The 72,089-nt window shown below is 41.0% G+C and overlaps 3 protein-coding genes across 7 annotated transcripts in view; all 3 read left to right on the plus strand.

The window, feature by feature from the left end:
- Positions 1 to 7,036: 7,036 nt before the first annotated feature.
- LOC106602736 (synaptopodin-2) lies at positions 7,037 to 19,540 on the plus strand. 2 transcript variants are annotated; one of them, XM_014195563.3, is made up of 3 exons: positions 7,037 to 7,793; positions 12,003 to 14,203; positions 17,540 to 19,540. In XM_014195563.3, exons 1-3 carry the CDS (start codon positions 7,052 to 7,054, stop codon positions 18,077 to 18,079), a joined length of 3,483 nt encoding a protein of 1,160 aa, XP_014051038.2. In that variant the 5' UTR covers positions 7,037 to 7,051; the 3' UTR covers positions 18,080 to 19,540. The 2 variants fall into 2 exon arrangements, with proteins under 2 accessions (XP_014051038.2, XP_045572737.1); XM_045716781.2 differs by having other exon boundaries at positions 12,003 to 13,438.
- Positions 19,541 to 24,712: 5,172 nt separating this feature from the next.
- Positions 24,713 to 34,098, plus strand: myoz2b (myozenin 2b). 3 transcript variants are annotated; one of them, XM_014195560.3, is made up of 6 exons: positions 24,718 to 24,849; positions 26,137 to 26,259; positions 27,618 to 27,784; positions 31,292 to 31,394; positions 32,861 to 33,044; positions 33,445 to 34,098. In XM_014195560.3, exons 2-6 carry the CDS (start codon positions 26,178 to 26,180, stop codon positions 33,674 to 33,676), a joined length of 768 nt encoding a protein of 255 aa, XP_014051035.1. In that variant the 5' UTR covers positions 24,718 to 24,849; positions 26,137 to 26,177; the 3' UTR covers positions 33,677 to 34,098. The 3 variants fall into 3 exon arrangements, with proteins under 3 accessions (XP_014051037.1, XP_014051035.1, XP_014051036.1); XM_014195561.3 differs by having other exon boundaries at positions 24,774 to 24,891; XM_014195562.3 differs by lacking the exon at positions 26,137 to 26,259 and having other exon boundaries at positions 24,713 to 24,849.
- A 5,035-nt stretch (positions 34,099 to 39,133) lies between these two features.
- Positions 39,134 to 72,089, plus strand: part of usp53b (ubiquitin specific peptidase 53b) — a 60,262-nt gene continuing 27,306 nt past the window's right edge. For both annotated transcript variants that reach the window (XM_014195558.3, XM_014195559.3), the window contains exons 1-14: positions 39,134 to 39,670; positions 46,947 to 47,137; positions 47,399 to 47,574; positions 47,866 to 47,958; positions 48,382 to 48,516; positions 50,724 to 50,837; positions 51,497 to 51,579; positions 58,194 to 58,299; positions 62,754 to 62,900; positions 64,669 to 64,818; positions 66,977 to 67,145; positions 69,662 to 69,772; positions 70,154 to 70,276; positions 71,556 to 72,089. The exon at positions 71,556 to 72,089 is cut by the window's right edge and continues 277 nt beyond it. In XM_014195558.3, the coding sequence (XP_014051033.3) occupies positions 47,071 to 47,137; positions 47,399 to 47,574; positions 47,866 to 47,958; positions 48,382 to 48,516; positions 50,724 to 50,837; positions 51,497 to 51,579; positions 58,194 to 58,299; positions 62,754 to 62,900; positions 64,669 to 64,818; positions 66,977 to 67,145; positions 69,662 to 69,772; positions 70,154 to 70,276; positions 71,556 to 72,089 (2,008 nt within the window). In that variant the 5' untranslated portion in view covers positions 39,134 to 39,670; positions 46,947 to 47,070. The remainder of the gene's footprint in view (positions 39,671 to 46,946; positions 47,138 to 47,398; positions 47,575 to 47,865; positions 47,959 to 48,381; positions 48,517 to 50,723; positions 50,838 to 51,496; positions 51,580 to 58,193; positions 58,300 to 62,753; positions 62,901 to 64,668; positions 64,819 to 66,976; positions 67,146 to 69,661; positions 69,773 to 70,153; positions 70,277 to 71,555) is intronic.

Raw genomic sequence — 72,089 nt, forward strand, 5'->3', positions numbered from 1 at the left:
GAAAGTGAAACTTGCCCAGTAAAATACTACTTGAGTATAGATCTAAAAGTATGAATAGCAAGGGGCACACTCCAACACTCAGACATCATTTACAAACGATAAAATTTGAAAATAAAAGTAACAAAAAATTAAACAGCAGCAGCAAAATAACAAGCGAGGCTCTATACAGGGGTTACCGGTACAGAGTCAATGTGCGGGGGCAGTGGTTAGTCGAGGATTGAGGTGATATGTACATGTAGGTAGAGTTAAAGTGACAATGCATAGATTATAAACAGAGATTAGCAGCAGCGTAAAAGAGGGGTCTGATTAGCTATTCAGGAGTTGTATGGCTTGGGGGTAGAAGCTGATGAGAAGCCTTTTGGACCTCAACTTGGTGCTCCGGTACCGCTTGCCATGCAGCAGAAGAGAGAACAGTCTATGGCTAGGGTGGCTGGAGTCTTTGACAATTTTTATGGCCTTCCTCTGACCGCCTGATACAGAGATCCTGGATGGCAGGAAGCTTGGCCCCAGTGATGTACTGGGCCGTACACACTACCCTCTGTAGTGCCTTGCGGTCAGAGGCCGAGCAGTTGCCATACCAGGCAGTGATGCAACCAGTCAGAATGCTCTCGATGGTGCAGCTGTAGAACCTTTAGAGTATCTGAGGACCCATGCCAAATCTTTTCAGTCTCCTGAGGGGGAATAGGCTTTGTTGTGCCCTCTTCACGACTCTCTTAGTGTGTTTGGACCTTGATAGCTTGTTGGTGATGTGGACACCAAGGAACTTGAAGTTCTCAACCTGTTCCACTACAGCCCCTTCGATGAGAATGAGGGCGTGCTCGGTCTTCCTTTTCCTGTAGTCCACAATCATCTCATTTGTCTTGATCACGTTGAGGGAGAGGTTGTTGTCATTGCACCACAGGGCCAGGTCTCTGACCTCCACCCCATAGGCTGTCTCATCCTTCTTGGTGATCAGGCCTACGACTATTGTGTCATAAGCAAACTGGATGATGGTGTTGGAGTCGTGCCTGGCCATGCAGGCATGAGTGAATAGGGAATACAGGAGGGGACTGAGCACGCACCCCTGAGGGGCCCCCGTGTTGAGGATCAGCATGGCGGATGTGTTGCTACCTACCCTCACCACCTGGGGACGGACCGTCAGGAAGTCCAGGATCAAGTTGCAGAGGGAGCTGTTTAGTCCCAGGGTCCTTAGCTTAGTGATGAGCTTTGAGGGCACTATGGTGTTTCACGCTGAGCTGTAGTCAATAAATATCCTTCTCACATAGGTCTTCCTTTCGTTCAGGTGGGAAAGGGCAGTGTGGAGTGCAATAGAGATTGCATCATCTGTGGATATGTTGGGGCGGTATGCAAATTAGAGTGGGTCTAGGGTTTCTGGGATATTGGTGTTGATGTGAGCCATGACCAGCCTTTCAAAGCACGTCATGACCACAGACGTGAGTACTACCGGTCGGTAGTCATTTAGGCAGGTTACCTTAGTGTTCTTGGTCACAGGGACTATGGTGGTCTGTTTGAAACATGTTGGCATTACAGACTGAATCAGGGATTGTTTGAAAATGTCAGTGAAGACACTTGCCAGTTGGTCAGTGCATGCTCGGAGTACACGTCCTCGTTATCCGTCTGGCCCTGCGGCCTTGTTAATGTTGACCTGTTTACCTTACTCACATCAGCTACAGAGATCGTGATCACACAGTCATCCAGAACAGCTGGTGCTCTCATGCATGTTTCAGTGTTACTTGCCTCGAAGCGAGCATAGAAGTAATTTAGCTTGTCTGGTAGGTTTGTGTCACTGAGCAGCTCGTGGCTGTGCTTCCCTTTGTAGTCTGTAATAGTTTACAAACCCTGCCACATCCGACGAGCGACGGAGCCGGTGTAGTACGATTCAATCTTAGTCCTGTATTGACGCTTTGCCTGTTTGATGGTTTGTCAGAGGGCATAGGGGGATTTCTTATAAACTACCAGGTTAGAGTCGCGCTCATTGAAAGTGGCACCTCTACCCTTTAGCTCAGTGCAGATGTTGCCTGTAATCCATGGCTTCTGGTTGGAGTATGTACGTACGGTCACTGTGGGGACGACGTCATTGATGCACTTATCGACAAAGCCATTGACTGATGAGGTGTACTCCTCAATGCCATCGGAAGAATCCCGGAACATATTCCAGTCTGTGCTAGCAAAACGTTCCTGTAGCTTAGCATCTGCTTCATCTGACCACTTTCTTATTGACTGAGTCACTGGTGCTTCCTGCTTTAATTTTTGCTTGTAAGCAGGAATCAGGAGGATATAATTATGGTCAGATTTGCAAAATGGAGGGCGAGGGAGAGCTTTGTATGCATCTCTGTGTGTGGAGTAAAGGTTGTCTAGAGTTTTTTCCTTCTGGTTGCAAATTTAACATGCTGATAGAAATTTAGGTAAAATTGATTTGAGTTTCCCTGCATTAATGTTCCTGGCCACTAGGAGCGCCACCCCTGGATGAGTGTTTTCCTTTTTGCTTATGGCCGTATACAGCTCATTGAGTGCGGTCTTAGTGCCAGCATTGGTCTGCGGTGGTATATAGACAGCTATGAAAAATATAGATATAAACTCGACAAGTCGGTTAGGACATCTACTTTGTGGATGACAAGTAATTTTTCCAACAATTGTTTACAGACAGATTATTTATCTTATTCCAATTCCAGTGGGTCAGAAGTTTACATACACTAAGTTGACTGTGCCTTTAAAAACTTCTTTGGGATAGGTGGGACATTAGCGTCCCACCTGGCCAACATCCGGTGAAATGGCAGAGCGCCAAATAAAAAAAAAACTATTACAAATATTTAACTTTCATACTTTCACAAGTGCAATACACCATATTAAATCTGAGATTCTTGTTAATCTAGCCAACGTGTCAGATTTCAAAAAGGCTTTACGGCGAAAGCAAACCATACGATAACCTGAGGACAGCGCCCAGCATACATGAAAATCAGATTTCAACCCGCAGGCGCGACACAAAAGTCAGAAATAACAATTTAATTCATGACTTACCTTTGAAGAAATTCTTCTATTGGCACTCCAATATGTCCCATAAACATCACAAATGGTCCTTTTGTTCGATTAATTCCGTCGTTATATCTCCAAAATGTCAATTTATTTGGCGCATTTCATTAAAAAAAAACACCGGTTCCAGCTTGCACAACATGACTACAAAATATCTTATAAGTTACCTGTAATCTTGATCCAAACATTTCAAACAACTTTCCGAATACAACTTTAGGTATTTTTTAACGTAAATAATCAATAAAATTTAAGACGGGATAAACTGTGTTCAATACAGGACGAAAAGAAAGTGGAGCGAGCTTTCAGGTCACGCACCCACACCACAACAGTACACTAGACTCGAGCCTCGTTCTGAACATTCATACTTCTTCATTACTCAAAAGAAAAACATCAACCAATTTCTAAAGACTGTTGACATCCAGTGGAAGTGATAGGAACTGCAAGCAAGTGCCTTAGAAATCTCGATCCACACAGAAAACCCATTTAAAACACTGTCACCTCAACAACAACAAAAATCCTGGATGGTTTGTCCTCGGGGTTTCGCCTGCCAAATAAGTTCTGTTATACTCAGAGACATCATTTTAACAGTTTGCGAACCTTTAGAGTGTTTTCTATCCAATTCTACCAATTATATGCAGTTTACTTTGGGCATGTTTTTCATCCGGATGTCAAAATACTGCCCCCTATCCCAAAGAAGTTTTAAACAGCTTGGAAAATTCCATAAAATGATGTCATGGCTTTAGAAGCTTCTGATAGGCTAATTGACAACATTTGAGTCAATTGGAGGTGTACCTGTGGATGTATTTCAAGGCCTACCTTCAAACTCAGTGCCTTTCAAAAGAAATCAGCCAAGACCTCAGAAAATTGTAGACCTCCACAAGTCTGGTTCATCCTTGGGAGCGATTTCCAAACGCCTGAAGGTACCACGTTCATCTGTACAAACAATAGTACGCAAGTATAAACACCATGGGACCCCGCAGCCATCATACTACTCAGAATGGAGAAGCGCTCTGTCTCCTAGAGAGGAACGTACTTTGGTGCGAAAAGTGCAAATTAATCCCAGACAACAGCAAAGGACCTTGTGAAGATGCTGGAGGAAACAGGTACAAAAGTATAACGAATCCTATATTGACATAACCTGAAAGGCCGCTCACAAGGAAGAAGCCACTGCTCCAAAACCGGCAAAAAAAAGCGAGACTATGGTTTGCAACGGCACATGGGGACAAATATCGTACTTTTTGGAGAAATGTCCTCTGGTCTGATGAAACAAAAATAGAACTGTTTGGCCATAATGACCATCGTTATGTTTAGAGGAAAAAGGGGGAGGCTTGCAAGCCGAAGAACACCATCCCAACCGTGTAGCACGGGGGTGGCAGCATCATGTTGTGGGGGTGCTTTGCTGCAGGAGGGACTGGTGCGCTTCACAAAAATAGATGGCATCATGAGGCAGGAAAATGATGTGGATATATTGAAGTAACATCTCAAGACATCAGTCAGGAGGTTAAAGCTTGGTCACAAATGGGTCTTCCAAATGGACAATGACCCCAAGCATACTTCCAAAGTTGTGGCAAAAAGGCTTAAGGACATCAAAGTCAAGGTATTGGAGTGGCCATCACAAAGCCCTGACCTCAATCCTATAGAACATTTGTGGGCAGAACTGAAAAAGTGTGTGCCAGCAAGGAGGCCTACAGACCTGACTCAAGTACACCAGCTCTGTCAGGAGGAATGGGCCAAAATTCACACAACTTGTTGTGGGAAGCTTGTGGAAGGCCACCCGAAACGTTTGACTCAAGTTAAACAATTTTAAGGCAATGCTACCAAATACTAACTGAGTGTATGTAAACTTCTGACCCACTGGGAATGTGATGAAAGAAATAAAAGCTGAAATAAATCATTCTCTCTACTATTATTCTGACATTTCACATTCTTAAAATATGGTGGTGATCCTAACTGACCTAAGACAGTGGATTTATACTAGGATTAAATGTCAGGAATTGTGAAAAACTGAGTTTAAATGTATTTGGCTAAGGTGTATGTAAACTTCCGACTTCAACTGTATCTCCGTCTTTTCCTCCTAAAAATGACGGGGATAAGGGCCTTGTCGGGTGTCTGTTGAAGAAGAAAAATTCCTCCAGAATTCCTCCAGTACGGGGTGAGTATTCGCTGCCCTGATATCAAGAAGTTATTTTTAGTCATAAGACACAGTGGCAGAAACATTATGTACAAAATAAGTTTCAAATAACGTGAAAAAACATACACAATAACACAATTGGTTACGGGATCGTAAAATCGGCGGCCATCTCCTTCGGTGACATTATTTTCCTGTCCTGCTAAGCATTCAAAATGTAACGAGTATTATTGGGTGTCAGAGATTTGTTTAGAGTAGAAAGTGCATTATTTTCTATAGGAATGTGGTGAAGTAAAAGTAAAAGTTGCCAAAAATATAAATAGTAAAGTAAAGTACAGATACCCCAAAAAACTACTTAAGTAGTACTTTAAAGTATTTTTACTTGAGTACTTTACACCACTGATAGCAACATGTGCTCTACCTAGCCTCCTCACAGGGTAACTCAATTCACATGTTCTCTCAACCAATCAAATCAAATTCCCACCCTCCTGTAAAAATCACATCACTCAAGATTTACTGAAACACAGGTCCTACTATTTACCCCATATTACCACAGATAACTACAAACAACCCCATACAAGAAGCTACCCAAAACAGCTTCCACAAAACTATGCAAAAACCAAAAACACAGCTTGGAGCTGCTGTTTGGTGTAGTCTGGTATTTTGGGATGTTTGAGGTAGTCTGGGGTGTCTGTTTGCTTTAGTTTCTAGTATTTTGGGGTCGTTTCTGGTATTGAAGATGTTTGCAGTAACTGTTTTGGGTAGTTTTTAATATGTAGGGGTTGTTTTGGGGTAGTTTGTAGTACAGCTGTTAAGGGAATTGTTTTGTGTTTTCGGTTATTTGCGCATGCATTTCTTACATATTACACTTTTACTGTGCCATTTTACTGTGCCACAATATGAAAGAAAGAGCTCCCTTAATAAAACATAAAAAAGAAAGAGCTTCCTTAGCAACAGTACTATCATATAAAGTGCTACCCTTAACTGTAATTAAGTAGCAGTGGCTTTGTTGCTTGTTGACTTTGAGAGTTCTTTTTGGCAACATTTAATCAAACACATCTAGGATTTAGTTCTTAAATGGAAATGCCAGGACTCCAAATCCGCTCAGCCAAGTGATATGTTTGTATAGAGGAGTGGAAAAAAAACTCTCTTTGTATAAATCATAGCTTGGAAAACAGCCTTGGATGTGAATGCTGTTTCCAGTGTGATATTGCATACCATTCCATTTAGAGTGGTGGCAGTGCTGAAGAAATTGCTGACGCAAGCCACTGCGCCTCCTATTAGGAATAAAGAATGCATTGATCACACAGTAGCTGGATTGCAAACTCAATTCCTTGTGAAATATGTGGCTAAACCGGCTGCACAAGTTAGAACTGCAGTTAATGTTATTTGGTAGTCATTAGCAAATTTCAATGAAACATCAAATATTAACTTGACTGCTTGAGATAGTTAAAGAAATACAGGCAGTGGTCTCTCATCAGAATTGACAATGATGGTGGTGTGTGTGTGTGTGTGTGTGTGTGTGTGTGTGTGTGTGTGTGTGTGTGTGTGTGTGTGTGTGTGTGTGTGTGTGTGTGTGTGTGTGTGTGTGTGTGTGTGTGTGTGTGTGTGTTATGTGCGTGTTTGCATGTACGTGCATGCATGCTCATGTACGTTGATGCATGCGCATGTGTGCGTGTTCAAATCGTATCACATTGCTTTGCTGCTTTGTGTTTACAGCTGCAAGGTGATATTGTTGACATTGATAATGAATATTTAATACTGTATACGTGATCAATTTCTTAGTGGAAGGTCCCTGTCTTCTTATTTATCATGCTCTCTTGTCTCCGGTCTTGTTCTAAATGTTGCATTTGTCACATCCAGGACCTTGTCTGTGTCTGTAACATACTAGACATGGAGCCAGAAACAGAGGACGAGGAGAGCACTGTCATGGACGCTTGGTCAGTCTCTGAGTACGGCCACTCCTCTGACGACCATTACATCTCAGAGTCCCGGGATGGATCCTACTATGAAGAAAGGAAGAGTGATACAGAGTTCCCCATAGATCCGCAGCACACCCATATTAGACAGGCTGAGTCCCCCCATTCTGTGGAGTCCCCTGAACCATACACCAAGAAAGCCATGGTGGAACATCAGAGACCATCATCGAACTACCGCCCAGAAGAACGTAGCCTGGTCAGTGGACTGAGCCCCAGCGGAAGCCAGGAGATAGACACCTTATCACAGGGGCCAGGTAGCGTCTACCCTGGGGAATCCAGGGGCTCCGATGCCGAATCCTACCCAAGCACCCCTTCACCGACTCCCCCAAAGTCCCCACAAGCCCCCACCCCGAACCCCAACTTGTGTCAAATATCAAGGCAACGGTCCACCTCCTCTTCCTCCGTTGACCGGAGTGAGATGACCCTAACTCTGACCCATGGGCAACCCAGGGGGGACGGCAGGAGGCTGGGCTCTGGGACCGGGGCCAGGGGGAATGGGAGTGTTGAGTCTCTGGAGGAAGGAGGGCACAGCGAAGCACCTCCTGCTTATCTATCCTTTGGAATTTCAGCGCAGGGTGCTGAGCAGGCAGAGCAGTGGGACTCTGCGTCTGAGAGAGATCTCCCCAGTCCCAGCAGACACAGGGTGAGGCGCGCACGTAAGTAGCCACCCTCCTCCTCCCCCCACCCCCTCATTCATTTACTGTAGATCGAGTACCAATGTAAGTCTGTGCAACTCAAAACTATGTGGTAACTTTCTCTGTGTCGCATTCGGCTTATAATGAAATAAAACAATGTTGGAAATGTTATTTTAATGCAATAATTTGAAAAGAAAAGGCATGTCAAAATGTAACTGGCTTGTTGGCACTTAAATCATGTTCTTTGTAACGTAAATTAACTGCTGTTATTGCTGCTACAAAGTACAGTGACGTTTCTAAAGCAAAATAGATAATGATGCAATGTTTGAATTTGGACTAAAGGGCATGACTGCTGGGATGTGTGTTTTATTTGAACTGGGCATATAGGCTGACTCTCCTGTGCATTTAATAGTCTGAGTGGATAAGAATAAAATACAACCATGCCTCTGATGAGGCTGGCAGATGTTAATTTGACGGACACCAACATGTGTCATCCTGGCTCGACACCCGATCCCTTTCAAACCATTAGCTTTGACTGTGTAATGGAAAGTTAGCTCCTCAATTTTCTTGCCTCATAGACCCCCCTAAGTTAGCTCTGAAATGACACTAGTGCTTTTATTGCATCTTGCAATGTGGACCTAAAAATAAAAGTACACAGTTGCAGAGTTGGCAGGTCCAGGTGATACTGAAAGCACATTTAAAGTAGCAGTCCAACTTTGCTGAATGTTTACCCTCTTTGGATTTGCTGTCAATGTATGCTCTATGCACATGGCAAAAAACTTTGTTGCAAACACCATGCAAACAATATATTTATTAAGTAGTCTATTTAGTTTTTTTTATTAAATGTGACGTTTTAAATAGGGCCACAGATGTTTTGATAAATATTATTTTAAATTAACACGAAGTGTTAATGTGTTTATACATTATGTTTATACATTATGTATATATTGTTATTCTTTTTTTGTGTAATCCTCCAAGTTAAGTCTCAACTATATCAATGCAATGAATAATTTGCGTTCATTCAGTCTACAACACTGGCAGATGGGCAATAACAGAAAAACATGGATAAATCAGATTGACCGAACATAAACTGGTGCTTCAAGACATTTCACAATAACTTATTTGAAGTGTTAAAGGAGAAGTTAAGTATTTTAAAATGTAATTTTAGATGGTTTTCTTTAAACTTCAGCTAAATTTAGCCGCTAGCTAAAAACAATGGGAGTGATGGTGGCATGTGGTGCCTGTTAAAAAAGCTGGATCACCTTTAAGTAACTTTAAACCAAATAACTGAGTAGATTTAAGTTGATTTGGCCATGAGCATTTAAAAAGGCAGTGCATTATTTATTTAACTAGGCAAGTCAATTAAGAACAAACTCTTATTTTCAATGACGGCCTAGGAACAGGGGCAGAACGACAGATTTGTACCTTGTCAGCTCAGGGATTTGAAGTTGCAACCTTTCGGTGACTAGCTCAACACTCTAACCACTAGGCTACCCTACTTCCAAAGATTTGTTGCTTCTGTATAGTATAATACTGAACATTCATTTGGCAACAATGTAGGAGTATAGTAGTTAACGTATTATTTTAATCTAAAGATGAAAGTTGTAATATTGACAGGTGTGTCTGTTGTCTAATGTTACAAATCCTAGTATGCAAATTGAATGTATTTGTCAGCAAAAATACATATATTATCATCCTCTAGTGAGCACTATAAAAACTTTATAGCTCTAGGATAAAATAAAATAAATTCAAAACGTCAACTGACTAAAATCTAACTTAAAAAGTATCATATCGTATTTGTTTGCTACTTATAATATAACTATTTAAAAGTATTATTCGACTGCACAGGGTCTTTATATAAGCAACAGGTAATTGGCTTGGTAACTATAATGGGTTTTGCTAAAACTGTGCAGTCAGTTTACATGACATCCATCATGTCAATAGATGACAGTGTTCTGTAGACCTTAGGGTGGAAGCTTCAAGTAAAGTGAAGTGTTTGCTATAATACAATATGATAGGAAAGACATTTGTCAGGAGTCATCGTGACAAGATAATAAATAGGTGTGGAATTAAATTTCAAAACTCTGGCTCTCTATTTGTTCCTTTATTTTGGAGATGTCTAAATATTATGAAGAGAAAGGTTATTCTAAAATATTGGCCATTAATGTTCGAATGATTTGCAATAAATAATGAAATAATAGAGCTTGTTGTTTCCAAAATTGTCTGTCTCCAAGACTTCTATTTATAATGTAGTAAACTAAGGTACTGTACGTGATAAATTCCTTTCCTCATGAATAATGTCATGATATTAGCACTGTACATTCATAAACACTAACTGTTTTGCAGAAGGGCAAAGGATTAGATGTGAACCATACTAATTAAATTATATTCAAGGCTAAGGCTAGATTTACCATAAGTGCTGAGATCAACAAGTCACAAGCAACTAAGTTGAACAATGTCAAAAGATTAACCATTTGACATTGTATAGTATTAATCAGATATATCTATTCAATATCCATTATATTCTACAGCTATCCCCATGTACAATGCATTTGGAAAGTATTCAGACCCCTTCACTTTGTTATCTTACAGCCTTATTCTAAAATTGATTAAATTCATGTTTTTCGTCATCAATCTTCACACAATACCCCATAAGGTTTGCAAATGTATATAAAAAAAACAGAAATAACTTATTTACATAAGTATTCAGACTGCTTGCTGTTTCCATTGATCATCCTTGAAATGTTTCTACAACTTGATTGAAGTCCACCTGTGGTAAATCCAATTGATTGGACATAATTTGGAAAGGCACACACCTGTCTATGTAAGGTTCCACAGTTGACAGTGCATGTCAGAGCAAAAACCAAGCCATGAGTTCGAAGGAACTGTCTGTAGAGCTCCGAGACAGGATTGTGTTGGAGGAATGGATCGGGGGAAGGGTATCAAAAAATGTCTGCAGCATTGAAGGTCCCCGAGAAAACAGTGACCTCCATCATTCTTAAGTGGAAGAAGTTTGTAACCACCAAGACTCTTCCTAGAGCTGGGCGCCCAGCCAAACTGAGAAGGCATTGGTCAGGCAGGTGACTAAGAACCCGATGGTCACTCTGACAAAGCTCCTCTGTGGAGATGGGAAAACCTTCCTGAAGGTCCACCATCTCTGCAGCACATCACCAATCAGGCCTTCCAAAAACCACTCCTAAATAAAAGGCACATGATAGCCTGCTTGAAGTTTGCCAAAAGGCACCTAAAGGACTCTCAGACCATGAGAAACAAGATTCAAGATTGAACTCTTGGCCAAGCGTCACATCTGGAGAAAACCAGGCACCGCTCATCACCTGGCCAATACCATCCCTACGGTGAAGCATGGTGGTGGCAGCATCATGCTGTGGGGATGTTTTTCAGCGGCAGGGACTGGAAGACTAGTCAGGATCGAGGGAAAGACAAACAGAACAAAGTACAGAGAGATCCTTGATGAAAACTCCAGGGCGCTCAAGGCCTCAGACTGGGGCAAAACAACGCAGGAGTGGCTTCGGGGCAAGTCTCTGAATGTTGTTGTGTTGCCCAGCCAGAGCACGGACTTGAACCAAACATCTCTGGAGAGACCTGATTAAAGATGTGCCGCGACGCTCCGCCTCCCGCCTGAAAGAGCTTGAGAGGATCTGCAGAGAAGAAAGGGAGAAACTCCCCAAATACAGGTATGCCAAGCATGTAGCGTCATACCCAAGAAGACTCGAGGCTGCCAAAGATGCTTCAACAAAGTGTTGCGTAAAGAGTCTGAATACTTATATAAATGTGATATTTCAGTTCGTTTTTTTATACATTTGCAAAAAATTCTAAAAACCTGTTTTTGCTTTGTCATTATGGGGTACTGTGTGTAAATTGATGAGGGGATAAAAACGATGTAATCCCTTATAGAATAAGGCTGTTACGCAACAAAATGTGGAAAAAGTGAAAGGTGCTGAATACTTTCCGAATGCACTTTAACTTAAATGGCAATTGAGAAAGATACACCCTAAAACGAATCGGTTGATGACATTCTCAAGATACAGATCATTTGAAATGTGTAGACAGTTCTCTTGTAATGTACAAGTACCCTACATACAGTAGGGTACTTTTATGTGATACCTCCTCACATTACATATGCATCATTCTGAGGTAGCAAACAATTATAATTTATGTAATTACACTCTCTTTTTATCTCTGTCCTCTCTCCTCATCTCTCCCTCACAGGGACCAGACAGAGCGAGAGCCAGTCAGACAGGCAGGTGAAGGAAGCCAAGTCTAAATGTAAACGCATTGCTTTGCTGTTGACCGATGCACCAAATCCCAGAAACAGAGGGGTGTTGATGTTCAAGAAGCGTCGGCAAAGGGTTAAGAAGTATACACTTGTCAGCTACGGGACAGGTCAGCACCAGTTTGACGAAAAAAGCGGCAAAGACGTAGAAAGTGAATACAGCAAAACGGTCAGGTTTACTTTGGCCACTAATGATTATTCAGAACTTGATGAAGACTACTCAGTGAATGTACGAGACCGAGACGTCAATTTAAACTGGGAGAACCTTGGAATAGCCAACATATTTCACCACCTGGAAGAGATGGAGCAACTGCCAGAGACAAAAGGCAAGGGTGTGGCAATGTTTGTGCAGCGCCGCCAGAGAATGGATGAGATTGCCTTAGAGCACGAGGAAATGAGGCGCAAAGGCTTACCCGTCGAAGGTATTGTAGAGCTTGAAGACACAGAAATGTACAAGTCTTACAAAACGGATGAAACTTATGTGCAATCCAATCAAATTCAATACAGTGAAAGGCATGCTAATCAGATCTACATGGATGCTCATGGCAATCAACATCTGCAGTACAAAGAAAACCAACAGGAGATGCAACAATATGCTCACATGATGAACAGTATACCCAACCACCTAGCTAGTGCTATACCAAAGCCTCTTGTGCCCAACAGAACAGCGAAGCCCTTCTTGGGATCCCAAAACAGAGTGCCTGTCCCATTTTCTCCTCTTAGTGGTGTCACTAGCCCAGTGAAGCATCATGAACTCAAATTCAAGGTATCAGTCCCTATACACACAGTTCCACAGGTCTGGTCCCCAACTGGGGACTTCATAGCTTCGCGTGACGAACGCATATCTGTACCAGCAATCAAGACTGGCATCCTACCAGACTCAAAAAGAAGAGGTGCTAATAGAGCGGCCTCTGATCAACCCTCCAATGCCTATATTCAAAACAGAGGGGAAAGAAGATCATATATTGAGTCAGGCGAAGAGGAAGACTACTTTAGTCTTGGTGCTGAGGCATGCAACTTTATGCAACCCCGAACAGTCAAGCACAAGAATCCCCCACCTGTTGCCCCAAAGCCTAGCATCAACCCAGTCTGTCCACCATGGTTAAAGGAGAGTCCCTCAAATGTGCTACTTCACCTGGCAAGGAGTCCAATCCCGGCATCTTTCCCAAATCCAGTGGGATCTCCTCCTCAGCAATACTTCAAACAACAAGACTGGCTTTCGCCTCAGCAAATGGCGAACCCCCGGGAACCACCCCAAACTCAGTCACGACCACAGCCACCCATGAACACCGGGGCACCAGCCAACTCAACATCACCCTCTCAACTTCAGCCAACCATGAATAGCTGGAGTCCACAGCCACCGCGGTCCCCAGTGAGTATTCAGGCCCCGAACCCAACTCACACGGCACCTCGCCAACCCACAGTCTCAAAGAATAAGTCCCCAAATCCTTCGGTGGCATCTTGCCCACCCCAACGAGGGAGCTCTTACAGCCACGCAGCCAAGGCACCACCTACTTCTTCAATGGGTCACATCTCTGAGGGCCATTTTAGTCCAGCCATAAATGGTCCAACTCTGAGGGGAAGAGGTGCCGAACTCTTTGCCAAGAGGCAGACCCGTATGGAGAAGTTTGTGGTGGATGGCGAAACAGTTCAGGCCAACAAAGCAAAGTGTCCTTCCCCCACCGCCTCCCTTCCAGGTGCTTGGAGATACTCATCCAACATCCGTGCCCCACCTCCTTTGTCATACAATCCCCTTCATGCTCCTTTCTACCCCCCTGCAGCAGCTAAACAGCCCCCTTCAACAAGTCCAAAAATCAATCCAAAGACCAGGGTGAAAACAAAACCACAACCCTCCAAGCACCTGGATGCCCTAGATGTCATGAAACATCAGCCCTATCAGCTGGACTCATCACTCTTTATATATAACGTAGGCACTGAGGCTGAAGGCCTTAGCCCTAGCCTCAAAATGGCCCCCATCCCAACCCATGAGTCAAACCCACCCTTGAGCCCTAAACCTGCCCCTGTTGTCAGCCCTAGACCTGCCTTTGCCATTTCTCCTTACTCTTACCCTGCCCATGACCTTCCCCCAGCAAACCAACAAAGCAAGCCCATAGCTCCTGCTAAGTCTACTAGATCGGTGAGTGTCCTATACCCTTTTGACTGTCAACCTACACAGTCAAGTGAACCACTCCCAGTTAGCAAGCAACTGGATTGGAAGCATAATGCTTCACCGGCTGTGCATGATAGCGCCAACAAAGCTCCCCAAGCTCCAAGCACCCACTGCCCTATACCCACAAGCACTCCCTGTCAGCTATCTCTCAGTGTCAACTCAGCATCTTTGTCTTCTTTACCCTTTGATGCTGATGTCCTCTCCAGAGGTACCATTCAAATGGCTCCTCGGCCTACATTTTCTGCCAAAAAACAAGCGGTGGCAACCAAACAGTGGAGGCATGTCGTTCTGCAACACTAGTCCCAACCCACTGCCCCATTTTGATGTTGCAGAGAATGCAGAGATTATACACTGTTTCTTACCATTTCTAAAGCACCATTTATTTTTTTTTAAACTTTAAAATAGACGTGTCCTACCAAGTATTTCAAATAATTGACTTGTTTTTGGTAATATCTCTGCATTGTTGCGGTGTCAAAATGTCACCCTATATCTTCTTACTTTCTGCTGTACATAGTATGCAAACCTAGCACAAAACATTTTAATTACAACTTAGAACAACAAAATTAAACAATGAATTCAATCTTTAAAGAATGTGCAATATGCATGACAGGTCAACAAGGGAAAACATTGAATGCATTTTCATTCTGTTCCTCTAGCTTTACCAAAACGTTGAAAGAAATAGCAGAACATTTAGATTTATAGGAAATTAACATAAGAAAACAAATGCCTCTGTCTCACTGAAGTCATTTTCCAGACCAACAACCTGGCTTATACCAGTGCTTTTATACAGACAGAATATTTCAAAAGATATCACTGCATATGGTTGTTATCATTAATTGGCCACCCCTCCTCGATCTACCTCCTTTGCTTGAGTTAATGCCCCACTTCAACTTGATAATGCTGTCTGTTTGCTTTATAGCTTGTAAAACAATGAAATTAGAGGCTACTGTAGCTGTATGTGAGTGTTTCTGGGCTGAATGAAAAACTATTGAGAATGAGAGACTATTGTAGGTGTTGTTAATGAAGATGTGAATGAACCTAATGTTAGCTTCTGCTAATACCAATGAAGGTAGTGTTTGCTAATGAAGCTAGTTAGCTAATTTTGCCAGCTATTGATAAACAGTTTAGCAAGTCAATCCGTTAGGTAGCTGTTATATTGTTTTCTGCAGCGCTAGATCCTTTGTGAGGATATAGATACTAGCAGGGGAAAGTGATATACACATTAGGCATAAGAGGCAGAATTCAACAAAACAAGTCCCCTCCTTGGCTGAAGCTTTGGTCTCACTGGGGATACATCGTGTTGAGTAATTTCAGGAAAATGAGATCAGTTGTGTGTGCAGCTGAAAAGAGGAAACATTTCTAGTTTGGCTATGGTGCCTTGCCTCGCCTTTTTTTGTTGTAAATTAATTTATGTTTAGGGTAGCCTGTATTCACCAGTGGTCTCATGACCACATGCAACATTACCATTATTGGAACAGTAATGTTCATACCCATAGGAAATGTAAGACCGTGTGGGTAGGTTGGATGCTAGTCAAAATAATGTTTGCAATGTATGCAATATGATAGCAATGAGAGTGCATAACATAAAAACAGGGGGGTTTGTTCATACTTTTATGATGACTATGATTAGAAGAGATATAAGAAGAAGAAGAATAATAACAGGCACTATATTTGGATGCAGACCTCTTACAATTCCTTCAGTCTCATTCCAAACTATATTTAATAGTGTGATACAGCTCAAAGCTTTTGCTAATTGTGTATTTAAAGCCCCCACTACATCTTTGTTTTGTTGACAATGTGGAATTTTGTATTTTATTGTCAATTATGGCCAGTCGCTTAGTTGTTTTTATCAACATATTCATTTTAACACTTAATCAAACATGATTTATTTTCAGGTTAAACGCAATTGATATATATGTTACAAATAATCCTTCTTTAATTTCCAATCAGATTGCTGACTTTACCTTTTCTGTCCTTTGTTACATTTATTTTTCCTCTTTTATGTGTTCCATTGTATATTGCACTTCTTGTACTCGGCACAATCTTGCTATTAAATATCTCCCTTTAACTTCCCCTGTGTATGTTTTCATATTTCATTACTACTGCATGGACTCTTGCAACGTTTTCTTTTATGAATGCATCACGCTTTAATTATTGTACCACACTCTTTATTCATTTGTAATACCTCTTTTATTTTAATGTTGCTTATGTATTCATTAATGTTGCCAATTCTTAGTACCTTAAGCAATATCTGGTTAAAAACAGTAATGATACAACAATGATTGCCTCACCGTGCATCATGCAGGTTAGATCACATCTTCTACTTTACAGCAAATTAAACTATATTTGAGTCCTTTCCACCTGTATATCACGTTTTGGTAGGTTTAAGTTTTCAATGAACCACAAGGCAGTGTGTTATGTCCTCTAAACAGGTCTTTGTTGAAACCCAAAGTTTGCATGGAGACCTGCTACGAGCAAAGGGCTCATCCGTTTCCAAATATAGCTCAGACTCACCATCTTTAAAACCTGCTATCCCTTTCGAAAAGTTAGCTCTGCTAAGCAGAGACCCGATAGGATCAACCCCTGCCAAAGGTAAGTGCTGAAAACTAACTCTCTTCCCAGCCATTGGTCTTAATTGGCCATGGGGACTCATGTATTTTAGGGAGAAACGACCCCATTACGTCACCCAGATATGTTTGGAACATGAACACTGAACAAAATGTGCAGTAATGTTGCATCATTAGGTTTGAGGGCCGTTCACTACTGTGATTATTTATAGGTGTTAATCTCCAGGCAACAATGGCACTGTATGAGAGAGTGATATGACTTCTATGTTGTGAAAAAATAACAATAATCATGGGGAAATGTAATCGGCGGTGATGAACACACAGTTGAGTAGAATTGGCCTGTGTCCATTTTGAAGAGTTTGAAAGGGGATAGCCTGCCCTTTCACGGGAGGCAATGCTCTCTGACACTGTGTGTGTGTCTGTGTGTGTTTTTTTGGACCGCAAAATGAATCACCTTACTGCACAGGATGAGAATCTTCTCCCCTTCTCTACTCAAGTAATCCAGGCCAAACCAGGTTGTGGAGAACAACTGTTTTTCTGTGTATTCTACCCCAAATTCTTGGTTGGGAATGTGTCATGAACACAGTGTCATGAACACATTTATTTAATGCCTCATAAATACATGTGCATTACATTACATTTGGTATTTTATATTTCGACCCTGAGCCCCAGTGTGTACAGTATGCTTAATATTACCAGAAACACATCAATCCAGTACAATGTCCTTTTCTTCCAGGGACTTGGCAGAAGCTACTCTCTGTCCCTACCCAGACGGATGTGCTCCATGTCCTACATGCCCTCGCAGTCATCTATGTCCCCTGTGACCACCCCTGTGTTCCATCCATCTCTCGGGAGGCAGACCTCTTGGCAGGAAAAAGCCGCCCTCAAGCCCCCCAGCCCTTGGGAGGCTGCCTCCCGGAGCCCGCTGGGCCTGGTGGACGATGCCTTCCGATTCCAGAACTTCCCTCAGTCCATCGCCACTAACGTCAACTCCGCCGCCAACCGACGATCTCTTCCGGAACCTCCGGACGAATGGAAGCGCAAGGTGTCATTGGACGCCCCCAGTGTCAGTGGTGGTTACTACCATGCTCCACCCCCAGCCATGCATACTAGGTCTATGAGCATGACCTCTGCCCCTGTCTATGGGCCTCCCTTCAGACAGGCCCAGCCTCTGTGGTCAGCGGTGAGGGCTAGCACTGGACATATGGGTCGAGGCCCTGGCCACCCGAGTCAGTCCCTCTACGCTACCTTGCCACGCACAGCTATGAGAAGGTAATCTTGCACAGCCATCTGTACATCCTCAGATAGAATTCAAAAATATAAACAGTGCACTTGTAAGAACAAACGTAGAAAATATAATTGGATGTACAGATGTAAACAATAGGCCCAGCATATTATAATTAACAATTTGATCAAGGTAGTGTTTCTTTTTTAAGACAAATGTTTGGAATCAATGAGGAAATACTGATGTACCAAGGTAGTGATAATGGTCTACAGCAGCATGCTAAGGCGAATTACAAGTTTGAAGATGGAATCTGCAGGGAAACGGCACCACTGTTTGCCCCACCGCCATTGTTATTGTTTTTGTTTTGAGGTGAGGAGTGTTTCACAGCGTGAAAAAAAAACATTTGCAGTATATATTCTGCTGTTCTATCATGCGTGCAATGATGTCAGAGGGGGAAAAAACAGCGTTAGTTGTTTTTAGTAACTTTGTTTCACCACTAATGAGTCTAGCTTTAAAGGTTTTCATTTCTGGAAAAAAAAGTACTGATGTTAATGGTCTTTGGTTTAAATTGGAGTTGTTTTTTTTATATGTGTGTGCATGTACCGTATTTTGGTTTGAGCATGGATTGTTTGTGCATTTTGTCCTGTGGCCACAGGGGGCATAGAAGTGGTAGCTCGTTCTCTACTATAATTCTGATCAGTGAAGTGCATTCACACACATCTATAGTACCTACTGCATGTTCCATTGAATCTTCTGTACCTGAAAAGTTTAAATTCTAAACATGTTTTATGAATTTTGATAAATGGATACATGATGGGCCTATTATTTATTTGCATGTGCATAAAAGTAAGAGATTTGCAAGGTGATGAGTGAGAAAATGACAGATGGCAGGGAAAAGAAAGTTAGATGTGTTGAACCTATAACTTGTTTCCTTTTCCACATAATATGAAAACTAAATAGAAAAATGGATTGACTATTGTTATGTGATGTAAGCGGTAACATCTAAAATAGAAATACAGTAAAGCGGATTTCAAATGTACTGCTAGGGTTCCTTGATGGTTTGTGTAATATGTGCGATAGCATGTGTAGCAGGTTAGATAGTAAGTACCAAGTGCACATACTGATGAAAACAATAAATATTCAAGTTCACTTTCAGACAATCCCTCTGAAAATTAAGGACATTTACAAATGTCTTACATTTCTTAAAATAATAAATCAAATGTCAGATTTTATAGCTGAAATATAGAACAATAACAATGTTTTTATTCATATCATTCAGTCAGTTTGCAAAACATAGGCACACACTATATTCTAGACCACGTCATTGAATACAGGTTGAAGTTTCTGTGATTGGTTTGGCACTTCCGTGAAAGGCATATGAAATGTGCCACACTTTCATATGGACTGTGAATGTGTTGAAGATATTGTAACTTTTATCACTTGATTGTGTTGTTCATTTGTTGCAGCACTGAAGATAAATATTGTACTCTTCCAATAAAATGTTGTTGAGTACACCGTGCCTCTGGTGTTTTATTTCATTAACATGTATATAAGATATGTAGGATTTGTCAAATGTTTTTTACACTTTGGAAATTGTTTGTTTACCCATTCAAAATGTGTGGTATGCTGAATTCGTTGAGAAACAAACAATTGCTGAATACCAATAAAATGTATAGTAATATATTAGATACATGTCTATAAATGGAGTGGAATGTTGAGTTAGTAAAGTAGAGAGAGTACTTTTCTAAAGTTACACTCCACTGCAGCCAGTGTTTGTTTTGCTAACATGTCAGGTTATTGCTCCGACATCCGTCACAAAGCATCTCAACAGGTCTATCCAGGGACTAGTAACCAAAGAGACAGTTACATAATCACAGACTGAGCTATTGGGAGACGACTGGTGGGAGACTTTACACAGCGTAAATTAAGTTGAAAAGAGAAAGTTAAAATGTTAATTAAGTATGAGAAAAAAACTACAAACTGAATCTCACTCATCTCATTGCCAAAAATGTTTTGGTTGTGAAGAGAGCCACATGACACCCCAACCATTTAAATCTATGGGAGCCAGGCCGACCCACTGGGGAGCCAGGCCCAGCCAATCAGAATGAGTTTTGCCCCACAAAAGGCCTTTATTACAACCAGAAATACTCCTCAGCATCCCCACTGACAATCCCGCAGGTGCAGAAGCCTGGATGTGGAGATCCTTGGCTGGCGTGGTTACACATGGTCTGCGGTTGTAAGACTGGTTGGACGTGCTGCCAAATTCCCTAAAACGACATTGTCGGCTGCTTATGGTAGAGAAATTAACATTCAATTCTCTGGCAAAATCTCTGGTGGACATTCCTGCAGTCAGCATGCCAATTGCACGCTCCCTCAACTTGAGACATCTGTGGCATTGTGATATCTGTGACATGTGCACAAGGTGCACATGTGTAATGATCATGCTGTTTAATCAGCTTTTTGATATGCCACACCTGTGAAGTGGTTGGATTATCTTGACAAAGGATAAAATGCTCACTAACAGAGATGTAAACAAATTAGTGCACAACATTTTAGATTTTTGTACGTATTGAACATTTCTGGGATCTTTTATTTCAGCTCATGAAACATGGGACCAGCACTTTACATTATGCGTTTATATTTTTGTTCAGTGTACTTTTGTAGTTTCATTTTTACTCTGAATGTTTTAATATTAAAATGTATTGACACAAATCCTCCCGATAGCTGACAACAAGTCTGTATTTGTGTGGAATAACATGAGAAGAACCAGTCACTTCAGAAGTAGTTAGACAATTCAAGGCAGTAAGCTTGTTTTTTGGCAGCAATGTGAAGATAAATGATTTAGTATCTTGAAGGCACTTATCTTAGAAGCCCCATGAACATACAGCTATTTCTATAACATTACTCCTGCAAAGTTGTTTACTTGGTTGCTACAACACAGTGTAAAAAATAAGTTCTATCTATGCAGTGGCAATTTTAGCATGTAAATCTTGGTGGAGAAAACTCCCCACTTTTTTTTAGATGCATGCCAGCAAAGCCGCTACACAACACAACACAACACTAAACAATACATTAATTGCACTATAACGGTGACAAACTGTGCCCACAAACTGTTAGTGCCTACATAAAGCTGTCCCAACAGCAGAGCTTTCTTTTCAGCACGTTAGAGTGAATTATTACCACTGCTACACCTGGCTATCACCGGAGCCTTGTCTGGCAGCGAAACAGTTCAGCCTCATTTACTGACTTTTTAAAAAACATAGCTGATATGGCTGACTTGCTTAAACAAATGTGGTTTCTATTGACAATTGAGATGTAAAAACTATGGCATAAGGAGATGATGAGTGAATAAGAGGCAATCGGTAACTTCGATTAAGACAATGAGCGAGCTAAGATGGACTTAGTCAATAAACTAGTTGTTTAGCACTTTTGAAATGTACAGCGACAGAATTTCAGAACATGGGCCGTTCTTACAGTATTCTCCCTGTACACCAAGTCAGAACCGTAGGATACATGAAGGGGGCGTACAAGCAGACAATGAAAACTCTTACAATATTCAATGATTACATTTCTCTAAAAAGGTATAGGCTACATGTTCACCATCAAGTCAGAACCGTAGGCTAAGTTATGAGGGGGAAAGGGACTAAATAATTAGGATGAGGCACATGGGCTACTAACAGCTTACTACACAACATACACATAGTATTACTTTCTTAGCTACAGTATACATATCTCCCTGGCACATTACACCATTTATGCAGCAGCATACAATACATTTTTGGACTCACCTTGTTGTGCTGTGATCTCTTGAACAGGGAGGTGGCGCGGCGGTCCTTGTTGGCAAATTTTGGCATTCTCTGGATTTATGTTGCTTTCAAGACAACCGGAAACTCCGAAAAAAATAAGGTTGAATCATGATGTCAGTGATCTTCAGGTCGGAGCTTTAGAAAGAGGCCCAAATTCCCAACTTGGAATTCCGAGTTGGATGACAGTTCAAAACGTATTTTCCCAGTCGGAGCTCTTTTTTTCTTCCAGTTTCCAGTTGTCTTGAACTCACTGAAGTCTGAGATTTCCCAGGTCTGACTTTCCAGTTGTTTCGAATGCGGCAGAAGTCATGCTGGATTGACAGCATGGCCAATGTATTCAACCTTTTCTGGCCCATGGTGTTGAATATTTATCCTTTTAAGATTGGAAAAGAGACCCTTAAACACAGACTTGGACCACGCACACATTTCAATGAATAGCAGGCTAGTGATTGCTTTGCCACGCTTGCAGTTAGCCACTGATTCCTTCCAAACCAATCATTGTTGAATTTGCGATTTCCAACTTGTTGTGTAATGTTTATGTCCAATGGCTGATGAGCACCGATACATTTGATCTATAATTTGTCTTCATATGACAAGGATTGAAATGGATTTGCCAGTAGATTGTCGATGTGATTCATGATGATCATGATTGATTCATGATGATCATGATGATGACTGCTTCTCTAGCTTGCTAGCTAAGATTTTGAAAGTATGATGTTGACATGATCAGCCCAATCAAAGCTACGGTAGATATAATGTGGCCAACGCCATTTTATATGTGGCCAATGACCTTGAGCCTTCTTGGATGGGCATTTCTAATGTAACTATATGGCAGCACCCAAGGGGCTTGTTTCCGAGCTCTCTCCGTAGATTTTGCAGCGACATAGTGTCCCCGAGTGACAGAACACTGAGCAAATCATGGCACAACTAGAGAACATTACCAACCACTACGCTCCGTATTTTCCGCTTGTTGCCCCACCACCACAGAAAGCACTTAGCTAGGCTGAAACACCTGCATTTTGGAGCTGCCTTACTCAAGAAAGCAAAAAAGAGAACGTTTGTTTATGGCTTTATTAACTCAATACATTTTTTTTTACATTGTTTGCAAACTGATATGTGACATATATTAATGTCAAAACAACATGCAACACCGGCAAAAAACCCCATAAAAATAGAAGAGTACCAGTCAAACGTTTGGACACACCTACTCATTCAAGGGTTTTTATTTATTTATTACTATTTTCTACATTGTAGAATAATAGTGAAGACATCAAAACTATGAAATAAATCATATGGAATCATGTAGTAACCAAAAAAGTGTTAAACAAATCAAAATATATTTTATATGTTAAAGTAGCCACCCTTTGCCTTGATGACAGCTTTGCACACTCTCTTGGCATTCTCTCGACCAGCTTCATGAGGTAGTCACCTGGAATGCATTTCAATTAATAGGTGTACCTCGTTAAAAGTTAATTTATTTCCTTCTTAATGCGTTTGAGCCAATCAGTTGTGTTGTGACAAGGTAAGGGTGGGTATACAGAAGATAGCCCTATTTGGTAAAAGACCAAGTCCATTTTATGGCAAGAACAGCTCAAATAAGCAAAGAGAAATGACAGAAATGACAGTCCAGTCAGGTCAGTCAATCCAGAACATGCCAAGAACTTTTAAAGTTTCTTCAAGTGTAGTCGCGAAAACCATCATAGTTAACTGCACCTCAGATTGCAGCCCAAATGAATGCTTCACAGAGTTCAAGTAAGAGACACATCTCAACATCAACTGTTCAGAGGAGACTGTGTGAATCAGGTCTTCGTGGTCGAATTGCTGCAAAGAAACCACTACTAAAGGACACCAATAAGAAGAAGAGACTTGCTTGGGCCAAGAAACACGAGCAATGGACATTAGACCGGGGGAAATGTGTCCTTTGTTCTGGTGTCCAAGTTTCAGATTTTTGGTTCCAACCACTGTGTCTTTGTGAGATGCAGAGTAGGTGAATGGATGATCTCTGCATGTATGGTTCACACCGTGAAGCATGGTGGAGGTGTGATGGTGTGGGGGTGCTTTGCTGGTGACACTGTCTGTGATTTATTTATAATTCCAGGCACACTTAATCAGCATGGCTACCATAGCATTCTGCATCGATATTCCATCCCATCTGGTTTGCGCTTAGTGGGACTAACATTTGATTTTCAACAGGACAATGACCCAACATTAGGCTGACCAAGAAGGAGTGATGGAGTGCTGCATCAGATGACTAGGCCTCCACAATCACCCAAACTCAACACAATTGAGATGGTTTTGGATGAGTTGGACCACAGAGTGAAGGAAAATCAGCCAACAAGTGCTCCATATATGTGGGAACTCCTTCAAGACTGTTGGACCAGCATTCCTCATGAAGCTGGTTGAGAGAATGCCAAGAGTGTGCAAAGCTTTGCAAGGCAAAGGATGGCTACTTCGAATAACACTTTTCTGGTTACTACATGATTCCATATGTGTTATTTCATAGTTTTGATGTCTTCACTATTATTCTACAATGTAGAAAATATAAAAAATAAAGAAAAACCCAAACTTTTGACAGGTATTTTATATTTTTTTTCCTAGACCAGAGGAAAGAGTGCCTCCTACCGGCCCTCCAACACTACTTCCAGAGTCATGTCTTCCCTATACATTCCTAGGGTCCAGAAAACACAAGTGCTCTTGAGGGGAGAGCCCTCCTTCGGTGTGGGCCCGGTGGCATAGGTCGGGTGCCCCATCCTCTCCCTCTTTCTGATAGCCTCCCCACATCCCCATTGCTTTTGTGAGTGGTTTTGAGTGTTTGGCCTGCTAAATTTAGCCTATTGATGTAAGCTACATTCCATTGACAACAGACACAGAGACACCCCCCAACAGTTTGGCTTCAGTGGCCGGGAGTGTGAAGATCAGGGTGGATCGAAACTACCTAGGTCGACCCCTGAGCCTCCTTGCCTTCCAGTCAAGGATACAGGTCGTTTAAAAGACAGACAGGACACACACACACAGGTATGGACTAGTCCCATCAAGGTGTGCAGTTGTGATTCCGAGGTATGGCAAAATACTAGTGTCAATGTCTTGTGCTTTGACCATTCACAACAACTAACTCTGATTATGCTATTTTCTGACATATTCAGTCATATAACCTTTGTATTAATCTCACATCCCTTACTAACAAACCTCTTTATTATTTTGCGAAGACAAAACAAGAAGCTACAAACAAAGTACAATTGTTAGGTTATACCGTAATAACTCTGAAATAATGTTTCTATGTTTATGTTTTATAAAGAGCTGATTATGAACATTGTGTTCAATAACATCTCTATGTTCTAATTCTCATGTTCGATACGTAATTTATTTTTGTAAATATTTAAAGCACTCTAAATGATCTACATTTTAGTCATAACATTGAGAGTAAACATTTTGTACAACATGTCTGTAACATAATTCAAATAGGAGAGGATATGAACATGATGGGGTAACATTGAGAGCTGTAGTGGAAGTTGTGATGTGAATACAAAGGGCATTGTTGTTTCGTTTCATTTGTTTGCAAAGCAAAAACATCTCAATTTTAGCACCGTAACTTCAGTTTTTTAGGACTGCTGCGATTAGATTTAGGGTAACTAGGCTATTATATTTATCACGGAAATATATATTTTCTTCTCCAAATGCCATTGTGCCAAAGTAGAAATATTTATTTTGTCAAGATCACGTTAAGGGTTTCCAGTGTCACATACTACCCTGGGACACAATGTTCAGCCCTCACCCAACACGGATGATTCACAATGCTGAATGCCATGTGACACCTTAATGCGCATCAACTAGCATTCTTTACAAGGTTATTTTAAAGTAAGTGTTGACTTTGCTCTTCAAGCGCAAACAATGAATGACACCTGCCAATCTGACTTATATGAGTTGGATGTAATGTTTTGGTTTGGGGTTGACAGAAACCCTGTCCTTGAAGTAAATGTCATAATGCTTACCTAATGCTATCATAAACCAGACATGAGGCCCATCATAATATTTTATGACCGTTAACTCACAAGACATTAATGGCATATCATAATGTGGTCTAAACAACATGCAGTAGTTATCCGATAGGTCAACCAGTATTGCACGTGCCATGTGAGCAATAACACTTTACTACAAACCCTCACTAACAGTCATCTTATTTAATTTATAGCAGTACAGTATGTTGGCTCTCTAATGTTCAGTTCATATCAATACTATAATTGGAAAACATTTTCTGCTGGGGTAGAACAGAAAGTACATCCTGTGTCCTTTATGTGTTTCCAGTACCCAGGGGCAAATCGTGTGCCACCCTTCCCAAAGCCACAATGTCGCAATTCTGTACAATGCCAGCTGGAGAGAGGAAGATGCATGCAGCGGCTATTTCTCGAGAGGTCCACGGTGCCAATGGTACGATCTGGGCCCGGGCTCAAAGACAGCAAAGAGAATCAAACTTATTCTGGTGGAGGGCAGTTATTCAGATCCGGGTTGAACATGTCAGGGCCATTTCTCTAGCAGTTGCCATAAATAAGCTAATGAAGATGTTTTACTACCTATGGCGACAAATCCTTCTGTCGTTGTCCTTTTGAAAGTGCTATTTTGGGGAGGGTGATGTGGGGAGTTGTGGAGGGCAGGGTAGGACAACTGTGTGTAGCCATTTAGGGGACCGTGAGGGTTTGCGACAGCTGAAGTACATTCTGTCTGGGTATAGCTCATTGAAGCAGCATCATGTTCAGCATTCAATAAGTAAAAAGAACAATAACATAATAAAAATTGAATTCAATAAGAACTAATACATACAAAATTGCAAGACTGCGTTTGTCTCAATCAGATTTGAAGAGTACAATCATAATTCACCTAGACTTTCTAGAACTTACAAATAGCAAGTAGCATTAGCACTGTTGAGTGCAAATCAATGGAAATTCTCTAAGCTGTGGTTGCATTGTCCAAAGAGCATGCCTAAATGAACTCAACGCACAATTTTGTTTAATAACCATACAATGTAGAATTATTGAGAAACCAAATGATTACTAAACTATTGCAGTATACTGTATATTGAGGCAACCAATTATTATTATTATATACGTGCAACCTTTTATCATATTGTGATGCTTACTATACAGATTGGTTTGAAGCTCCATTCATTTGATTTAGGCATGCTAATTGTCAGCAGAAAAGCATTTTGAAGGAACAATATGTCATTGATATTATCCCTTCAGATGATATCAGAATAATAATGTTAATTAACTTCTCCTTTGATAAAGGTCTCGCTGTAATCATAAATGGTTAGAAATGCATGCTATGTACAGTATGTCTTAGGGAGAGTGTCAGAAAAAAATATATACTGTATATCTTTAGGGAAACTATATATTTTGTGCAACTAAGACATACTAATACAGTCTTGAGGGAATCTTGAAGGTTACATTTTTGTTACAGTTGCTTTACATTTAGAGCAGTACACTCATGACATCACCATTTATGAAATCATTATACAGCTGGAAGACCTCCTGTTTACAATGCTCAATAACAAAATCCGACTGCCAATACCGCACTATTAGGTCATCCTAATATGGGCATATCTCAAAGGAGGGTACAAATTGCGAAGAACCAATAGTGCCGGATTTTGACAGATTTAAATTCTGTTGTTATTTCTGTCTGTAAACAGGAAGTTGTCCAACCGTGTTAGATGATATCACATTGCTGAGTCGACCTTTAATGGAAAGTCAGTCAAAGGCCTCTACTGAAACTTGTTTTGGTTCTTTTCCCAGGGGACACCATGGACCTGGGGATAAAGGTTAGCACTCCCAAAGACATCATGCTGGAGGAGCTGTCACTGCAATCCAACAGAGGCTCTCGTCTTTTCAAAATGCGCCAGCGAAGATCGGAGAAATACACGTTTGAAAGTATCCAAAATGAGGCAAACATGCAGCTGAGTGTAAGGACTTTTACATTTACATTCGTGTAATTTAGTAATCTAGATGCTCCTATCCCAAAGACCAACAATAAGTGGATGCAAATATGGAGATTTATACAACCACAAATTACAACATACCTCACAACTCACATTCACTACCAATATCATACATCTGGGTGATGCCACAGCAGCCATCTTTGATAGACGGGTCAGATGGATAGTGCTGCAGGACGCTTGTTCCACCACTGTGAGGCTGGGGCAGAAAGAGCTGTGACAGCTCTCTTGTTTGTAGAGTTTCAGAAGACAGCTTCATTTTGGACTTACACTCAACTCCAGGACCGGCACTAGGACGAAATCATCATGCATTATAGCCCTTATAACACAAGGTAGATATTGGTCCCACTACGACATACAAGTGTATGGCTACAGCTAAACCATAGCCTATCAAAAATAATTTCACATATATAATAGTAGATGTAAAGACAATATTAAATTGTACTATGAGGCACGGAATGGAGCGCAATGGCGCATGTTTTTTTATAACAAAAAGGCAACTTTTTTAAATTCTCACATACAGTCACACGCAGCCCATATTTTTTTTGTGTCTATATATAATCGAAAAAAATACATCTTATTAAAGGGTGACTGCACTTCCTGATTTTGCCTCGTTTTAGATTTGGTTCATTAAGAATTGCTAACGACCATGACAGAATTAAAACGTGAGTTGGTTTCGGGGTGTGGTTTGATATCGGTGTCTCGGTGTGTGTTCGCAGGGGGGAAGAGTAAGCCAAGTTATTTTGCCAATTAGCTTCAGCCGGCTGGTGTGCAACCGTGGCAAAATTAGTTTGACTTTGGATAGCCTATTAAGGGGGGTAGTTAGGGACCGGCAATACATGTAAATTAGAAAATATTTTCATGTTTCACACCTTTTTTCTCATTAAATGCTTTCAATATTTGTATATTCATTCATACAAGTTATTATTGGTCTGAGACTTTTAAGTCATTTAAATTTGGAGCTATTAGAATTTTAAGATATTGTCCCATGTAAATTGTGTCATTTACCGATAGTCCCTAATATCCAAAGGGATATCCAGAGTCAACCCACATTTACCACAGCCATTACAATCGGGTCACGTGCAGCTGCACTCTCAATTGATGATTAATTGTGCTGTCAGCTGTGGGCATGTGCGCAGGGTTGAAACAAACTCAAACTTAATTTACGTTGTAATGCAGTCACGACCAGTCTCATAAAACTCAGACTGACTTTATAACCAAAATCCTATTTACACATGCCCGGTTCTGCCACCCCCTAATGCCGGGCCTAATTATATCAGACACACAGTTATTATTGTATCTTGGACATTATGGGTTGAGGGTCCAAAGGTTGAATCCTGGGATCACATTATTGGATCTCTGGACTTAGGGATTTAAAAAGTATTTGCGATTCTTTTCATTTACGTTACAGTAACATTGTTTCATTGTTTACTTGGATCCAAAAGTGCTTTATTGCAACCAGATTACTGGATTTTAAATACGTTTCTGAGTGTCTAATGGTTAAATTAATGATGTGTGCACCCCGCCAAAATTGTTAGAACACATGGGAGATATGGAGAAACATGTGCCTGGTGCCCTTTCCCTGCACCTACTCACGCCAGAGGCTCCTGGAGCACTTTGCTCAAGAGTTTCTATGTTGCTTATCAGTTGCTTGCAGATTTTGTGTGTGTGTGTGTGTGTGTGTGTGTGTGTGTGTGTGTGTGTGTGTGTGTGTGTGTGTGTGTGTGTGTGTGTGTGTGTGTGTGTGTGTGTGTGTGTGTCTGTTACTTCAGAAAGTATTCACACCCTTTTACATTTTCCACATTCTGTTGTGTTATAGCCTGAATTTGAAATTGATTAAATGTAGATTTTTTTGGTCACTGGCCTACACACAATATCACATAATGTTAAAGTGGAATTTAGTTTTTCGAAATGTTTTACAAATTAATTAAAAACGAAAAGGTGAAATGTCTTGAGTCAATAAGATTTCAACTCCTTCATTATGGCAAGCCTAGCTTTTTGCTTAAGAAGTCACATAATAAGTCACATGGACTCACTCTTGTGTGCAATAATCTGTAAGGTCCCACAGTTGAGCAGATTCAACCACAAAGACCAGGGAAGTTTTCCAAAATATGATTATCCCTTTTAGCATGCTAAAGTTATTAATTTCACTTTCACTTTTAATTTCACCAGTCACTACAAAGATACAGGTGTCATTCCTAACTCAGTTGTGGAGTTGAAGGAAACTGCTCATGAGCCAATGGTGACTTTAAAACATTTACAGAGTTTAATGGCTGTGATAGGAGACTGGATGGATCAACAACATTGTATTTACTCCACAATACTAACCTAAATGACATAATGAAAAGAAGGAAGCCTATACAGAATAAAAATATTCCAAAACATGCATTCTGTTTGCAATAAGGCACTTAAAGTTCATTTCTCAGTCAATTATTTTGCAGTTTAACCTATGTCCTGAATACAAAGCATTATTGTATGTTTGGTGGCAAATCTAACACATCACTGAGTACCACTCTTCATATTTTCAAGTATGGTGGTGACTGCATCATGTTATGTGTATGTTTGTCATAGGCATGGACTACGGAGTTTTTTAGGATAAAAAGAAACGGAATTGAGCACAGGAAAAATCCTAGAGGAAGACCTAGTTCAGTCTGCTTTCCAACAGACACTGGGAGACAATAACCAAAAACACAAGGCCAAATATACACTGGAGTTGCTTACCAAGATGACATTGAATATTCCTGATTGGCCTAGTTACCGTTTTGACTTTAATTAGCTTGAATATCACCAATCCAGGTGTGCAAAGCTCTTAGAGACTTACCCAGAAAGACTCACAGTTGTAATTGCTGCCAAAGGTGATTCCATCATGTATTGACAGAGGTGTGAATACTTAAAATTAGATGTTTCTGAATTTTGTTTACAATAAATATGCAAAAATGTCTACAAACATATTTTCACTTTGTTGTTATAGGGTATTGTGTGTAGATGTATGAGAAATATATATATTTAATCAATTTTGAATTCAGGCTGTGAAAAATTTGAAATAAGTCAAGGGGTATGAATACTTTCTGAAGGCATTATATGTTCATGTGTGCATTGGTTAGATGCCAGTCCACAGGGGTATCTGGGGGGGGGCAACTGTACTTTTGGCAACTGTTCAAATGGAGCAACATTGCACATACATTTTCAACATTGGAAAACAAACATGAACTAGTTGCTATTTCAAGTCTTTTGATGGGCATTTTGGCGGTAGCTGATCTTGCTTTGACATTATGCCCAAGCTTTAGCTCAGTGTGCTACGCTAACATGCTCGTAAAACCTGTGAGCGACCTACCCATTTACCTAGTGGGCCTCATTTACGCAAAGTTAACAATTTGGTGCAGCTAATCCCCAAATGAATAAATTAGATAGGTTCAGAACTGCGCAAAAGGGGAAAGCTTAGCTAATAACAAAACACTTTCAAAAAAATTTCAGAGCGATCTTCTAGCTGAGAATGCAGACAGTGCCGAAAACAAAGAGGGATCGAAAACACTTCCTTACACACCCACCCCAGGAAACCCAGAAAGCATTGCACCAGGTATGTAGCTACCACATCAATACATACCTTCTGTTATTTTCTAAATGTATGAATGCTTATAAGGCGGAAAAATATAGTTTAAGGGGATAATAAGGCCTTATTGAAATATCTTTGTCATTATTACATAGTGTTATACAAGAGTAATGCTTCACTTGAAGGGAACCTACATAAGGACTTCATACCACAGTCATAACTCATACATACCTCATTCATAAGTAAATGTTATTTTTCAACAACTACAAATTGATATGTACGCTATGTCTTGCAATTGTTGACTTTAGCATTTATGAACTGCTTAATTACTGCTTATGAATGGGTTGTGAATGTATTTCTAAGGCCCTATGTAGATGCTCATGTTACCTCTAAGGACAAGTCTAATTCCCCATAGCGACTCAGCAGACCTCTGGCCTTTAAGCAGGATACATGAGAAGCATTTCCTTTCCCTGCGGTGCCTTGCTATCTGTTAAATTGTCAGCAGGGGATCCCAACAGAACACTCTTGTAGAATCTGATATGACCAAGCATGGTGTCAACCCATGTCAACTGGACCAACCCGCTTTTCACACCAAGGATGAAAGCACACTTACGGTGTGCACTATTTTAAGACTTGAGATGATAATGATGGACAAAACTGTGTTGAGTCTACATGACTTGTTGAGTCTACATCACTTTTTCCACTGCTCTAGTTAATACTGTTATTTAATGATGGTGGCTATTGATAAAACTGCACTGCCACAGTCATGTTGACACCTATTTTGTTTTCCAAACAATAAAAACAGATCATTCTAAACAAAAATGTACAAAACATGTTTGTTATGTCTTGATGAAATTAGCATGGAAGAAAAGGTGGTAACAACTGAGGGATTCATTTGTTGTCTTTGCAACCTTGCTCAGTCTACACCAGGGATCATCAACTAGATTCAGCCGCGAGCCAGTTTTTTCTGGAGCGGATGGTCGGGCGGGCGGAACATAATTACAAATAATTTGTAGACTGCAAATTGAGTGCATGAAGCCCAAACAGATATAATGTCAGACTAAAACATAATAATTCAAACCTTGCTTACGTTTGTATACAATCCCGTGTTTCTCTATAATGCTTGGGAATACTTGGGAACAGATTTCTTAAATTAAAATCAGTTGGAGCTGATTACCTGTTGTTTTTACAGTCTTTTATGTCCAACAGTGAAAATTCAACACAAAAAAAACTTGGCGGGCCACCAGTTGGGGAACCCTGGTCTACGGGTTAAACCATTAATTCAAACTCACCTCTCACAACAAAATACATTCTCAATGCCCTAGTACTTCTTTATATTTCTTGTGAAAGGACGACAAGCAAGAAATTGCCAGTAATCATGCATCTCACTTAAGTCCAACCCCACAGATCTGCTAATGTGTTGATAGGATAAGTGAGTATCTGTACGCTGCACTGTTGGTCTTATGATCCTGTCTTCTTGGTATGTGTCTCAGGATATGGAGGCCCCTTGAAGGATGTCCCTGCAGAGACGTTCAACTCTACAGCTATACCCAAGTCCTACCATTCCCCTTGGGAGCAGGCTATCATTAACGACCCCAACCTGGCCGCGACACTCAATATCAGGATGCCTGTCCCTGAGCCCAGACCAGAGGCTCCTGACTACAAGAGCTTTAACAGGTGAGGCTAACGTGAAAACAGGTGTTCTGAGGAAAGTTTTCAGACAACTGCTATTCAACAACTCAAAATTTAAGCCAAAGATTTGCGTGCTACTTGAACATACTGCATCAGTCATGCACTTCTCTCAATGGCAGATTTTGAGTTAAGTATGCAAATCTCAAGTCTGGGATAGTACTCTCAGTAGATAGGATCATCAGTACATATAATGACATTGATATTGCAAACATTTCCATGGAATTAAATGGTTTTCTATTAACAGTTCAGATTCACTGTTACATGGATGCACTACTATAACACTCCATAAAGAGCCAGCTTTCTATATTCTGCGCAAACGCCACATCTTTAGAGCTCTTCATTTTGATTTTGCATTCACCCTTGTATCTCCACATCTGATTTACAGGGTGGCCACACCATTTGGTGGTTTCGACAAAGCCCCCCGGAGCAGCGGGATCACGTTCAAGCTGCCCGAGATCGACCTAAACCTCCACAACTACTCTGAGCTCCAAGACCCAGGGGTGAAACGGCCCACCTTCAACAGGGTCGCCCAGGGATGGATATCCGATGGCATCCCACTGATCCTGCCCACCGTGCCTCTGGAACCTATGCCCATCCCTGAGTCCGATGACCTCTAGATGACCTTTAGATGACCCATAATACCCTGGAAAGACAAGAGAGCACTAGTCTGACAAAATCCACTGCTGGCACCTCTAACCATACTGCCTGATCTGCGACATAAGGGTTGGAGCTGAAGCCTAAATCATGATTTCTGATTATGTGCAACCGACGACAATCTGATGGTTTAAAATGGGGCTTCCGTGCTGCCCTGATGGTTAGTTTTGCATTGTCTATTTAGAGAATAACATGTAAATAAATAGCACACATGGCTGAAATGTTATGGAAATGTTGAGCAATACATTGAAACTTCAATGCATCTTTTGGCTTATATTGGATATCAGATCCAAAAGTATCTTTGTCTTTTAATTATGTAGACATGTTGCCTATTAATCTTTTAGAATGGGCTTATCGATGTGCAAATAAAAAAGATCTATCTCTTTGTCATGACATTGTATAATTCATTGGCTTATGTAAATCAATGTGTGGTTTGGATATGTGGAACAAATGAACCTGTTACTGTATGTACAGACTTGAAACACACAATTGTGCAAATGAAAAGAAGAGTAAGTGACCTACTACCCAGGAACTGTATGACCAACCTCAGACCAACAACCATACACCAACAACAGTAGTTGATGATGGCCAATCCATTTACACACACACACACACACACACACACACACACACACACACACACACACACACACACACACACACACACACACACACACACACACACACTGTAAATTATCTGCTGGGTCCATTGACAGACCACATTTAAAGACGGTAAAAATAGCTTTGCAGCAGATGTACACCACCTCAAAAGGACTTCCAGCAATCATTTCACTTTTTTTACTACCAAAATCACAAATTCAAAGGAGAGCAAAATACCCAGAACCAATGTCATTATTGTAAGTCATTATGTTAAACAATTGGGTTAAATTAGCCTATAGCTTAATCCATAGCAATGTTGTTAGCGTTAACTGCAGAAGGTCATTATGTGACCTGCTCATTAGCCACAATGGCTGGCAAACTAATTACAGCAGAAAATATGGATCGAACCATCAGGCTGCTAAAGGACCAGCCCGGCAGACAGGACTGTGAAACAATTCTCTGTAGTCTGAGCAGTCTGAATATAGCACTGTAGGCCTGTGTGTAAAAAAAAAAGTACATTCATTTTAAACAAGTATGCTGTTTTAAAATTATAACAATAATAGTTTCCTGACAGTAGCAAGGTTTCTATCCAATTGGGGACAGATTTTCATGCGAATATTCTAGAATACACAGAATATATGTTCATTTTCCCACCAGTGGTACAGTATGTTTCCATCAAACGGACTTGTTGCAGATAAAAATCAGTGTGATGAGGTTGTGCACACAGAATGTCACGACTTCCGCCGAAGTCGGTCCCTCTCCTTGTTCGAGCGGCGTTCAGCAGTCGACGTCACCGGCCTTCTAGCCATCACTGATCCACTTTTCATTTTCCACATTTCAATTCCCCAATTACATGTTCATTATTTAACCCTCTGTTTCCCCATGGTTTTTGTGCGTGTTTTATGTATGTTCGGTCCGTTATTGTGGGCTCGGTATTATGACATGTTATTGGAATATTTGAGTAAAGTTCATTGTGTTACTGTCACATCCTGGCCAGTATAAGGGTTAATTGTTATTGTAGTTTGGTCAGGATGTGGCAGAGGGTATTTGTTTTATGTGGGTCAGGGTGGTGTTTTTGTAGTAAGGGCATTTGATTTAGTATTCTGGGGTTTTTTGGGCACTGTTTGAGATTCATGTATTCTATGTTTAGTCTAGGTAGTCTGTTTCTATGTTGAGTTAATTGGGGTGGACTTCCAATTGAAGGCAGCTGTGTGGTGTTGCCTTTGATTGGAAGTCCTATATTAGTTGGGTGTGTTTGTCTGTGTGTTTGTGGGAGATTGTTCTGTGTTTAGCCTTGTGCCTTGCAAGACTGTTTGTTGATCGTTCGGTCTCTTTTTGTTATTTTGGTGTTCATTTTGGAATTGATTAAAAGTCAAGATGAGCATACACATACCTGCGGCATTTTGGTCCTCCTTAACCAACGACAACCGTGACAGTTACTCATCTCTGCTGTCCTGCGCCTGACTTCTCTGCACCAGCTACACCCAGACCACTACACAGAATTAGCTTTTTTGCTTAAGTTTTCATGTACCGAATAAAAATCTAAAGTTCAATGTGTTTCCATCACATTTTCAACTCTACCAATAGTTTTGTCACAAAAACTGTTGCGTTAAAAAGCAAATGTGCATACTCTGGTCTTGGCGCCTGCGCTCTACCCAACAGCTCGCATATACAGTGTGGGTAGGCTGTGCTGGTTGGCTAGTCTACATGATCAGTTTATTATGGATAATAGCGAGAATATTTTGATTTGTCAAATGGCAGTCAAGCATCGATCATCATGTCACTGGAAGAAGACCCTCAATATTTATTGGAAAGCAGCATCAAGCTCATCACTGTGCACTTTCACCACCCTGTGAAGTTCATCATAACTTATTTCATCTTTAGCCTAATAAACTGTGTGGTTTCCCTATTCGTAGTGTGAGGACCACACGCCATGCGATTGTGTGACTCAAAATGTATTTCTATATCAATATTTGCACAAAAATGTCTTTCCACCACCATTTTCTACATAATACATTTTACCGACACAAAAAGATCCCACCATGTCGAACAAACAGATTACCTGTCAGCATTTATAAAATTACACCAAGACTTCCTGTTTCCATCACAGCTGTTTTTATGCGATATGACTTTACTTGCCTACAAACTGTGGATGGAAATGTGGTTATGTAGCAATTCCTTCAGGTTTTTTTTCTCAAAAGGAGTCCATTGAATCACCTGTTTCCGTAGTTCATGTTAGCATATTGCTAATATTACCATCCCATTGGTTTCCATTCATTTGCTTAGCTATACACAGAAAAAGACTGAGCATCCATTGTATTTCATGATGATATGATATCATTACAGCTGCTGTAGATCTCATTTAATAAGAAATTCTTTCAAAATACAAATTGTCACGTCCTGACCAGTAAAAGGGGTTGTTTGTTATTATAGTTTGGTCGGGCGTGGCAGGGGGTGTTTATTTAGTGTGTTTCGTTTTTTGGGGGGCAATGTTCTATGTTAGTCTATTTCTATGTCTGTGTCTATTTATTCTATTTCTATGCTTAGTTTATTGGGTTGACCTTCAATTGGAGGCAGCTGTTCCTCGTTGCCTCTAATTGAAGGTCCTATTTAATAGGGGTGTTTGTTCATTGGGATTTGTGGGTAGTTGTTTCTCTGTATAGTCATTTTTCCTTACGGGACTGTTTTTGTCGTTGTTTTTGGTCAAGTGTTTTGTTTCGTTTCTTTAATAAATAAGAAGATGAGTATACACATTCCCGCTGCGTTTTGGTCCACTCCATACGACGAACGTGACACAAATCATCATTTGAAATGATCAAAAGTTGGACAAGAGCTCTTCTCTCTTGTCTCCCAAGGCTGAACAAGAATCTTAAAAGTGAGGAAAAATGCACAGAAAGAGAGTTACAACATTTGGGCAATAAATCATTTTAAACATTTAAAACATTGATTTTAAATTGAGAGACTGTTAAATGTAATTGTGTCAGAGTCAGACAATGCTTCTGCCTTTACATCTGCAAGTTTCAAGATCTCATGGGATTGAAGACATGTTCCCGATGGGTGGTCCCCTACCACCCTGCATGCATTTTTGTGGGAAAATAGTATAGGCCTACTAGTCACAACAAATTCAACGGTGCTTTCTGAGTTGTGGATAGCGGACTGAAATAGAGGCCATGGGGCTGCATATGCCATTTTATAAAAAACATAAAAAATAATTAATCTAATTGTATTGTTTAGGAGTGCTGGAGGTTGGTCTACTCTATTGACTGGTCAACACAGCCACTTCCGGATTACACATGACCCTCAATGACGGGGATTGAATCCCAAATATGCCCGTTTCTAACCTGTAGTTCCCCTCCTTTTCTCTCCTAACTTCTAAACTAAAGCAACAACAAAAAATAAGAGTATATTTTTTTCTTTATAAATGGGAAATCCATTTTATTTTCATTAACCACGTTTCCATCCACAGTTTTTATGTGAGTAAATTCATACTATATAAAAATTCAAGACAGCTGTGATGGAAACAAGAAGTTTTGGTAAAATATATAGACTCGCAGAGTAGGCACATAAAGCAACAGTTTTTGTGACAATCGCTAGTTGAAAATGCTAAATAGTAAATTTTGTGTGCACTACGTCATCACGCACTGATTTTTATCCTCAACAAGTCAGTTTGGTGGAAACACACCACTGGTGGGAAAATGTGCATAGTTTCTTCAAACGGATTTTAGAATATTAGCATGAAATTCTGTTGCCAATTGGATGAAAACCTAGCTACTAACCACGTTTTCATCCACAGTCATCCAAGTAAAGTCATAACTTATATAAAAAAAATCATGACAGCTTTGACAGAAACAGGAAGTACTGTTGTAATTTTATAAATGCCAACATTAGACATGGGATCTTTTTGTGTAGGTAAAATTAATTATGCGGGAAATGGTGGTGGAAACGCCTTTATGGATAAATATTGATATAATTACCATCATATATGAAAGTAAATATGGAGTCATGATGATATGGTGTGTGGTCCTCCCACTACCACTTGGAAAACCATGCAGTTTATTAACTACAGATGAAATAAGTTATGATGAACTTCACAGGGTGGTGAAAGTGCACAGTGATGAGCTTGATGCTGCATTTCCAATAAATATTGAGGGTCTTATTCCAGTGACATGATGATCGATGCTTGACTGCCATTTGACAAATCAAAATATTCTCGCTATTATCCATAATAATCTGATCATGTAGACTAGCCAACCAGCACAGCCTACCTGCACTCTATTTGTAAACTGTTGGTTATAGCGCAGGTGCCAAGCCCAGAGTAGGCACATTTGCTATTTAACGCAACAGTTTTTGTGACAAAACTATTGGTAGAGTTGAAAATGTGATGGAAAGACATTGAACTTTTTATTTTTATTCGGTACATGAAAACTTAAGCAAAAAAGTCAATTTTGTGTGCATTATGTCATCACGCACTGACTTTAATCAACAAGTCAATTTGGTGGAAAATGTGCATATTTTCTTTGTGTGTTTTAGAATATTTGCATGAAAATCTGTCTCCAATTGGATGGATACCTAGCTATTGACATGGACTTTTCTTTCCTTGCAGAATGACCCATCTATATTTCCACCATGAATATGTTTTATCTCAAGGAACATGGTCTTTAGATAATTGCATTTTATAATTGCAAACGTCAAAGCATAGCTTAGTATAGTAAACCCAGACTATTGCCATGTTACATGCTGCAGTCAGCCTTATTGTGAAACAGTTTTTTGAGTCATGTGATTTCTAGTCTCACCTCAAATGGGACAAACCAAACGCCGAATGCTTGTCTGCTCTGCGAGACAAGCGATTTGCCATAAAGTGCCCATGCGGCCGAAATATCTCTTTGGGAATTGCATTAGGCTACTTACTGTACACTAGGGGCGGATTTTGACCTCGCAACTCTCAAAACATCACTAATCAGCGGATGACATTCAGGCATAGACCGCTGCTGGATTTATTTCCCGAAATTAATTCCGCTATTGAACCGAAAACGTCAAAACAGCAAGAAAATTGTCTGGCTAGAATAAGACTAGAGCTTAAAAGTATTCTGGTATGACGGTTAAAATGCGGGTTGGCATTGAATCACTGCACTAGCGTAGCAATTTATTGTAGCTATGCAGGCCTTAATACTGCATTTGCCCACAGATTCCATCCACCAGTACTACATGACATTATCCACGAGCGTGTCTGTGTAGTCTATTGCAGTCATTTTTGTTTATAGGATTTTTACGGGACAAAACTTGTGGGACTCTAATGTTGACAACTAAGCTGCTTTGGGAGATCTATTATATCGGCCAAATATTATCGACGCGATACGGTGAGTATTGCATGTGTGTTATGACATTTTGTATCGAACGGGTATGTTTTTCTGTGATGCAGTGATGCGAGTTGCGGTAAATAAAGCGGTTCCCCCATAACACGCATGCGTCCTAACAGGTGTAAATTGCACGATATGCAAAGGCATCTGAAGTAGCCCTATGCATGGTACAAAAGTCCCTCATGTTCGTGTAAACCCCTCGCTATTTCGATGAATACAGTGCATGCAAGGATGGAGAATTTTAGGCTAAATTAAATCATATGAAGGTTTAAGTTATAATTATAGGGCTTTGATAAGCATCCTTTTTCTACTTGAAGAATACACCACATGTGCAGATAAACAAATTGAATAATATTTGTTCATGTCTATTCTATTTGCTTCATATGTATACTGTACCACTTCTTGGTCACAACATGGGCTGGATAACTAGCCTGGACACCAGGGTTGGGCTCAATTCGAATTGAAGGCAGTGTATCGAGTGTATCCAGTAAACATCTTGCAAATATTTGATTCTTACAAGCAAAAACGTATTATTTGCAAATAGCAAAAATAAGGACAAACATGGGTCAACTACAGATGCAGTTAGATATTATGCTTAAGTCAGTGATGGCAAACAGAATGTGAAAGGATAGTTCAACAAAAAAACACATCTAATTTCATGCATACCTAAAGTAATGTATCGATAGGTGGGATGTTCTGTCATGTTGCTTATTCTTATCCAAACCTTTCAAATCTGCATTAGTGCCTAACAGGTGTTTCTGGACAGGGCTATAGCTTTTTCAAACCAAGCTGCAGCCCTGTCCAGAAGCAAACATCCTCTAGCTCCTACATCTAGGTAGTTATGAAACAATATCAGATGGAATGCTGGCGCTATTGCCTCTAGCTCTTGTATGATCCCTGAAGTAGGTTTGTAGAGCACTTTGGGTTGGGATTTACTTGTCTTAATACAGGGCTTCTTGTTTAATACATAAGTAGGAGCTATTGTCTGCATCCCAAATGGCACCCTATTCCCCATATATTTCCGTATGGGTCCTGGTCAAAAGTAGAGAACTTCAAAGGGAATAGGGTGCCATTTGGGACACAGATACAGTATTAATGGGAGGTATAATTCTTCCTGCTCATTGTTTCCATGGCACATCTGATATCTGACTACATTGTCAGACAGGAGGAGGATAACCATCTTTCAAGAAAAATGTGGCTGGTTGGACCCAGAAAATATTATAGAATATAAAATATTATGTGTTATATCTTTATGTATCTTTATGGATTAGAAACACTAAAGTGCTAGTCCATAGCCAACTCTTAGAGAAGAGGATGAGAATAGCTTTACCGGTAACACTTCCATTATTTTTGCTCTTATACCTGTGTATTAACACTGTAATTACTCCAATAACAACATTGTAGTAACATATTATTTTAGTAATGGAGATGGAGTTCAATGTAGAATAAAGTGCAATTACAGTGTTATTACACTCCTATAAGAGCAACCTAAGGTTTTGTAATGTGCTTCTGGGTTACCTACCTGTAGGCTATTAGGCCTATTACTTGGCCGAGGCCTAATCCTACTTCATATGGAATTAATTCTGTGGATTCCTGGAAAACATAATGACTCGGCAGCATCACACACAGCTCAGCAACAAGATCAACAATCTGTCCTTTTATTTTTTTATTTTTTTATTTTATTTATTTCACCTTTATTTAACGAGGTAGGCAAGTTGAGAACAAGTTCTCATTTAAAACTGCGACCTGGCCAAGATAAAGCAAAGCAGTTCGACACATATAACAACACAGAGTTACACATGGAGTAAAACAAACATACAGTCAATAATACAGTAGAAAAATAAGTCTATATACAATGTGAGCAAATGAGGTGAGATAAGGGAGGTAAAGGCAATACATAGGCCATGGTGGCGAAGTAAATGCAATATAGCAATTAAAACACTGGAATGGTAGATTTAACAGTAGATGAGTGTGCAAAGTAGAAATACTGGGGTGCAAAGGAGCAAAATAAATAAATGCAATAGGGGAAGAGGTAGTTGTTTGGGCTATTTATAGATGGGCTATGTACAGGTGCAGTGATCTGTGAGCTGCTCTGACATCTGGTGCTTAAAGCTTGTGAGGGAGATAAGTGTTTCCAGTTTCAGAGATGTGTGTAGTTCGTTCCAGTCATTGGCAGCAGAGAACTGGAAGGAGAGGCGGCCAAAGGAGGAATTGGCTTTGGGGGTGACAAGTGAGATATACCTGCTGGAACGCGTTCTACGGGTGGGTGCAGCTATGGTGACCAGCGAGCAGAGATAAGGCGGCACTTTACCTAGCAGGGTCTTGTAGATGACCTGGAGCCAGTGGGTTTGGCGACGTGTATGAAGCGAGGGCCAGCCAACGAGAGCGTCCAGGTCGCAGTGGTGGGCAGTATATGGGGCTTTGGTGACAAAACGGATGGCACTGTGATAGACTGCATCCAATTTGTTGAGTAGAGTGTTGGAGGCTATTTTGTAAATGACATCGCCAAAGTCGAGGATCGGTAGGATGGTCAGTTTTACAAGGGTATGTTTGGCAGCATGAGTGAAGGATGCTTTGTTGCGAAATAGGAAGCAAATTCTAGATTTAGCTTTGGATTGGAGATGTTTTATGTGAGTCTGGAAGGAGAGTTTACAGTCTAACCAGACACCTAGGTATTTATAGTTGTCCACATATTAAGTCAAAACCGTCCAGAATAGTGATGCTGGATGGGCAGGCAGGTGCAGGCAGCGATCGGTTGAAGAGCATGCATTTAGTTTTACTTGCATTTAAGAGCAGTTGGAGGCCATGGAAGGAGAGTTGTATGGCATTGAAGCTCGTCTGGAGGGTTGTTAACACAGTGCCCAAAGAGGGGCCAGAAGTATACAGAATGGTGTAGTCTGCATAGAGGTGGATCAGAGACTCACCAGCAGCAAGAGCGACATCATTGATATATACAGAGAAGAGAGTCGCCCCACGAATTGAACCCTGTGGCACCCCCATAGAGACTGCCAGAGGCCCGGACAACAGGCCCTCAGATTTGACACACTGAACTCTGTCGGAGAAGTAGTTGGTGAACCAGTCGAGGTAATCATTTGAGAAACCAAGGCTGTTGAGTCTGCCGATGAGGATTTGGTGATTGACAGAGTCGAAAGCCTTGGCCAGGTCAATGAATACAGATGCACAGTACTGTTTCTTATTGATGGCGGTTAAGATATCGTTTAGGACCTTGAGCGTGGCTGAGGTGCACCCATGACCAGCTCTGAAACCAGATTGCATAGTGGAGAAGGTACGGTGGGATTCGAAATGGTCGGTGATCTGTTTGTTAACTTGGCTTTCGAAGACCTAAGAAAGGCAGGGTAGGCTAGATATAGGTCTGTAGCAGTTTGGGTCAAGAGTGTCCCCCCCTTTGAAGAGAGGGATGACCGCAGCTGCTTTCCAATCTTTGGGAATCTCAGACGACACGAAAGAGAGGTTGAAAAGGCTAGTAATAGGGGTTGCAACAATATCGGCAGATAATTTTAGAAAGAAAGGGTCCAGATTGTCTAGCCCAGCTGATTTGTGGGGGTCCAGAATTTGCAGCTCTTTCAGAACATCAGCTGACTGGATTTAGGAGAAGGAGAAATGGGGAAGGCTTGGGCGAGTTGCTGTGGGGGGTGCAGTGCTGTTGACCGGGGTAGGGGTGGCCAGGTGGAAAGCATGGCCAGCCGTAGTAAAATGCTTATTGAAATTCTCAATTATAGTGGATTTATCAGTGGTGACAGAGTTTCCTATCCTCAGTGTAGTGGGCAGCTGGGAGGAGGTGTTCTTATTCTCCATGGACTTTACAATGTCCCAGAGCTTTTTTGAGTTTGTGTTGCAAGAAGCAAATTTCTGCTTGAAAAAGCTAGCCTTGGCTTTTCTAACTGCCTGTGTATATTGGTTTCTAACTTCCCTAAAAAGTAGCATTTCACAGGGGCTATTCGTTGCTAATGCAGAACGCCACAGGATGTTTTTGTGTTGGTTAAGGGCAGTCAGGTCTGGAGAGAACCAAAAACTATATCTGTTTCTGGTTCTAAATTTATTGAATGGAGCATGCTTATTTAAGATGGTGAGGAAGGCATTTAAAAAAAATAACCAGGCATCCTCTATTGACGGGATGAGGTCGATATCCTTCCAGGATACCCGGGCCAGGTCGATTAGAAAGGCCTGCTCACTGAAGTGTTTCAGGGAGTGTTTGATAGTGATGAGTGGAGGTCGTTTGACGGCAGACCCATTACGGATGCAGGCAATGAGGCAGTGATCGCTGAGATCTTGGTTGAAAACAGCAGAGGTGTATTTAGAGGGCAAGTTGGTTAGGATGATATCTATGAGGGTGCCCGTGTTTACGGCATTGGCGTTGTACCTGGTAGGTTCATTGATAATTTGTGTGAGATTGAGGGCATCAAGCTTAGATTGTAGGATGGCCGGGGTGTTAAGTATGTCACAGTTTAGGTCACCTAGCAGCACGAGCTCTGAAGATAGATGGGGAGCAATCAGTTCACATATGGTATCCAGAGCACAGCTGGGGGCAGAGGGTTGTCTATAGCAGGCGGCAACGGTGAGAGACTTGTTTTTAGAGAGGTGGATTTTTAAAAGTAGAAGTTCAAATTGTTTGGGTGCAGACCTGGATAATAGGACAGAACTCTGCAGGCTATCTCTGCAGTAGATTGCAACACCGCCCCCTTTGGCCGTTCTATTTTGTCTGAATATTTTGTAGTTAGGGATGGAGATTTCAGAGTTATTGGTGGTCTTCCTAAGCCAGGATTCAGACACAGCTAAGACATCTGGGTTGGCAGAGTGTGCTAAAGCAGTGAATAAAACAAACTTAGGGAGGAGGCTTCTAATGTTAACATGCATGAAACCAAGGCTTTTACGATTACAGAAGTCATCAAAAGAGAGCTCCTGGGGAATAGGAGTGGAGCTAGGCACTGCAGGGCCTGGATTCACCTCTACATCGCCAGAGGGACAGAGGAGGGATAGGATAAGGGTACGGCTAAAAGCCATGAGAATTGGACGTCTAGGACGTCCGGAACAGAGAGTAAAAGGAGCAGGTTTCTGGGGGCGATAAAATAGATTCAAGGTATAGTTAGGTACAGTCCTGTCTGTAATGTTTGGGTGAATTTGAATTAAAGGCAGTCAATTCAGGAAGTGATTTAAATAAAAAATAAAAACAGTGATTAAAAAGATAAAATAATACACTATATATACAAAAGTATGTGGACACCCCTTCAAATTAGTGGATTCAGCTACTTCATCCACACCCGTTGCTGACAGATGTATAAAATCGAGCAGACAGGGATGCAATCTCCATAGACAAACATTGGCAGTAGAACTTCTTGTCGTGATGTCTGTTTTGTCCAATATTTTAATTTTATTCATTTTATTTTTAATCCCAGCCCCAGTCCCCACAGGAGGCCTTTTGGTAGGCTGTCAGTGTAAATAAGAATTTGTTCTTAACTGACTTCCTAGTTAAATTAAGGTTAAATAAAAATAAATAAATAAAAATGGCCTTACTGAAGAGCTCAGTGACTTTCAACGTGGCACCGTCATAGGATGCCACCTTTCTAACAAATCAGTTCGTCAAATTTCTTTCCTGCTAGAGCTGCCCCGGTCAACTGTAAGTGCTGTTATTGTGAAGTGGAAACATCTAGGAGCAACAACGTCTCAGCAGCGAAGTGGTAGCCACACGAGCTCAAAGAATGGGACCTCTGAGTGTTGAAGTCCTCCATTGCAATTCTCACCACCGAGTTCCAAACTGCCTCTGGAAGCAACATCAGCACAGAACTGTTCGTCAGGAGCTTCATGAAATGGGTTTCCATGGCCAAGCAGCTGCACACAAGCCTAAGATCACTATTGCACATGAGTGGTGTAAAGCCATTGGACCCTGGAGCAGTGGAAACGCGTTCTCTGGAGTGATGAATCACGCTTCACCATCTGGCAGTCTGACGGATGAATCTGGCTCTAATCGCCCAACATCAGTGCCCGACCTCACTAATGCTCTTGTGGCTGAATGGAATCAAGTCCCCGCAGCAATTTTCCAACATCTAGTTGAAAGCCTTTCCAGAAGAGGCTGTTATAGCAGGAAAGAGGGGACCAACTCCATATTGATGCCCATGATTTGTTCGACGAGCAGGTGTCCACATACTTTTGGTCATGTAGTGTATCTTCTACTTTTCAGTTTATTGAGAAGTCATTGTATATAGATGCCCTTTTTTCAATTATTCGATTGGAATGTCAGTTTACTTCCAGAATCGACTGACTTCCATTCATATTGACCCCAACCCTGCAGGGAGCCTCATTGGCCTAGTTAGCAAACTATATGTGCTGTTTTGGTATGGGGAGTATCCAGACTTTCACACAGTCCTAATGTGATTCAATAATTTGATGAAATGCCAGGGTGTACTGTATTTTTCAGTGCTGTGACAACCCGTGACTTGAAAAGCAGCTAATGCCTGTGAACTGACTGTTGATTCAGTGCCCAAGTAACCTATACAGTTCAAACATTGTCCACCCAGCTCACGTCAATCACAACACAGAGAAGCCATTGCAACTGTAGGCCTAGTCTCTATGGTCACTAGTCACTAGTCTCTAGTATCTAGTATCAATAGTCACTTATATAACTATCATCATCTAGATTCTATTTAGGTGTATGTAAAATAAAATCATAACACTTTGAGAAGGTCATAAACAATGTATTAAGACATAGGATAAAACAATGGCAGTAAGGCAACATAATAGCAGGGGCGATTCTAAGATGTATTTTTATGGGGGGCCAGAGCGGGGACCAAGCACCAGTAAGGGGTGGCCATGGGAAATCAGGAAATTGTATCACAAATAGCATTGACAATTGGCTTAAACTATGATGCATTTTACTGAAAAACTGTTTCAACTGTTAATTTGTATCTGTCCCTAATCTGTTCAAAAAATCTATTTGAAAATGAACACAGGGAAAATATTAAAGTTAGATACATGTGAACCTAAGTGGTAACCCACTGGTATTAAATATTAGGGCAATGCAACGGTAACAGAGTGACATTGAGAAACATATTTTTCACTTTAAAATGTATGTCAAACAAAAACCAATGATTACTACTTTTAACAATTCCTGCAGTTTTTTTTTTACAAAAGCACATTTATTTTAAGAACAGAGCCGATGCAAAGTTTGGTAACAGAATGATGCTTTGTGCTGTTTGTGCTGTCATTGCCCAAAGTTTTTTTTAAAGCCAGTGATTTGTCCCATCTCTCTTCCTCTCTTTAGACTTGGTCCCATTGTCATTCAATGTACAATAGTGCTATTCCAAAGCTTCCCTATGGATGAGCCTGGGAATGACTTCAATGGATCTCTTTGGAAGTGCGAGGCAGGGATGTAATGGATTGGTCCCATGGCCTGCCAGCTCCCTCTTCCCAGTATGTCCAGCTGTGGCAAATCTCCCCCACTCTCCGGAGAAGGTAAACAACAGCTCCCATCACTAAGTCACTAAATCCTTCCTAAACCAATGTATGATCATAACCAGTGGCCAAGTGCTATTTCCTCTCAAAGATGTGCATGGACACATAAGGACTTACCCCTCAGGATGTATTGTATGATTAAAGTATTCTCTATGGATATATCCCATAACAGCGGTCTTAAACTCCTGTTCCAGGAGCCACATTTGTATATCCAATTGCTAGTAGAACAAAAAAAACAACTGGTGACTACTCTCCCTCCAGGGGCAGGCTCTAACTCTCTGGCATGGGTCAAACTCTTCAAAAAGCCTGGAGGTGTTGGTGGTGGTGGGGGTCTGGGGAAGTCCTATCAGCCTGGGAGCATGTTGTCTCTGGCTCTCACCAAAGGCCTGCTGAACGAACCAGGCCAGAATAGCTGCTTCCTCAACAGTGCCGTACAGGTGAATGCTAAACCTTGTCAATATGCAGGTTTATGCAATAGTTTAAACATAGCTTATTTCCTATGCTTCCATATTTCCTATGCTTATTTCCTATGCTAAGTGGCAAGATTACTACTAAATTAAGATGTATCCATGTTTTTTTCATGTAGGACCTAGGTCTGCTTTTCATGTAGAACTTCATGTAGGACTAATACAGTAATAACATTTTATGTTACAGATATTGTTGGATTAATACACATATATATATGATTTGAATATGACCAGTGCAATGCTGTCATTTCACCTGAACAGGTGCTATGGCAGTTGGACATTTTCAGGAGGAGTTTGAGACAGCTTCCTGGTCATTTTTGTCTAGGGGATGCCTGCATTTTCTGCGCTTTAAAGGTTTGTATATAATATCATCATCACAATACATCACAATACCTAGTTTAATGACTTATTCAAGAGATCACAAGATGTCCAAGTTCACCATACCTATCATTAAAATGTAGAATAGTTATTTAGTTTCTATTTAAACAAAAATAGCCATTGATATTTGTAGATATTTTAAACCCACCCACTGGGAACACACTGGTTGAATCAATATTGTTTCCACGTCATTTCAATAAAATAACGTTTATCCAACATGAAATAGATGTTAAATTGACGTCTGTGCCTAGTGGGCAGTGTTCCAGACCTAGAATTAAGACTAATCCTGGACTGCATTGAACATTCTTTCTGGGTCCAGGAAACCGGCCCTTAGTGACTTGATAAATAAGGCAACTTACAGTGCTAAGTAATTCTCTACGATGCATTTTCCCCCTGCAGAGTATTTTCAGCCAGTTCCAGGAGAGCCGAGAGCGAGCGTTGCCTTCAGATAGCCTGCGCCACGCCCTTGCCGAAACCTTTAAGGACGAGCAACGCTTCCAACTAGGCCACATGGACGACGCTGCAGAGTGCTTTGTAAGTCAGAACTGTAGCGCTTTCTTTTTTAGCGATCGCAATGTCATATCAGCCTTTTTTATTGAACTAAAGTAGTTTCCCAAAACTCTCCTTTGGTACCTCTTAAATTTGCTAAATTCCAGTAACTTTCCCAAAAGTAATTTTGCAACCCTAACCCAGCCTACTGTATGTATTCCAGTACAAATACATCTGATTCAACTAGTCACTTAACCAGTTAAGTCAGCTGTGATAGTTCTGGAATAAATCAAATAAGTGGAAACGGCTGGGGGTACTTTAAGGAGAGGTTTGGGAAACACTGAGCTAAAGGAACAGAAGCTAGGAGGTCAGAGGGTATTTTCTGCTTAGCACAGACAAGGTTATACCTCCAACTGAGATATTTAAGGATTCTCCCAGAGCCGTCCAATGGCACCATCTTAGCTGAAGACCATAACAACCCTATTCAACCAAAAGGGAAGTCAGGAAGACGCAGGGTATGACAAGATTACATTTCTTCTATGCTGCAAAAAATAAGTTTCGAATTTTGAGCAGTTGAGTTTATTTTTGGTAAACTCAGTTAACATTGTTTCATTGATTACATAGTTGAAATGTGAATTATTGCACAGTACATTAATAGTTCACCACTGAATCAGGATTAAAGTACTTGTTTAATATTTCTGAATGCTTACTTTACATGTAAGCTTTTTCGGCTAACATTAGCATGGCCATTGATAGTCATTAAAATTCAACATAATATATCAGTGAACAATCATTTTAAATGGATAGTGCGAGATAAATTATTTAATATACACTGAGTGTACCAAACATTAGGAAAACCTGCTCTTTCCATGACATAGACTGACCAGGTGAAAACTATGATCCCTTATTGATGTCACCACTTCAATCAGTGTAGATAAAGGGGAGGAGACAGGTTAAAGAAGCCTTGAGACAATTGGGACATGGATTGTGTATGTATTTGCATTTGTTTTTATTAGGAATCCCCATTAGCTGTTGCAAAGGGGTCTTCCTGGGGTCCAAACACATTACAGCACTTACATTACACATAGATAAAACAGTACATCATATAACATTATACCACCACTACATATCTACAATACAAAATGTATAATACCACCATACAACAATATTACAATGTACGTGTGTGTGGAGTGCGTGTGCTAGTGCCTGTGTGCGTTTGCGTGTGTCTGTAGCTATGTGTGTGTGTGTCTCTTCACAGTACCCTCTGTTCCATAAGATGTTTTTTTATCTTTAAAAAAAAATCTGATTCTACTGCTTGCATCAGTTACCTGATGTGGAATATAGTTCCATGTAGTCATGGCTCTATGTAGTACTGTGCACCTCCCATAGTCTGTTCTGGGCTTGGGGATTGTGAAGACAGCTCTTGTGAGGTATGCATGGGTGTCCGAGCTTTGTGCTACTGTAGTAGTTTAAACAGCTCGGTGCATTCAGCTTGTCAACACCTCTTACAAAAACAAGTAGTGATGAAGTCAATCTCTCCTCCACTTTGAGCCATGAGAGATTGACATGCATATCATTAATGTTAGCTCCCCGTGTACATTTAAGGGCCAGCCGTGCTGCCCTGTTCTGAGCCAATTGTAATTTTCCCTCTTTGTGGCACCTGACCACACGACTGAACAGTAGTCCAGGTGCGACAAAACTATGGCCTGTAGGACCTGCCTTGTGGATAGTATTGTTTAGAAGGCAGAGCAACGCTTCATTATGGACAGATGTGTCCCATTCAGAGGGTGATTGGCCAAGACAAAAGATTGAAGTGCCTTTGAATGGTCTATGATAGTAGGTGCCAGGCGCACCGGTTTGAGTGTGTCAATAACTGCAACACTGCTAGGTTTTTCACGCTCAACAGTTTGCCGTGTGTATCAAGAATGGTCCACCACCCAAAGGACATCCAGCTAACTTGATACAACTGTGGAAAGAATTGGAGTCAACATGGACCATCATCCCTGTGGAATGCTTTTGACACCTTATAGTCCATGCTCTGACGAATTGAGACATGGACTACAAAGTGCAACTCAATATTAGGAAGGTGTTCTTAACATTTTGTACACTCAGTGTACACTGTTATGTTTTTACTCACAGATATGTGTATCAGGATAGTTTGGACTACATATGCTAAGGATGTAATGGAAAACTCTTAACAGTAACTGACTTCAGATGTCTGACCTCATTTTGTTTAATTCTTGGTGCACAAGGAGAACATTCTGGAGAGAATTCACCTGCACATAGTTTCTGACACAGCGACTGAGGCCTGCACATCCAAGTCCTGCATTACCCACCAGAAGTTTGCCATGACACTTTATGAACAGGTAATGTGATGTATTTATTCCACTGTTGATTGGGAAGAGGGAAAATGAGAGACATAGACTATTGGATAACACTCTACTTAAGGGATATAGGTATAATGCATTATGTTACGCTCATAATGCATTATAAGCCTTGCCATCAGTATTTATGAAGTGTTCATAATGTGTTATCATCTTATAATGAAACAGCTATTTTCAGCCATTTTCAGTTGATATATTTCCACATAAAAAGACGTAGCATTTTATACGTTCCTTTATAAAACATTTATAAGGACTTATACATGCTTGTAACAAGTAATAATACACGATAACTGCATGCCTTAAGTAAAGTGTTACCCAATAGTGACATACTCGCTAACAACAAAAATAATATAAAACCAAGTCAATTCAATATATCTTTATTGTCCCCGAAGGGCAATTCTTACGCCGCCTAAGAAAGACATACATGCATAAATAAAAGCATACACACAGCAAACATACACAGCTAATGGAAGATTTAAAAAAAGCATAAATTAGATTTTGTGAAATATACTGTATATAGATAACCCGAATGCCAATCTGATAAGGCCTATACACATATCATCGGATTTCCAATTTCAACTTTCTCTATAGTTATTCTGTTATTTTAATTTGACATGAAACTTGTTTTTCTCCCCCTGCAGTTTGTATGTCGTAGTTGTGGCGCCTCCTCGGACCCCCTTCCTTTCACAGAGCTTGTGCATTATGTCTCCACCACAGCCCTATGGTAAGTACTTCCTCTAAGAAACTTGTCAAACTGAACTGAATCTTTGCTCTAAGCCAAAATTGGATTCTCTGGTGAGATGGCGCTGCAGTGGATAGCTGCCGTCTTACGGGCTCCTAATATTTTGTGTTTTTTTACGCTGATCTTAACTTATTTCCACCATCATTTCCTGTGACCGAAAACAGCTTCTGGACATCAGAACAGCGATCACTAACCTCGATTTGGATGAAGATTTCTACTACAACGAGTCGGCAACTCTGGACATTATGCTTACCCCGAACCAGGCCCTGATCGCCGGGACTCGAAAGAGAAGAGGCGGTGAAAGAGAGGCAAGCGAGGCAGAGTCATGATTAGGCTATGTCAGCGAGCATCTAGAACGTCATTGCCCTCTGTTTTGTAGGCGAACGCACAATCACTAGAGAACAAACTGGACTAGCTCCGTTCGAGACTATCCTATCAATGGAACCTGAAGAACCGTAATATCCTATGTTTCTCGAAGTCGTGACTGAACAAGAACTTGGATAATATACACCTCGCTGGCTTTTCCATGCACCATCAAGATCGGACGGCAGCTTCGGGTAAGATGAGAGGGGGAGGGGTGTGTCTCTTTATTAACAACAGCTGGTGCTTAATCTCTAATGTTAAGAAAGTGTCAGATTTTTGCTCACCTGAGTTAGAATACCTCATGATAAGCTGCACACCATACTATTTACCAAGAGTGTTATCATCTAGATTTTTCATAGCTGTCTATTTACCACCACAAACTGATGTTGGCACTATGACCACACTCAACGAGGTGTATAGGGCCATAAGCAAACAAGAAAATGCTCATCCAGAGGGGGCACTTTTTGTTTTAACTCATTTTTACCATCATGTCACCCGTGCAACTAGAGGCAACACAACTCTAGATCAACTTTACTCTACACACAGTAATCCGTACAAGGCGTTTCCTTCACCCTCCCTTTGGCAAATCTGACCATAACTCTATCCTCCTGATTCCTGCTTTCAATACGGAAGTGGTCTGATGAAGTGAATGCTAAGCTACAGAACTGTTTTGCTAGGACAGACTGGAATATCTTCCGGGATTCATCTGATAACATTGAGGAGTTTACCACATCAGTCACTGGCTTCATTAATTATTGCCTCGAAGACATCGTCCCCACAGTGGCCTGTACATATCCCAACCAGAAGCCATGGATTAAGGGCAACATCCTCACTGATCAAAAGGCTAGAGCTGCTGCTTTCAAGGAGCAAGATACTAATCCGGACGCTTATAAGAAATCCCACTAAGACCTTCTAGGAGCCATCAAACAGGCAAAACGTCAATACTGGACTAATATCGAATCCTACTACGCTGGCCCTGACACTCGTCGAATGTAGCAAGGCTTGCAAATTATCACAGATTACAAAGGGAAACCCAGCCTCGAGCTGCCCAGTGACACAAGCCTAGCAGACAAGCTAAATGCCTTCTATGCACGCTGCTAGGCAAGCAACACTGAACCATGCATGAGAGCAGAAGTAGTTCTGGACAACTGTGTGATCTCACTCTCCGCAGCTGATGTGAGTAAAACCTTTAAACAGGTTAACATTTACAAGGTCGCGGGGCCAGATGGATTACCAGGATGCTTAGTCAGAGCATGTTCTGACCAGCTGGCTGGTGTTTTCACTGACATCAACCTCTCCCTGACCCAGTCTGTAATAAATTCATGTTTCAAGCAGACATATATTCCCTGTGCCCAAGAACGCCAAGGTAACCTGTCTAAATGGCTATCCCGCCGTAGCACTCACATCTGTAGCCATGAAATGCTTTGAAAGGCTGGTCATGGCTCATATCAACACCATCATCCCAGGCACCCTGGACCCAGCCCAATTCACATACCACCCCAACAAATCCACAGATGACGCAATCTTTATTGCATTCAACACTGCCCTCTCCCACCTGGAAAAGAGGAACATCTATTTGAGAATGCTATTTATTGACTGCAGCTCAGTGTTCAACACCTTAGTGCCCTCCAAGCTCATCACTAAGCTTAGGACCCTGGGACTGAACACCTTCCTCTGCAACTGGATCCTAGACTTCCTGACAGGCCTCTCCCAGGTGGTGAGGGTAGGCAACAACACATCTGCTACACCAACCCCTTAACCTCTATGGGCTAGGTGGGACGCTTGTAACGTAACAGCCACTTGCAGCCTGTGGCGCGATTTTCAAAACCTTAAAAATCCTATTACTTCAATTTCTCAAACATATGACTATTTTACAGCTATTTAAAGACAAGACTCTCGTTAATCTAACCACACTGTCCGATTTCAAAAAGGCTTTACAACGAAAGCAAAACATTAGATTATGTCAGCAGAGTACCAAGCCAGAAATAATCAGACACCCATTTTTCAAGCCAGCATATAATGTCACCAAAACCCAGAAGACAGCTAAATGCAGCACTCACCTTTGATGATCTTCATCAGATGACAACCCTAGGACATTATGTTATACAATACATGCATGTTTTGTTCAATCAAGTTCATATTTATATCAAAAACCAGCTTTTTACATTAGCATGTGACGTTCAGAACTAGCATACCCCCCGCAAACTTCCGGGGAATTCGCTAACATTTTACTAAATTACTCACGATAAACGTTCACAAAAAGCATAACAATTATTTTAAGAATTATAGATACAGACCTCCTCTATGCACTCGATATGTCCGATTTTAAAATAGCTTTTTGGTGAAAGCACATTTTGCAATATTCTAAGTACATAGCCCAGGCATCACGGGCTCGCTATTTAGACACCCGGCAAGTTTAGCACTCACCATAATCATATTTACTATTATAAAAGTTTGATTACCTTTTGTTGTCTTCGTCAGAATGCACACCCAGGACTGCTACTTCAATAACAAATGTTGGTTTGGTCCAAAATAATCCATCGTTATATCCGAATAGCGGCGTTTTGTTCGTGCGTTCCAGACACTATCCGAAATGGTAAAGAAGTGTCGCGCGCATGGCGCAATTCGTGACAATAAAATTCTAAATATTCCATTACCGTACTTCGAAGCATGTCAACCGCTGTTTAAAATCCATTTTTACGCCATTTTTCTCGTAGAAAAGCGATAATATTCCGACAGGGAATCTCCTTTTTGGCAAACAGAGGAAAAAATCCCAAAGGCGGGGGCGGTCGGGTCACGCGCATAAGCCCAGAGTCCCTTGATCGGCCACTTGAGAAAGGCGATAATGTGTTTCAGCCTGGGGCTGGAATGACGACATTCTGTTTTTTCCCGGGCTCTGAGCGCCTATGGACGACGTGGGAAGTGTCACGTTAGAGCAGAGATCCTTAGTAAAAGATAGAGATGGAAAAGAAGTTCAAGAAATGGTCAGACAGGCCACTTCCTGTAAAGGAATCTCTCAGGTTTTGACCTGCCATTTGAGTTCTGTTATACTCACAGACACCATTCAAACAGTTTTAGAAACTTTAGGGTCTTTTCTATCCATATGTAATAAGTATATGCATATTCTAGTTACTGGGTAGGAGTGGTAACCAGATTAAATCGGGTATGTTTTTTATCCAGCCTTGTCAATACTGCCCCCTAGCCCTAACAGGTTAACAAAGGCCCCCTCAAGGGTGAGTGCTTAGACCCCTGCTGCACTCCCTGTTCACCCACGATTGCGTTCAGTCCCCTGCTGTACTCGCTGTTCAACCACAACACCATGGTAGGTCTGATCACAGATGACGATGAGACCACCTATAGAGAGGAGGTCTGTGACCTGGCAGTGTGGTGACAGGACAACAACCTCTCCCTCAACATCAGCAAGACAAACGAGCTGATCGTGGACTACATGATCAGCTCATTTGAGAGCTGCAAGAGCTTCAAGTTCCTCGGTGTCCAAATCACTAAGGAATTAACTTGGTCCTTACACACCAACACAGTCCTCCCCCTCAGGAGGCTGAAAAGATTTAGCATGGGCCCTCAGATCCTCAAAAAGTTCTACAGCTGCACCATTGAGAGCATCTTCACTGGCTACATCACCGCTTTGTATGGCAACTGCTTGGAATCCGACCGCAAGGTGCTACGCATGGTATTGCCATCCAGGACGTCTATACCAGGCGATGTCAGAAGGCCCTACAAATTAACAAAAATTCCAACCACCCATAGACTTTTCTCTCTGCTACAGCACGGCAAGCGGTACCGATGCACCCAGTCTGTAACCAATAGGACCGTAAACAACTTTTACCCACAAGCCATAAGACCACTAAATAGTTAAACAAATAGCTACCCGGGCTATCTGCATTGACCCTCTTTGCACTAACTCTTCTAACTATTTTGACTCATCACATACGCTGCTGCTACTGTTTATAATATATCCTGATGCGTAGTCACTTTGTGGACACCTGCTCGTCAAACATCTCATTCCAAAATCATGGGCATTAATATGGAGTTGGTCCCCCCTACAGCCTCCACTCTTCTGGGAAGGCTTTCCACTAGATGGAACATTGCTGCGGGGACTTGCTTCCATTCAGCCACAAGAACATTAGTGAGGTCGGGCACTGACGTTGGGCGATTAGGTCTTACTTGCAGTCTGCATTCCAATTCATCCCAAAGGTGTTCGATGGAGTTGAGGTCAGGGTCAGTGCAGGCCAGTCAAGTTCTTCCTCACCGATCTCGACAAACCATTTCTGTATGGACCTCACTTTTTGCACGGGGGGTATTGTCATGCTGAAACAGGAAAGGGCCTTCCCAAAACTCTTGCCACAAAGTTGGAAGCACAGAATCGTCTAGATTAGAATGTCATTGTGTGCTGTAGCATTAAGATTTCCCTTCACTGGATCTAAGGGGCCTAGCCCAAATCATGAAAAACAGCCACAACCATTATTCCTCCTCCACCAAACTTTACAATTGACACCATGCATTGGGGCAGGTCGCATTTTCCTGGCGTTCGCCAAACCCAGATTTGTCCTTCGGACTTCCAGATGGTGAAGCATGATTCATCACTCCAAAGAACACATGTCCAATGCTCCAGAGTCCAATGACGGCGCGCTTTACACCATTCCAGCTGACGCTTGACATTGTGCATGGTGATCTTAGGCTTGTGTGCGGCTGCTCTGCCATGGAAACCCATTTCATGAAGCTCCCGACGAACAGTTGTGTGTAGTGAGTGTTGCAACCGAGGACAGACGATTTTTACGCGCTAGGCACTTCAGCACTCGGTGTTCCCGTTCTGTGAACTTGTGTGACCTAACACTTTGCTGCTGAGCTGTTGTTGCTCCTAGACATTTTTACTTCACAATAACAGAACCTACAGTTGACCGGGGCATCTCTAGCAGGGCAGAAATTTGACGAAGCGACTTGTTGGAAAGGTGACATCCTATGACGGTGCCATGTTGAAAGTCACTGAGCTCTTCAGTAAGGCCATTCTACTGCCAATGTTTGTCTATGGAGATTGCATGGCTGTGTGCACAACTTTATACACCTGTCAGCAACAGGTGTGGCTGAAATAGCAGAATACAGTAATTTGAAGGGGTGTTCACATACTTTTGTATATATAATGTATCTACTTCAATTACCTCGTACCCCTGCACTTCGACAGCCTCAATTTGTCAGGGCATGGACTACAAGGCGTCGAATGCGTTCCACAGGGATGCTGGCCTGGATATCCTTTGGGTGGTGAACCATTCTTGATACAGAAGGGAAACTATTGAGTGAGAAAAAACAGCAACGTTGCAGTTCTTGACCCACTCAAACGGATGCGCCTGGCAACTACTACCATACCACTTTCAAAGGCACTTAAATATTTTGTCTTGCCCATTCACTCTCTGAATGGCACACATATACAATCCATGTCTCAATTGTCTTATGGCTTAAAATCATTCTTTAACCTGTCTTCCCCCTTCATCTACACTGATTGAAGTGGATTTAACAGGTGATAGCAATAAGGGATCATAGCTTTCACCTGGGTTCACCTGGTCAGTCTATGTCATGAAAAGAGCAGGTGTTCCTAATGTTGTGTACACTCAGTGTCGAGCAAGTTATCCTTACTCATTGTGTATGTATTCCTTGTGTTATTTTTATTTTTTTTTCTCTGCATTGTTGGGAAAAACCTGTACGTAAGCATTTCACCTGTTGTTTTATGAAGCATGCGACAAATAACATTTGATTTGACTTGACAACATTTGATATTACAGTGCATAGGCATCATTCTATGATAACTATAAGGCAATAACCTATGTGAATGCCTTGTACCAGGTGTGTAAGCACAGCTAGTTATAGAATAGACCTACTGCTCTAGTAGGTCGTCCAACTAAACTTTTAGTTCCAAAGTACTCCAACTGCATAATGTGCTAGTGGAAGGTAAGACTTTACACTACAATGCTATTATAACTGTTTAACTTGTGTGTAAGTACAGTGTGTCAGTACAGTGTAGTAACTTTACAGTAACTGTACTGTACTTACAGAAATAATTACACAGTAATAAGGGCAGAAAGGCACTAATGTAAAGTGTGACCGTACTAGCCTGCTAAGGGTCACTACATACATTGTTCCTCTTCCACTTGCTGTTAGTTTTGGCTTATGTGATTTACAGTGCAGAAAGACACCCCTATTATCCCGCCCCCTCTGTGTCCCAGCCAACAGGTGGGCCACGTGCTGGGGAAGAACGACAGGCTTCGGTCGGACATGTTTGGGGAATTGCTGCAGGCGGCAAACACCATCGGTGACCTACGGAACTGTCCGGTATGTTGCTTGCTCATTTTCATTGTGAACCATAGTTTGAAGTCTAATATCCAATGTGATATATTTGTTTTTGATAGACATGTGGCCATGTTGTTATCTATGCAGCCATAAAGTTGGTACTGAACAATGTGACTGCAATGTGTCATTTAGAGGAACTCATCCCAGCTTCTAGCAGTACATGACTCCAATGGATTTTTTAATGTAATCTATGCCCAAAATAGTTCAAACCCATTGTATAGAAAAATGAAATCCAGAACTCCTTGTCCAATCAAATCACTTTGTTAGTCAATTACTGTTAGTCAGGTCATGTTGTGGAGGGTCATTGTGCTATCTGAACTGTGTGAAAGTCCCTTACTGAAGCAATGTTCAGTATGCTTATTTGTTTATACATCACTGTCATCTTCTGAATACGTAAAGGATCTAGCGATGAATGGATTCTACCAGCTATTCTATCAGTATCAAAAACATTCTGTGATATAAAATACAATGGGAAACATCTTCAGGGTAAATGCGACTCTGTAAATACTACAGTACAGTTTTATTGAACTGAACCCTTAAAGTATGACCATCAGAACAATATATTATAGCTACTGTACCTGCAGTATCCCAAAGCAAGTGAATGCAGATCCAGACATTATTTAATTCAAACCCGTATCGAGCTGACTTCTACTGTCTGTATTCTGCTGTGTGACATTATGATGGAACAGGCCTGAAGGAGAGGCTGCCAGACTAGTGTTAGGGATATAAATAGCAGTTAAGGCTTATCCACTGTTGCTCTCTCATCTCGATTGGCTAGCACTGGTCTACCACTTCAATGTGCGTCAGCTCTGGTGCAAGTGCTTTGTTCCGTTAACCCTTTCTACTGTGCCTGGATAAAAAAATCATATCACACAGGATTCTTAAAGCTAGATATTAAAGGTGTTTTTGTATTTTCTGTAATGAAAGTTGTTTTACATTTTTCATATTAACAACATTAAGAATAATTAACAACATGTAAATAATAATTATAAAGGATTAGTAAATAGTTTATTCATAATTTATTAATCATTACTCCATTTAAAATATGTTTAATGTAGGTCCTTAAAAAAACATTTTCTATTCATTAGTTAAGTCTTTTTGCATGGCCTCATCTAGTGTGGGCTATTTATACTTTAAAAATACTTAATAAATATTTTGAGTTACCAGTGTAATTTCTCACAAAAAGATGGCCATTGGTAGACATTCCAGCAGTATCTGATGCAACTGAAGGTCTCAAAATGGCCCCTAGAACATATCAATGGTTAAACAATAAGCACACAATACAGTATCTTTAAGAAAATATATAGACAATTTTATTCACAAAACTGTCAAATATCTGATGCCAAGACTTGAGAAAGTGTTGTAATGGGAATGTTTTGCTTATGTTGTCAACCTCGCGAACGCAAAAAATCATAAAACAGGGAGATGTAGCCTACACACAACAACCATTTTTCACTAGTGGATTTTTATTTATTCAATACTACTGATATATGATTGAGGTATAAATGTTACATGTATGATTTGCAGTTAGCAATGTTACATGTATAAACTTTAAATGCCTGCAGTGCCTCAGTCTTTTAACCGCAGACTATTTTCACACATGGCTTTGTTTGGCAGCACCTTTACATGCCTTTTTAAAGGCAGTAAGGTTTTAAACGTAATGGGATAGTTCAGCGAAATAATGTATTCAGATATGTGCTTCCTTACCTCGTAAGCAGTATATGGACTGCTCTGGGCGGTAGATAGCCTGGCGGGTTGAAGCGTTCGGCCAGTTACCGAAGGTTGCTGGATCGAATCCCCGAGCTGACAAGGTAAAAATCTGTCGTTCTGCCCTTGAGCAACACCGTTAACCCATTGTTCCCTGGGCGCCGAGGATGTTGATTAATTAAGGCAACCCTCCTCATCTCTCTGATTCAGAGGGGTTTGATTAAATGCGGCAGACACATTTCACTAGGTATCCCTTTTCATGAGGATAAATTCTGTGCGTAAACCAAAGAATCTGTTCGCAAAAGTATGCACTGCGTAGGACAAGGAGCAGGAGTAGTTTCAGTGTTTGGGTTTTCGTCACTGATTATTTGGATGTACCAGGATTGGGTGAATCCAGTGCTTAAACGTTGACTGCTTAAACGTGCGTGTAGTGAAATTAGCGGAAGGAGAGCAGGGGCTTTGGTGTAGAGTTTCCTTTTGCGAGGATAGACTTCGCAAACACGTACACGCAAGGTTTTAGTTCTGGGTTAACTGAGATTCGACTGTTTAAAGGAGTGACTGCAATCCACACTTTGGTTTTGGTAGAAAAATCACTGCCAAAAAAACACGTACAGTGCCTTCGGAAAGTATTCAGACATCTTGACTTTTTTCACATTTTCTTACGTTACAGCTTTATTCTAAAATTGATTAAATTGTATTTTTCTTATCATCAATCTACACACAGTACCGCATAATGAAAAAGCAAAAACAGGACATTTTTGCTAATTTATAAAAAATTAAAAACAGAAATATCACATTTACATAACTATTCAGACCCTTTACTCAGTACTTTGTTGAAGCACCCTTGGCACCGACTACAGCATCAAGTCTTCTTGGGTATGACGTTACAAACTTGGCACACCTGTATTTGGGGAGTTTCTCCCATTCTTCTCTGCAGATTGGATGGGGAGTGTTGCTGCACAGCTATTTTCAAGGTCTCTCCAGAGATGTTCAAGCCGGGCTCTGACTGGGCCACTCAAGGACATTCAGAGACTTGTCTCGAGGCCACTCCTGCATTGTCTTGGTTGTGTGCTTAGGGTTGTTGTCCTGTTGGAAGGTGAACCTTCGCCCCAGTCTGAAGTCCTGAGCCATCTGGAGCAGGTTTTCATCAAGGATCTCTCTGTACTTTGCACCCAGTCCCTGCCGCTGAAAAACAGCCCCACAGCATGATGCTGCCACCACAATGCTTCACTGTAGGGATGGTGCTAGGTTTCCTCCAGACATGACACTTGGCATTCAGCCCAAAGAGTTCAGTCTTGGTTTCATCAGACCAGAGAATCTTGTTTCTCATGGTCTGAGAGTCCTTTAGGTGCCTTTTGGCAAACTCCAAGTGGGCTGTCATGTGCCTTTTACTGAGGAGGTGTTTTCGTCTGCCCAGTCTACCATAAAGGCCTGATTGGTGGAGTGCTGCAGAGATGGTTGTCCTTCTGGAAGGTTCTTCAATCTCCACAGAGGAACTCTAGAGCTTTGTCAGAGTGACCATCGGGTTCTTGGTCACCTCCCTGACCAAGGCCCTTCTCGCCAGATTGCTCAGTTTGGCCTGGAAGAGGAAGAGTCTTGGTGGTTCCAAACTTATTCCATTGAAGAATGATGGAGGCCACAGTGTTCTTGAGGACCTTCAATCCTGCAGACATTTTTTGGTACCCTTCCCCAGACCTGTGCCTTGACACAATCCTGTCTCGGACCTTTCCTTCGACTTCATGGCTTGGTTTTCGCTCAGACATGCACTGTCAACTGTGGGACCTTATATAGACAGGTGTGTGCCTTTCAAAATTATTTCCAATCAATTGAATTTACCACAGGTCGACAATTAAGTTGTGGAAACATCTCAAGGATGATCAATGGAAACAGGATGCACCTGAGCTCAATTTCGAATCTCATGAATATATGCTTGTGTAAATAAGGTATTTAAGTATTTTTTTTAAATACATTTGCAAACATTTCTAAAAAACTGTTTTTGCTTTGTCATTGGGAGGTATTGTGTATAGATTGCTGAGGATTTTTTTTGCTATTTAATCCATTTGAGAATAAGGCTGTAACGTAACAAAATGTGGAAAACGTCAAGGGGTCTGAATACTTTCCGAAAACACTGTGTGTGCATATATTATCATTTTCGTTATTTTTCTCAGCATTTGTATAAAGGTACACATCACACTACTACAGCAGTGTAATTTTCAATATATTTTCTTAAAGATCCTCTGTGTTGTGTGCTTATTGTTTAACCATTGATCAATTCTAGGGGCCATTTTGAGACTGCTGGAATATCTACCAATAGCATATCTTGTGACACTGGTCGCTCAAAACACTTATAAAGTATATATAGCCCACACTTTAGATGAGGCCACACAAAAAGACTTAATTAACGATTATGAAATGGTTTATTAAACATCTTATGCATCATTATTAAATCATTTAGAAGTTATTTATAAATAGTTAGTAGGTTACAAATTTGGGAGTAGGGATTCATTAATTATTAAACTATTTACTAATCCATTATGAATGCTTTATTACGTGGAGTTATTATAAAGTGCTACCATCGTTCTGTATATATTATAGTTTATGATCCAATATGATGCAACATGTTTCATGGCAAAGTTGACAAGGTTTCTCGAATAAAATACATAGATTTATATATAGATTTCTGCTTTTAATTATCTCTCATGGATGATAGTTTCTCATCTTCTTTGCAGAGCAACTGTGGCCAGAGCATCAAGATCCGTCGGGTTCTCCTGAACTGCCCAGAGATCGTCACCATTGGCTTTGTGTGGGACGCAGAGCAGTCTGACCTTACAGAGGATGTGGTGAGGTCACTGGGTCCACATCTCAACCTCTCGGGGGTAAGAGTTAAAAATACACAATATTAATAAATGTATTTTAATAATAACAATAATAATAATACAGAATAAGATAACAATAATAATTAATAATAAAAACAATATACACTACCGTTCAAAAGTTTGGGGTCACTTAGAAATGTCCTTGTTTTTGAAAGAAAAGCATATTTTTTGTCCTTTAAAATAACATCAAATTGATCAGAAATACAGTGTAGATATTGTTAATGTTGTAAAAGACTATTGCAGCTGGAAACGGCAGATTTCGTTTTCATTAAATAGTACCCGCAAAACACCAGTCTCAATGCTGGCCTTCTAGGCAGAGTTGCAAAGAAAAAGCCCTATCTCAGACTGGCCAATAAAAATAAAAGATTAATTAAGATGGTTAAAAGAACACAGACACTGGACAGAGGAACTCTGCCTAGAAGGCCAGCATCACGGAGTCGCCTCTTCACTGTTGACGTTGAGACTGGTGTTTTGCGGGTACTATTTTATTATTACTGTGTATAGGGGAACTTTAGGTGTGGTGTTATAACAGGTATAACAGATGTAAGTTATATGTTACAATGTGTGCCAACGCTATAATTACACTGACTGCACCTGCCTACAGTATGTAGGTATTAGGGACACTTATTGTGAAACGTGACCTTGATATTATTCGTAAATCCTTGAATTAATTCATGCCACAATCAGGTATAACAATTGTTAGTAGTATGTAGCAATATGTAATTGTAATTACCGTAATTTCCGTACTATTGAGTGCACTTGAATATAAGCCGCACCCACTGAATTTAATTTTTTATTTTATTTTGAACATAAATAAGCCGCATATGTCTATAAGCCGCAGGTGCCTACTGGTACATTGAAACAAATTAACTTTACACAGGCTTTAACGAAACACAGCTTGTAACAAAAATAAATAGGCTTTAACGAAACACGGCTTGTAACAAAAATAAATAGGCTTTAACGAAACACGGCTTGTAACAAAAATAAATAGGCTTTAACGAAACACGGCTTGTAACAAAAATAAATTGGCTTTAACGAAACACGACTTGTAACAAAAAAATAAAGAATTTGCAGTAAACAGTAGCCTACCAAGAAAGTCATTGGTCACAATCTTCCTCCTCCTGTGCACTGAAACCACTGAAGTCATCTCCTTCGGTGTCGGAGTTGAATAGCCTCAGAATTGCTTCATCCGATATTGGATCGTTTTCATTGTCGCTCTCGTCACTGTTTGACCTTAACCCGTTCAGCAATTTCATTGGTCTAATGAAAGCTTCATGCTGCCAAAAAACTGAGCACGTCACAGAATGTGTTTTTTTGGAGAAAAACATTTGAAAGCGGGAAAAATCCATATATTAGCCGCGTCATTATTTAAGCCGCGAGGTTCAAAGCGTGGGAAAAAAGTTGCGGCTTATAGTCCGGAATTTACGGTACACTGTACCTGCCTTTGTAACTACCATTTAAATGCATAGTTATTAGGGGCACATATTGTGAAGTATGATCAAAGAACAAAAGTCTGAACACACTCCAAATGTGAAATGGCTCACACACAAAGAGACAACATGATTGTCCACTGTTTATGTTCACATTCCAGTCTGACTAAATCCTATCCAGGTGTTGTGAGATCTGGCAGGCATCTGGAAAGTAGCCAGACTGGATAGCTGTATTAGGGTTGCTTGAGTATTAACTAAGTGGTTGAAGATTCCTATCCTAATTGATAATATGTATGTATTGTTCGTGTATACCATCTTTCATGTATTTCTTATTTCAGCTGTTCAACCGGGTCACTGATGAGAATGCCAAAAGGAGTGAGTTACGTCTCGTGGGAATGATTTGTTTCTCCAGCAAACATTACTCTGCGTTCGCTTATCACACCAAGTCCTCAAAATGGGTCTTCTTTGATGACGCCACCGTGAAAGAGGTGAGTGTTTAAATTAATGTGTTGGGGTCTGTTTCATATTAATTGAGAAAAATGCTTATAATATCTCATAGATTATCTATTTGTGCAGATGTTGCAGAAGTCATGTCAAAACTTTGAAAACAACCTCAAAAGTGCTCTTATGTTGAGAGGCCATCAATTCAGTAGATCCATCCACATCAAATGAATCAGAACGTTAAGGACCAAATCATTTCCAGATCTTAATAGGTGTTTTCCATTCATTTGGTGTAGGCATACAGATACATTGACACAATCCAATGTGGATTCATCTTGATGTTAGACTACATTTGAGGTCTAAAAACATCTTGCAAATGTTGATTTTGGCGTGTAATGTCCCTTTAACATAGCCGACGGCAAACATAATCTGTGTTTAATGAATAAAAGAAAGTAGGTTATTGATACTCAATATTATTTTTTGACAATAGCCATAAAAGCAATGCTTTCCTTTTAACAGCTGGGCTATCCTTTGAGCTATCCTTGGGATCCTTAGTCGCGCAGCGGTCTAAGGCACTGCATTGCAGTGCTAGAGGCGTCACTACAGACCCGGGTTCCATCCCGGGCTGTATCGCAGTCCCATAGGGTGGCGCACAATTGGCCCAGCATCGTCTGGGTTAGGGAGGGTAGGTCGTCATTGTAAATAAGAATTTGTTCTTAACTGACTTGCCTAGTTAAATTTTTTTTAAATAAAAATAAATAAATAAAAAAGCTTAGCAATCAACTAAAGGTTCTCACAAGAGCTCTGCCAAATTGTAATGATGGAACGTGAAGGCAAAATGGACAGGTTCACAAAAGATGGAAGCCATTTTAACATCTTACTTGAACTATCCATCGTTAAGCTGATAGTTATACAAGGTCTATGCCTCACCAACAAAAAACTAGACCATGTTTAATTTGGAATCACCACACACGTACAGTACTAGTCAAAGTTTGGACACACCTACTCATTCAAGGATTTTTCTTTATTTTTACTGTTTTCTACATTGTAGAATAATAGTGAAGACATTAAAACTATGAAATAACACACATGGAATTATGTTGTAACCAAAAAAGTGTTAAACAAATCAAAATATATTTTATATTTGAGATTCTTCAAAGTAGCCACCCTTTGCCTTGATGACAGCTTTGCACACTCTTGGCATTCTCTCAACCAGCTTCATGAGAAGCCACTACTGAAGGACACCAATAAGAAGAAGAGACTTGCTTGGGCCAAGAAACACGAGCAATGGACATTAGACCGGTGGAAATCTGTCCTTTGGTCTGATGAGTCCAAATTTGAGATTTTTGGTTCCAACTGCTGTGTCTTTGTGAGACGCAGTGTAGGTGAACGGAGGATCTCCGCATGTGTGGTTTCCATGGAGGAGGAGGTGTGATGGTGTGGGGGTGCTTTACTGGTGACACTGTCAGCGATTTATTTAGAATTCAAGGCGCACTTAATCATCATGGCTACCACAGCATTCTGCAGCGATACGCCATCCCATCTGGTTTGCTATTAGTGGGACTATCATTTGTTTTTTAATAGGACAATGACCCATCACACCTCCAGGCTGTGTAAAAGCTATTTGACCAAGAAGGAGAGTGATGGAGTTCTGCATCAGATGACCTGGCCTCCACAATCATCTGACCACAACAAAATTCAGATGGTTTAGGATGAGTAGGACCGCAGAGTGAAGGAAAAGCAGCCAATAAGTGCTCAGCATATGTGGGAACTCCTTCAAGACTGTTGGAAAAACATTCCTCATGAAGCTGGTTGAGAGACTGCCAAGAGGGTGCAAAGTTGTCATCAAGGCAAAGGGTGGCTACTTTGAAGACTCTAAAATATATTTTGATGTGTTTAACACTTTTTTGGTTACTACATGATCCCATATGTGTTATTTCATAGTTTTGATGTGTTCACTATTGTTCTACAATGTAGAAAATAGTAAAAATAAAGAAAAACCTTTGAGTAGGTGTGTCTAAACTTTTGACTGGTACTGTAGAAATACACAGAAAATTCTCTGTACTTCACATTATATGAAGAAAATAAAAACGTCATGTATGGCAACATAGTAGTTGCTATACTTTAGCGTTTAGTCTCAAACATGTCAGTTACACATTAAAACATTATTTTCACTTTTACGTTCTTTTTTTATGTTCTTCTTAGATCGGATCCAAGTGGAAAGACGTGGCCTCTAAATGCATCCGGGGACATTTCCAGCCACTGCTCCTGTTCTACACTAACCTGGAGGGGACCCCAGTCTCCAGCGAGGACGCGCCCAGACAAACAACCATGTGTCCCCGCTTTAAAGCCAACGTCAACGGGGAAGTGCCAGGTAAGACGAAACCTTCACGGTTGGTTTACATGTGTGTCACAATGAGTCATCACAAAAACAGTTGGTTTTTACCTGCGACACTGGACTCGTTACTTTTGCCATCGTGAGCAGAGTGTGAGCCACTTTATGAAGAGTTTTGGGCCGTGTGCCGCACTTCAAAGTCTTGAAAATCGAACCAGAGCATAATTTTATGCAAAGTTTTGTAGGTTCTTGGTTATATTGAAATGAATGAGAGCGTCTCACGCTCAGAAAAAATGAGGTGTCCAGTGCAGCAGACCTTTAATGGGAGGTGTGGGGCAGGGTAGGTTAGGATCGTTAAACATTCACTTAACTTTTTGGTGCAAAAATGTTTGTAACACTTTACTTAAGGCATTTAAGTAGAATGCATTTTACCTAAATGCCTTAAGTAGACTTTGTTTCACAGTCATCCTTACTGTCTTTCCACAATTTTCTTGCCCATACACAAGGTTCTATCTTAATCACATATCCACCACCCACAACCCAGCAACAATACATTTCCCCTCAAATAATGTAGCTGTGGAAAGAGAATATGTACTATCCTGCTTCAACTACATGTGTAATACAGAGGCCTACAGTACACAACTAACACTGCTGTCGCTTTGAGAAAAAAAACATCCTTTCAATGTGATGGCGCCTGGCATTGTTTTTAAAACCGCTCCCCAGACGGAGCGTTGGGAATTGGGATTGTCCGCCCTTGTCGTGTGCAGAGTTGAACTTGATATGAGGACGTCTGTGGCATGCAGATTACCGCCCACGCCTGCCTCCCTGCCTAATCCCTGCTCTCCCTGCAATCCCTGCTCCCCGGGTCAAGTGCGCTTGGTAGCTTTCACTCCCTCCCGTGATCTCCCATCCCGCGTTTGTTCCCATTCTAATATGCACTTGCTTTCGGAAATGGTGTCCTGCTCTTTGAAATGGACCGTTTAGCCTGGGCGTCGTATCCGGTCACCTCTTTTGGAATGGGATTTGATTTGCATTATTATGTGGATAAGAGTAAGTAATTAAAGTGTTGTGTTTCGTTATTGTTTGAGGTAGATTATTGGTTTATATAAGGACGTATATTTGTTATACTGCTTTTGGGCAGTATTGGCTGGATTATCGATGATGTTGATAGTTATTTTTAGGCATTGTTAACCTGCCTTAGCAATGCTCTTGTCTGAGAATAACCTTTTCCCGATTTGGAGATTGTGTAACTTGTGGGCTCGCCACAGACTACTCAGAGCATAAATACTTATTTCATGTTGAAATCCAATCAAATATAAATACACTGTTACCATGCCATATTTGGCTAATTATATAAAGTAAACATAGAGTGCATTTTTTCTTTGATATTGCTACACCTGTAAAGCGAAAACAAATTGGGGGGGACAATCAAATGGTGGACTACTAATCACCGTGCCGACAGATAAAAGTACTTTATTTTGGCCTTGCATGCCTTTCCATGATCTAATTGAAGCCTGGTTAACTGGCAAATACTGCTCACTGGTTGTTCTATATACTGTATAGTCACACATGACTACTGATTTGGATGAGGAGTAGCTGGCATGCTGTAACACTAGTTAGGCGTCCAAATTCTCGACCTTTCTTCCAAAGTGTGCACTCCCAAATTGGACGCTCTTCACTAATGCATTTAAAAGCATGATCTAAAAAGCATATTAAATAATTTACCTAATTGTGCATGTGGGTTGATTCCAAAAGCAAGAAAATCCTTTGAGGGCCTAATTCCAATCGGAATCAGATATCAGTCTGGACCCCACAAGAAAGCATTTTGCGGGCCTGATATAGCTCCCATGGGTTTGAGACCCCTGGGTTAAAGGGAGTTTTCACCGTATTCTTTGCACCAGTCTTTTCCTTTTAAATCCGTGAAGGCAAGTGAACATGTGTACACACAAGGGAGCAGGGTAGAGAATTGGGACGCAACATGGGCTGGCTAGATGCTACCAAAAATGGAGTGAACTAATGCCAGACTGGGCCAGTTGCTGTTTTAGTGAGGCGGAACACCTTGGCAAGGATAGACACACAGGTTTGTGACAGGCCAACTACTGAGCTGGGTCATGTCATGTGTCGTAAAAAACACCAATGGAGCAGACAACACTTGTGGAAAATGTGCAACATTATTATAACGTTTTTTTAAATCCTCCTGTGCAGTTGGCCACCACTGCAGGATTTTATTCTAGCCCTTCTTTAACATACTTTATTCTGCCGTTGGGAAACTCAATCAGCTGGGTTAGTGTCAGGCTAGAACAAAGGCTTTCATACACATAGGTTGCTTTCCAGACCAACTGCATTGCAGATGTTGCATTGGTTGTGTGCCACGTCATTGACTGCGCAATTAAGCATCAGGTTGCTATATCATATGATGTGGATAGCTGACATGTTAAACACCCATCCAAGCGTTCTGAGATCTGGCATGTGTCTGAAATGTAGTCAGCCTGGAACATGGCCAATAGCTCTCACCTCATCTCACTGAATGCCTGTCTGATGTTCTGCTTCTGCAGCAGGGATGAAGAAGCTGGATGCCGTCCGGGAGAAAGCAGGCCCACTCCGCTCCAACCAGGGGCCCTATAAGCAGATGCTAGCTCCACCCTCCACCTCAGGCTACAAAAGAGGTAAGATCTGGGTCAAGGCCAGTAGACACAGAACAGTAAATGCTTTGAAGCGTATTGAACCTCATTTTCGATTCCATTTCAAAACTTTTAAAATCGTTGTACTTCGGGGTGCCCTGAAGAACATGACCCAGGCCCCTTTGGCCTTAGATGAAATATGTCAGGGCCCCAAGGCCAAATGCAAATTGGCAGAGGAAGACAACTAAGATTTTTTTTAAATAGCTTAAAACTAATAACAGTGTTGTTAAACCTTTTTTGTGTTATACTTAATGATTTTAAATGTTTTGTATCCACATTGTGTGGTTGAATTGTGTTTTTAAATTGTAAAATAAATCAAATCAAATCCAAAGAGCACTCGTGTTATCCCAATCCCAATATCTCTAGTGAAAGGCCCACCTGCTAGTCCCAACACATTCCGGGATCCTTCCAAGGAGACTTCCCAGAGGGTTGTAGAAGGGATAAAGAAAGAGGCCGAAAGAGGGCATCGAAAACTAGATCCACACAAAGGTAACGTGCAGTACAGTGATTGTTATACTCGCAAGGTAACGTTTTACTGTACTTTGAGGGGTACCTTGAAAAACAATGACGAGCGCTGATGACATGCATAAGAACCAGTATATTGTGTCCAGTGGCAGATAGAAATGACTATTCACTGAATCAGAGGCAGTTACTTGTCACTGACTACCACAAACTTAATGTTGTGTGTGATGAGTGAACTATACAACCAACCAGTGCTACAACCAAAGTCAATGTACACTTGACTGTGTTAACCTGAATGTAGATTATTAAAATGCAAGGGTTTTCTCCTCATGTTTGGTTGTATGATTTTTCACACAGTTTATAGCCACAAATTGTATTTACTATAATGTGATATGATGATGCGGTGCACTTCCAATAGATTGCCTGATGGGTCACTTGTATAATGTTTTGGTACATTTTATTTTAGATGTGGCCCTGAAGAAAAGGGCAAACTAAGGGCAGCAATGGCCAATCTCCAAGAAAAGAGCATACCATCTGTCCTACACAGATAAAGTTGGCTCTAATCTTAGGTTTTATTCATACATTTTCAGTTCAGAGGTATATTTTCTGATAAAGCTAAATAATGTGCGTTGCATTTTGCCAGTGTTTCCCAGAAGACCGTGTGACATGTGTCCCAAAAGTGCCCTCTCCAATCAGATTTCTCGACCCACAATTCCACCTAAAACAGAATATTCAGAGAAAGATTATGTAATATTGTATTTTGGCGAATCTGGACGATGTTGGAAGGCATTGTATCCCAATATCAAATATCTTCGGCTTTTACGATATAAACCTTGGACCAAGTGCAGGAGATTTTCTTCTCTCAATTGAGCCATTCATTTTTCATGCAACATTTATCCAATCCTGAGAAATATATTTAAAAACCACCTATATCAAGCTTATATGTAGATTGTAGGCCTAAATACATTTTACAGTGCTACACATGTGCAATATGCACGCTTGGCACACTAATACAAAAATGCTGTTTCTTACATATGTATGATCTTAATTTGATCACCCTGTTGCAGGATAACTTTTCTCCAATCTAGGAAAATAAAAATGTGTAGTGTATTTGAGGTTTAGAATTTCTAAAGTTTGTAATTTTCACTTTGAAATTTCAGACTTGATCTGCCCTAATGTATCAACCCCTACAAAAATGTCCATTAATTATAATAATTCACATTTCCTGCTGCTGCAGGATTATTGTCCTGCTGTAGCAAACTGGTACAAATGAAGATCCTACATCTGTATGTCACTTCCTGTTTAGATATGGCCTATGCCAGATCCCCTTCTGAGGGCGGGCTGAGGCAGCACGCCAACCAGAGGTTGCGAGGCGGGAGTGGCACCCGGGCTGACAAGTTGTCATCCTCCCACCAGAACAGAGCTTCCCAGGACCCACGCTCTCAATCCAGTGCCCCTGGCGGACACAGTTGGAGACAGGAAACCTCCCCTGGTCGCCAAGAACAGGATGGCAGCCAGGATGCGTGGGAGAAGGGTGGCGGGTCGGGAGCGGGCCGCAACAAAGCCAAGCCCTCCTGGAGGCCCATCCGGGAAGTTCTGAACGTGGACAGCGTCTTGAATGACCTTGAACGACGGCAACAACAGCAGCAGCACGGCGGCGGTGGTAGCCCCCGGCTCTCTAAACCCTCCTGTCAGGAGAGGCCGCACGGCAGTGAACGGGACAACCGGGACTGGGAAAAAGAGCGGGAAAGGGATAAAGAGCGGGAACGGGAGCGTCTCAGGATAAGGGAAGAGCGCAAGCAGCAGAAGTGCTTGATGACGATTTACGAGGACGAGCAGC

The sequence above is a fragment of the Salmo salar genome, chromosome 04 (genome assembly GCF_965601325.2).
Source record: "Salmo salar chromosome 04, fSalSal1, whole genome shotgun sequence".
Classification (NCBI taxonomy): domain Eukaryota; kingdom Metazoa; phylum Chordata; class Actinopteri; order Salmoniformes; family Salmonidae; genus Salmo; species Salmo salar.

Coding starts and splice junctions, on each gene's coding strand:
- LOC106602736 (XM_014195563.3), top strand. CDS start 7,052: ATGGAGCCAGAAACAGAGGACGAGGAGAGCACTGTCATGGACGCTTGG. Junction 7,794..12,002: donor ACACAGGGTGAGGCGCGCAC/GTAAGTAGCCAC, acceptor TCTCCCTCACAG/GGACCAGACAGAGCGAGAGC. Junction 14,204..17,539: donor CTGCTAAGTCTACTAGATCG/GTGAGTGTCCTA, acceptor CTTTTCTTCCAG/GGACTTGGCAGAAGCTACTC.
- myoz2b (XM_014195560.3), top strand. CDS start 26,178: ATGTCGCAATTCTGTACAATGCCAGCTGGAGAGAGGAAGATGCATGCA. Junction 27,785..31,291: donor AGGCAAACATGCAGCTGAGT/GTAAGGACTTTT, acceptor AAAAAATTTCAG/AGCGATCTTCTAGCTGAGAA. Junction 33,045..33,444: donor GACTACAAGAGCTTTAACAG/GTGAGGCTAACG, acceptor TCTGATTTACAG/GGTGGCCACACCATTTGGTG.